We start from the raw sequence: 72,089 nt of genomic DNA on the forward strand, positions 1-72,089 counted from the left end.
AAACCCATTAGTAATTGTATCATCAAATGATCAATCTCTTGTAATTCGTTTAAATCTTTTAAGGGCACCACAAGTGCAAGTTGGAAGAGAGCAATAGAGACCGCTCATCCCTTAAACCATTAAGAATAGTTTGGTAGGCAACAACAAAATTATGATTCTGATCACGAGAGAGAAATATTATGACGAATCCCAAATATTCCAGGTGTTGGTTTTTTTTCTTTTTTTTTTCTAAATAAGTGACCACAAAGATCAAGTTAAATCTCATGTGCAAAAGATATGTAAAAGTAATGCTTGTAGCAATATTTTTGGAAACCACGTCAAGTAACCAAGAGGTGACTATATTGTTACAACGTTTTAATTGGAGTAGATCTTTAGAATTTTCATCGGGTTTATAGACATTGCCATATACGTATGCAAGTTTGTTTGTGGCTTCGAGAGCCATGCAAAGAGCATGCCTCCAGATTGGACACTTGTCACCGGTGAAAGGTTGGAGAGAGTCAAGACTATCTGAATGATGAAGAAAATATGGAGAGGAATAATCGTGTTCTGATTCGGTTGCAACAGTGGTGAAAGAAATGTTTATGGTGGTAAAAATAAAAATGAAAAGAAAAACCGGTTGATTCCATGTTAATAAAATTAATTGGAGCTAAATTGCTTTGTTTTGTATTAAGTAGAAAACAAAGTGTTTGACTAAATATTTTTTTTTAAATATGTTATAATATATGTAAGGATATACTAAGATCTAATAAAAGAAAATAGGCATTATGCTAAAAAAAATCTTAAATTATTCAAAAAAATTCATTAAGTTTTTACCTTTTTATTGCATTTGATCAAGCTGTATTTTTAATTTAATTCAAATAAGTTTTTATGACTAATGGTTGATTAATGGTCATTAATCAAAATATCATTTATTATTTTATACTTACACGACGATGATGTGGAAGGTAAAAAAATGTTACTTGTCATTTCAACATGTAATGTCAGTATCATATAGCATAAAATGATTAGTGATATTTTGACCAAGTTAACCATTAGTCATAAAAAGCTTATTTGGCTCAAAACAAAAATAGAAAGATTTATTTTTTTCAAAATAAAAAGTATAGGAGTTTGGTTGAATACAATTAAAAACGTATAATATTTATAAAAAACCTCCTAAATTATTTAAAGAAATTCAAATAAACCTTTATACTTTTATTATATTAAATCAAACTCTTATATTTTTATTTTAAACAAAAAAAGCTCTTATACTTTTATTTTAAGTTAAATAAATCTTTATAATTAATGATTAATTTTAAAAAAAATATCATTTATCATTTTATATTACATGATGTTAATGTGGTATATTAATATATTATAATTGATGATGTTATGATATGTTAATGTATCATAATTGAAGATGACATGACATATTAATTTAGCATGATAATATAGTTATGCGATAATTTTTACCCATCGCATCAATGTTATGTTAGTGTTATGTGAATATAAAATGATAAATGATATTTTAATTTATGATAATTAATCAATTATTAGTTATAAGAGTTTATTTGACCTAAAATAAAAAATACAAATATTTTGATTGAATATAATAAAAAAATAAATTTATTTAATTTTTTTTAAATTTTATGTCAAAAAATATTACTCTATAATAATATACAACAACCGTGCACCGTCAATAAACATCTACAGTCACACAGCCTGGAATTGTTATTCTGATTGCCTATTCTATAAAGGCCAACTTGTTAAAATCTTTACAAAGGGTGGCTTTCTTTTTAGGTATAAACTTATTTCCTATCCGGTACTATAATTTTTCTTGTTATGAAATATACAATCGAGGAGTCCTTCCACGTCAAAACGCGTAACAGGGTTTATCAATAATAAGCAAGACGCGTATTGTGGGAACTGCTATGGTTTTCCAACCCCACCGTGCAAAATGAGGAAACCGATAATAAATCCATGCTGAAATTGATAACTTTTGTTGATAAGTTGCATAATTGACCAGTTAAAAGCATAATTTGCTATGGTGGGTCCTCATTTTAATGGACTAAAGAGGTTCGATTTAGGGGTATGTGACTTTATCCCTGTCTGCTTGGACTTGTGAGGACCTTTATATATGCTTTTTGATCTTAATAATTTATAGCGCTAATACCGTGGAAGAAAGAGACCTCGGAGATGACAGGATGGGAAGGAGTTAAGTGATGGCTATCTACTCAAAAGCAATGCATCTGGGCCAATGTTAGATGCTGGATGGGGAAAGAGTTGATGTGATGTGCGTCAATTGGCAGAATCAAATGATTCATTATGGGACCCTCTTTGCCTCACGAGTCTTGACTACAAAGAACGAGCACAGAGAAAGCTTGTTCCGGTGTGAATTTGTAAGACAAGTTATTCATAATCTTTAACATTGGGATCAGAAGCCTCCGCACAAAAATTAGCCTACAGTCAGAAGGCACTAAATGTTATACCTACCCAAAGCAAGGGAAAATGAAAATCACAGCAAAAACCATTTTACGATCAATGTTGTCAGGATGCAGTCAATCCCATCAATACACTTCGACATCAATTGTCGGTGGAGAAGTTCTTCATATTCTCATTCTCGTTGAAGAAATGACCACCTCATATAATGATAAAGCATCATTTCAGTTTGAAATTCAGATCAATAGTGGGAAGAGCAAAAATGAAAATGTTAGAAACATCAAAGTGGGAGTGGCAGTCACTAGTTTCCTGTGTCAGGAAGAGCTCTGGAAATCAAGTCTAAAATTAAGTGAGGCGTTAACATCCAGACACGCCATAAATTAATGGGTAGTAGAAATTTGATTTGGTATGGGCTGAAGGGGTTAGAAGAGACAGGCTAAGGTGGGGAACAAAACCAATTACTGAATCAACTAGAAGAGATTTTGACAGTCTTTTACTGTTGAAGAAAGCTTGTCGGAAGAAACTGGTGTCAGATACTACAGCAATATTCCTAACGAATGGTGTTTTGTTGGTGTTGATTATAGTATCGTCACCATTAATCCAAGATAAAGGAGCAACCCTGGACAATTGTAAATAATTGGCATGCATTCGGCGAGTTTCAAAGGTAATTGCATACAGAAACTAACAAGGACCTCACAAATCTAAAAGCAACCAATTATTCTGCTTACATTTATCACATGTAGAGTAGTCTGTACTAATAATTACCTTCTAGCACAGATAATGAACTCATTAGAATTTAGGAGAAACCCCCCTGAAACGCAATTCCTAACATCCCGGTATCAAGGCAGATGGTTTCATCTCTAAGGTTATCATCAAATTAATCTATTATTATCTAGCCGGTTTTATACCAACCAATTTGATTAATAGGTTTATTACTATCAAGCATCCACGTATGTTTCTAAGTATAGGAGTATTGCTGACTAATTCGGGAATGTCAACCAAATAATCCCTTGTTAAAATGGAAATTTTATTGGAACCTCCAGAAGAGTGTACTGAGTTTTTCTAACATCTCCCCCACCGTAATACCTACTTTACCGCATAAATTGTTGCAAATTTTCAACGATAATAGTTTAAGATATAATTTCGTGTTGAAAATTAAAATGAAAGGAAAAAATTCTTTTGAATAGTTATAAACGTTCAAACATTTTTGTCTATTCAAACAATTATATTTATTTAAATAATTATATTTGTTCAAAATATTATGCTTGTACAAATAGACATACATATCCTTATCTATAAATTTTTTTTATTTTCTTAAATAGACCTAAATATTTTGCAATCAATCTCCATTCTAAAAGAATACGGAAACAAATTGCATTCAATCTACTCTTCCAAACACTTTGCACATTACTGTAGTGCTTAGTGAATTAGTTTCGTTAATGTAAAAAAACACAATCAAACATTAGGTTTTATTGTATTCTTAAAATATAAAACCTTTAAGGATGATGGTAATGTTACATGTCTTGGAACTATTTCATGATTTTTTAGATTTTCAATCTTGTGTTCTACAATCCAAAGGTTCTGGTCCTCCAAGATTCAACAATAACTGTTGTAAGTGAGACATTAGGAGAATTGACTTTTGGGTTTGAGAAATTATATCAGTTTGATGTTGGCAGAAGATAGAAAAAAAAGATACACTACTTACTTTCAACTTTAAAAGTTGTCTGTATTTTAACTGCCCCTGGTCTAGAAAAGAATAAAAACAAATCCTTGTTGCAATCAGAGAAGAGTATAAATGGGATAATGCACAATATATATGCAAGGATCATATTTTGAATGGTTTGTTTGATGACTTATTTGATAGATACTAGAACAAGTTTATTGTAAAGAAATTACGGGATAAATTAAAGGTCAAATATATGATAGAAGATGCTACCGATAAGAAATTTGCTAGCAGAGATAAATTAAATTTCGATAGATTGTCCTTTAGAAGTCAAATTACAAAATCATAAGAGTTAAACTGACCTATAAAATAAACTAGGTTATGATGGTGTTAGAGATCAAGAGAGAAGAAGCCCCACACATGTGAAGCTTGTTGAAGTCAAGCACCTGATAAATTGCAGACTTAAATTAATTAGTCTAGTTAATCTCAAATTAGTGTTAGATCCTTGTTAGCTAACCAAAGTTAGCATTCTGTTCTTGTATCAATATCAACACTGTTATAGAATGGGTCATAAGATGAAATACCAGTTTTTTAATTTTCTCTGCTTTCCCCTTTCTCGTTATTTCAGTCTCCCTCTCACTTTCTTTCATTTTCCTTCAATTTCTTGAATCTTTGAATCTTCCTGATCCTGGAGAACTATCACATGAATGATCAGGTAAGCTATCAGCAGCAATTAGGATGTATGCTAACAGGAACTCAATAGCAAAGCAACACCAAACATGAAAGCAAAACAATGTGCTAGATAAGATTTATGAGAAATTAAAATTACAATGCTTGCCAATTTCCTTGTCTAAAAGTTATCTCCCAGGTATCTTTTACGATCTGCTGAATAGTTCCCATTAATCAATCAAAGAAAATAAGGTGGAACAAGATAAAGTTAATTCATGTTCTCTATATATTCCAGAATCCCATCATCGCCTATCTTGATGTGACATAAAATGGCACCTAATCATGTTCTGATTCCCATTTCATGTGGCTCCGCAACCCATTTTCAATTCCAGTATAGTAAAAAAGTTAAATCTTTTCTACATAAAATCCAGTCTCACCACCATACTGAAGAGAGTGTGATATTTACATTTAACTTTTCACTGCTAAGAAAAAGCATGGTTGATGATTGCAACTTCATATATAATTAAGGAAAAAAAACATCAAAAGCATCAAATATATTCCAAATTATGTAAATCAAAAGTAATTATTTGCGCATGAGAGGGGTAACTTGTGGTCCTGGACACGATTTGATAAGCGAAACATTTAACATCAAAACAGGCCTGTAGGTTGAGGTATGTATAGGGCCTTTTTAGCCTGAGGGTAAAATAGTCCATTTGAATTCACTCTAGAGCTTCAGAACCCCAAAGTCAGCCATTTATGGGGCAGATTTGGTTTGGGTTTAGACCCATTAATTGTCTGCTGTTTTGACTTTGGAAATGTCTCAGGACTGATGCCTTCGATCAGATGAAACCGACTGCAAACTAATTAACTGAACATCAGGTGACTAAGTCTCCTTTTATTAGTTACTAACCATGAATGATATTAGAAACAAGCTTAATTAATTGTGTACACATTTCTATTACTGAGCTGATCTAAAATACTATTTATGTATAATAAGTATATTAATATCAATGTTGTTCCTTGAAAAAGAAATAATGCATTGAGGATGGGGTGGCACTCCCGAAGATCACCACCCAACCACATATATGCAATACAAGGTGTTCAACATATGAGCCTCAAAATAATGCAATACTAGCAGTCGACACCATCACCAGCAAGAGACGGTGTTCTCTTTGATAGTGCTCCTATAACTAACCCGCGGCAGCCATTGATTCTATCTTTTCTTTTTCGTTTTGATGTTGATTACAAAATTTTTAGCTGAGGCTCGAGGCTTGAGGGTCCATGTCCGCAGCATCATTATCAGCAATAAATGAATGGAGCCTTATGCTTAGGCATAGACCACCATAAGATTTTCGTGCTTACCCTATTCCATCTCATTTTTGGCACTTTCCTTCCTCTATTTAATATTGACATGATATAAGTTCAAAAGGCATTATTCTTGATCTCAGGAAGTACATGGTTAAATACTAGGTATTTTACTTCAAGTCAAGTCCTCAACTTGATGGTTCATGCTTGATAATTGCTAAGATTTTCTGGACCATTACCATGGCAAGCCCTAGGAGCCCATTGCCTCTCCATGTCTTCGGCGTTCGTTCATTAGGGCAAATCAACCGGTTATTTTTTATACTAGAATGCAGTAATCGAGTTTGAGACATGACTTGTGGGTTAAGTCCAGGGCCAATATATCCTAAACAAATAAAGACAATTTTATATCAAATCAAAATGGTTTTGCAATCGAACATAGCAAAGACGAAGGCTTTGGTCCGCTCTGGATTCTGTTGTCAGGTAAAAGTCTAATTTTCGTGAATCCTAGCATGGAATGACAATGCGCACAGGAATAAAACATGTATATATGCAGCAAGATATGACACACCACAAACCAGTGAAGCATCACCACGAATTGTCGTCAGAAGTTCAGTTTATGTGCCCCAAAGGACTATATATTCTGGTCGATATGCAATTAGCAGCAGCACAAGACAAACAGAGTAGGGGCCAATGGATACAGACCTCAAACCTTCTTCATAGTTGCGTTGGTTGTCGAGATATGTTTGAGGGTCAATGTCTCCAGCACCATTGCCAATCCTTAAGCAGGTGGAGCACTATGCTCGAGTGCCGACCGAACAGACGAATTAAAGCACCTATTCCCCAGTCATCATCTTCTTTCTTTTCTATTTTATTATTACTATTTTTAATTTGACAAGATAAGGAGCAATTTCCCAACCATGACATCTCCATCAAAAACTATTTCATCGATCCTCAACTAGACCATTCGGATTTTTGGGTGCGAGAAAGCTTTCATGGATTTGTCATCTCAATCGTTCTTATCTTAAGGTCTCTGCTGCATTTAAATTAATATAACTTCATCTTGAAGGATCTAACATAATGGCGGCTTTCTTCAAAACTTTGTCACTTGAGACTTGGGTAGAGCTTTGAGTTTTTAAAGTCATCGTCTTCATTTTTCTATATTTCTGAATTCACTTTCATGAGAATTTAGTCCTCATAGATAGTCTTTTGATTTGTCCAAATTCTGAGTTTTTTAAATTTTGATTGATCAAATTTTGATTGATTAAATTTTGATTTTTTTTAAAAAACGATTTATTGGCCTCATCAACCAAGGTGCCATTCCAAGTATCTTCCAATTAGAAAAAGACTTTCCATGACATCAACACTTATATCAAAAGAGTTACCACCCAATCCTACACGCGGTTGGGGTCATAAACCCTTCGTGCCTAAGCAAAATATACAACCATGGCATTGCCTCGAAGACGGAAAGAGGCAAAGAATCATGGCCACAAGGCAGAAAGACACAACACAGCAAACTTGAATAAATAGCAGGAACCTTTTGTCATACAACTCATCAAACTCAAACCCTCCCATTCTCAGAAACGAATCAACACAGGCTTTAAGTAAACCCAGCTACCAAACCCAAAACAGGGTCTCAGCATCCTTTGGAGAAGAGAACACAAATTATGGTAATTGCTAGAGATAAATTAGATGATAAATTTAATTGGTCAAATTTAACTATTATCTCTCTACTATCTTAATTTATTTAAAAATAAATTAAATAATCAATAAGTAATTTTAATTGGTTCAATTTATATATTATCTTTAAATTATTTCAATAGATAAATGTATGACTTTAGATGAATTTTAATTGATCCAACTACGTGTATTTGAGATAATTTGATGGTGTCAGAACTTATCAATGAGGAAGGTGTGAAGTGGGATGAAGAGAAAGTAATGAGCTGTTTTCCTTCATATGAGAGTAATTTATAATATTTTCTATCCCTCTTAGTGTGAGGCTCCTTTTAGATAGGCAGGTGTGGGCTGACAGTAAGCATGGACAGTATACGGGGAAGTCTGGTTATCGCTTGATGTCGTCTTTGCTGGTTGATTCAGAGTCTGGTAGTTCGAGCGGACTGTTAAATGACTTCTGGAAGACATTATGGAGGCTCACTATTCCACGGAAAATTATCTTCTTTATGTGGAAAGCTTTGAAGGGTGCTCTTCCAACCAGGAAAGCTTTAAGACAGCGAAAAATCAATGTGGACAGTAACTGTGTATTCTGCCAGGGAGCTGAAGAAACTGATTTTCATATATTTTGCTGCTGTCAATTTTCGAGAGCAACGTGGGGCATCTTCAAGGTGGGGATTTAGGGACATAGAAGCACATTACAACCCTGTTTTGGATTGGATAATCCAGGTAAGTTGCAGCGTTGGCCTAGAAGATGTTGGAGAAATAGCTTGCATATTGTGGGCTACATGGAAAGCAAGAAATTTAAGAATCTTTAAGAACCACATTATGGATCCTGTACAGGTGCTTGAGCTGGGACTTGACATGAAAAATCAATATTATATGGCTATGGATGTTGGTGCAACAGAGTGTCGGGCTATGGAAAGAGATCATAGAGGTTTTCGAGCGAGAGGAGTAACTCTGCATCCTGATGCGGCAACGGACCAAGTAGATGGATCAACGAGAGTGGGAGCTGGATTTATAATAAGAAGGTCGGACGGTGGTTTTCTTTTTGCCGCTGGAAGGAAAATGCAGTTTAGTGCAAGCGTGGAGGAAGCTGAGTTACGGGCTCTGGTTTGGGCTTCAATTTATTGTGATAAAAACATATTATGCTTACTGATATTTATCTGGATAACCAGGTAATTGCAGGATGGATAAATAAAATGCAAATTGCTGGAGCTTTGGGCCACTTAATTGAAGATTGTGCATTATTGATGGAGAGGATAAACTGTCAATCCATTGATTTCTGCCCAAGAGAGACCAATCGGACAGCACTTTTGATTGCCCAAGTAGCTAAAAGAATGGTGGATGAGGTGATGGAAGGGAAAGATTTATCAGAATTACCAGTGTTAATTTAGAAAGCTGTTGATAATAATAGGAATATGTTTCTAAGACATGAAGGGTAATTGGAATTTGTATAAGAGATTGTAATATTTCATGGTAGATGAGTACTCTTTTTTCCTTATCATGAGTTTGTCTCACAGGGTTTACTATGATAAGTTTTTTAACAAGGCTCAAATCCATGGGAGAAGAAACAAAAGGGGTGGGATGTTTGTCTTTGTCTAATATTGATTATCACACTCTATATAACAATTGTGGAATTAATGAAAAGTATTTTTAGTCCAAAAAAAAATTATATGGTTATCTTTAATCATGTACTCAAGTCCATATAACAACACATGATTCATTTTTTGAAAAAAATTTCTATAATTTATTAATTGTAGACATGTGACAGCTTGTAATTAGACAATAATTTTTCTCCTTCAACACCTAGATGCTAGGACATTGTTAGCAGCCGGATGTTAGGACAAGGGGAGGTTATGAACCAAATTTAGGCTTGGGGTGAGATGTATGAGTCTGATGTAATTGTGCTTAATGCCAACAAGTATTATCAACTTGCTTGTAATGTTTCAAAATATTAATAAACTTATTGGCTTATAAAAAAATTATTTTCTTATTTTCTTTAAAAGGTTGTCGAATACTCAAATTTGTATCCAAATCAATCTCAAGCTTAATCTAAAAAGAAAAGAAATAAAATTTAGTGAACCTAAAAGCTTGGCAAGTAGATTAACTATAGTTAAAGAAATGCGACCCAATTATGTTCACAAAATTAAAAGAGACCAAATTGGGTTATTTCCAAGTACTCTAAAATATGATATTTTAAAAGTTCTAAGTAAGTCTTATTGAATGATTCAAAGAGTAATTATCAAAAATAGAGCATTTGAAATCAGAACTTTAGAAACAGTCATGCTAGCTTGAGTCAGGTTTCGGATATGATTTTTTAAACTGAGACTTGAGAATATTATTATGTTAATAATAGATAATATATTTTAATCAAATTTAAACTTGTAAATATTTAAAAAATATATATATATTTTAATATTTTAATAATAAACTTAACTTGACGAGTTGAATTGGATTAGACTCGAAATTGACCTAAAGTTTTATGGTGTAAACCAAACTGATCTAGCCTGATCCGAGTGAAGGACACCCTCCATGAAATAAGGAAAAGAAGAGATTAGTTAGATAAAGAAAATGTACAACAACTAGGTAGGCTAACCTCACATGAAATAATAGAAAGAAGAAATTTTGTGATTAGAAATTGATGAAATTTGATTGGATAAGTTGATGCATGCATCGCATCGCATCTAAGAAGTTTGAAAAGACGTCAATTTCTGATATATATTCAAGTTTCAAAGCCAAAGTGGTTGAAACCGACAATTACGACATCTTCAAAGTTAACTACCGACATTCAAGACTCTCGTACAAAACAATTTATAACATTACCTATCTCCATACCTAAGCAGAATTTTGCATGAAACTGCCCTGCCTCCCCAACCTCATATGTATAAACAATTAGCTTTGCTGCTAACCTAGTCTGTTAAAAATTGAATTGTGGTTATCATCAAGATGTGTAACATTTATAAAACGGAGTGAGGATTTAGGCACAGTGAAGTGGTTCGCAATATGTAAATTTAATCCTCTTGTTAATTAGAATTTTAAATAGTATTAAAAAAGAGTATCAATTGTCGTGTAACCAAATGGTTGACATCTTCACGTGTGCCCTAAATTTTAGGATAACTTTAATATGATTTAAACTAACATGTATTTGTACATAAAATCCCTTGTTTTTGTTATTACAGCATGTTTGATTGGAGAATCGAATAGTCATTTTTTCCCTTTTTTTAATTTTTTAAATATTTTATTTGATTAGAAGGAATGGTCATTCTTTGAAATGCCATTCAAGGAGATGCGAGAATAGCTAATACCAAGACTCCTTTGGTATTGGCTATTCCAAGAGGCAAGGAATAGAGTAAAAACATTAATGAATTGAAATATCTTTCATTAATTCAAAGAATTACTATATTATATAAAATCCGTTTAATTCATTTTTTATAAATTTTTTCTCTCTTTACGCAACTACCTCTCTCATTGTCTCACTAAATTAAAATGAATTTAAAATTTAAAATAAAAATGTTTAAGTTTTAATTAGACATCATAAAAAGTTAATATTTTAAACTTAAAAATTAAATTATAAATTAATTTATAATTTGTTTATATTTTAATATTTTAAAAATAAAAATAAACTAATGAAATAATAAATTAATCCTTTTAATTATAAATATTTTAATTTAAAAATTAAATATTATAATAAAGGGCATTTTTATCATTTATCACTTATTCTTTAAACTTTCCTAAACCTATTTCTGTCAGCCAAACATCAGAATAATTTATTATAATAATTTATGTCCTATTCCATTCTTATAAACTAAACTACATAATAATTATTCATCTCTTATTCTGTTCTTATGGAATGACTATTCCATTCTTATTTTGTTCTTTTTTATGAACCGAATACACCTTTAGGTAGCATTTGATATAAGGGAAGTGAGAGCACTGTGCTCAATTAAATTACATTACACTATTTATTTTACAACAAATCACTGTAATATAAAATTGTAATGTAATCATATTACAACTAATGGATGTAATTTGATTATAGTTCAAAGTCAATGCAATCAGATTGCATTGCACTTTGTAATGTTATTAATGATATTTTTACCCTTCAACTTTATTACTTTGTTAAGAGGGTTTTATTTTTTTAATAGCATTAAAAACATTTTATAATGTTATAATTTGTTTTTTATATAAATTTTGAGGATATTTTTTTGTTATTCTCAGTAGTCATGGTGACTACTAATAAATTTTATATTTTTTGTAAAACAATTAAAATAAAATATATAATATAAAAAATTATATTAAAAATAAAAATATATATAAGATTATAATAAAAAATAAAAATAAAATATATGATATTAAAAATATATTTAAGAAATGATATTATATAAAAATTAATAATAAAAAATACAAGTATATTAAACTTTTATTTTAAGAGACAAAAGTACTTTTGAAAATTAAGATTACATTTTCAGTAAAATAATTGTAAACCAAACTCTGTAATATTATATTCTGTGTATTTTAATCATTACTTTACTCATATGTCAAATATTGTAATGTTATCTTTTTTTATAATCACATTACTTACAATTACTTGCAATCATATTATATTGTAGAATATCAAATGTCATTTTAGTGTAATTGGGAGAGAGAAGACTTGGATTTCAATTCTCTTCATTAGATTTGATGAAATACGCATGCATTGATATTATTAAACTAAATAAATTGTACCAAAAAATAAATAAACCAACTAAACAATCAAGTGCATGAAATTTTTTCCTCATATAATAAATGCAACTTTTTTTTTTGTTGAATTCGGCAATACGAGGAGTAAAACAAACCAAGCCGCGTCTTCCCAAGTCAAATGGGTGGTAGGCCAATTGAAAAAGTCAGAAAGCAGGAGTAGTTATTTTGGAGTAAATGTAACCAATTTCAGCGTTGGATTTGGTCTTTTAAAATCTTTGAATATTTTGACTTAGTCGATATTGGTTCATTACCGTTAGCATTTACTACGTACCAACATTTTGAACTGTTCCATGGCCATACTCCAACTCTCTCTGTTTTGGTATTTCAATAAAAATTACAAGTTATAGGAACCTACGTAGAACTACTATATGATCACTAAACTCTCCTAACTTTACAATTTATATTTTAGATTTTTGAATTGAAATTGTCAAAATTTTAAAAGTCACTTTGATAATTGGAAAATAATTTATTAGGGAAAAAAAATTTTTATGTAAAATATTTTGCAAAAAAATTTAATGTTTTTTTGTTGTTTGGATAAATTGTCAAACATATTTTCTATTGTTTAGATCATCTTGTGAAAATAATTTTTTACTATTGCTAGTGGAGTTATTTGAGTGTTTAAATGATAAATAGAGATTCATTATAAAACAACAGTGACATTTGATTTTTATATTAAAATTAAAGATGAAAATGAAAAAATTAATAATGATATTTTTTAAAGTATTTAAACTCATATTATTATAATGAAAGTAAGCTCGAATTTTCAAAAATTTTCACTTCATCATTTTTTTTTATCATAACACTATAAAAATATCAATATTCATCAATTGTATGCAACATCTAAAACTTAATGTGTATTCATTAAATAACAATCATTAAAATATTTTTTTTATAATATTTTAGTATAGGAGAAATTTTTTTGTTCTCCAAAAATGTCTTATGATTTTGAGGGACGTAAAACATTTTACATGATCAATGAGTATTTTTTCTATTGACCTGTAAAATATTTTACATCTTAAATAAATTTTTCATCTTCTAGACAAGTATAAGTCTTAAAAACATTTTCTAAAAAATATTTTACGTCAAAATAAATGGACTAGGTAGGTATTTTCTCATTCAAATCTTGATCTCCTTCTAGCTTTTATTTTTTTTAAATATAAATAATGTTAAATGTTAACTCTTCTTTTTCCTTTCCTTCTCTTTCACGAAAGTGCTAATAATTTCCGTTTGCCCTATACCTTCAAACAAATTTTTATTTCTTTGAGGCATAACGTTCAAATAAGCCACTAAATTATTCAAGGATAATCAAATAAATTTTTATTTTTTTATTATGTTTAATCAAACCTCCATACTTTTATTTTTGATCAAATCAACTCTTATGACTAATGATTGACTAATTGCCATTAATAAAAATGTCACTTATTATTTTATATCTACATGACATTAATGTGACGAATGAAAAATGTCACATGATCATATTATCATACCAAATTAGCATGTTATGTTATTATCAATTATAATGCGTCAGTATGTCACATCATAATTAATTATGATATTTTAATATGACATATCAGCGTCACGCGATATATAATAACAAATGACATTTTGACTAAATTAATTATTAATTATAAGGGCTTATTTGACCTAAAATAAAAAAATACAAGAGTTTATTTGGTTTAAAATAAAAGTACAAAACTTAATTGAACGTATTAAAAATATAAAGGCTTATTTGAATTTCTTAAAATAGTTTTGGAGCTTTTTTGTGTATTATGCCTTTCTTTAATTAAATGAGTTTGGAACAAGTTTTAATCAAAATTCGGTAATATGGTATCTTAGTATAGTTAACCATTTTGAGTTTAGCTGTTAATCTTTATATATAAAAAAATAGGTGCTCCAATTGATACTTAATTTTACATAAGTCATGAGTGACTTTATAATTCAAAAAATTTTGAAGATTTGAAATTACACTAGCCATTTCTTTAAGGTTTTAGCTAATTATTTAAAAAAGTATGGTAGTGTCCAATGTGGGTTGTTTTTTTCCCCAAAGCGTTCAATGTTGTTTTACACGTTTCAAAGAAAATTTACTTATGTATAACGAAGTAATTCTTTGTGTTACAATTTGCTAATTTTCCAACTATAATATCAATAGAGTGTGTTTGGTTTTTGGAATGTGAGATACATTCTTAGGATTTAATAAGTGAAAATGATATTCTCATATTTAGTAAGCGACATTTTGGGAATATTGTCTTATCATGTGAATGTCATTTTCAATTGTAATAGGCACGTTGTTTGGTGTTTTATTAAAAATGTGATTGGTAGGAATGTAATTCTCGAAAATATAATTATTGGGATGATAATTTTGCAGCGTTCCATTATATATGAGAAAGTGTCTATTAAAATATTTATAAAATAATATTATAGTTTTTAGTTTGAAAGTATTTTATTGAGAATGTAGTGTTAATTTACAAAATTTATTGTCAATTTCTCAATAAATTATGAAAGGGTGTATTAGAAAAAAAAACAAAAACCTAATAACTTAACATATTTCAAAATTTGCCTTTAAAAAAACATATTTCAAAATTTAAATAATTAGTATTCAAAATTTGTGTTATTCTTGCCATATTATTGTTTAAGGTAAACTCCTATATATTTCTTGTGATATGACATTCTCTCTCATAGCATCTAAGCAGGGGTAGAGGGTAATGCAATTATGGGGGCGCCATGGCCCTTGCAAAATCTTTGAAAATTTTTATTATATATATTTTGATGACCTCTTCAAAATATTTAGAATTTTTATTTATTATATATTTTTTAATGGTTCTCCCCAAAATTTATAGAATTATTTATTATATATTTTAATGGTTTTTTCTAAATAATTTTTATTTAATATTAATATAAATAAAAAATAATGAAACTATAAAACCTCGGTTCTCGATTTTTTTTCTTTAATTAAATGGAAGAACTATAAAAGAAAAGTTCTTATAATCTTAATACAAAAAATTAATCAAAAATTTAATACTTTTTACCCTTTTGGGGATAGAGGCAAAAACCAAGGTTTTATGCAAAAAAAAAAAAAAATTAAGATGCTATGTGAGAAGATGTCATACCACAAAGAGTTCATGTGAAATTTACCTTATTATTATTGATTTAAGGGATAAAGTTTGAAAATTTAAAAATTTAAAAATTTACTTTAAAAAGTATGCAAGTGCAATAAACTTTATATTTTCATACATAAAGGTAGTTTTGAAAATTAACATCATATTCTCAACAATGAATCTCTAAACCAATAAAAAGCATGCAATTGAATTAAACTTTAGATTTTTATACACAAAAGTAATTTTGAAAATTAACACTATATTCTAAGTAAAGTATTTCTAAACCAAATATTACAATATTATCTTCTCAAGATTTTAATCAACACTTTCTTATGTATACTAAACACTTCAATATTATTTTCTAGCAGTCAATTTCCCACTAATCATGTTTCATTGGAATGCTATAGTGGTAAAATACAAATACAACCTAATTGATTCAATTTTTTACAATCAATGGATATTAAACATAACAAAAATAGAAGAAAATTACTTAACTTTTTATGAATAAAAATAATTTGGTTTACAAAAGGATATGTCTATTTGTTTTGACGTAAAATAATTTTCGGAAAATGTTTTCAAGATTTATGCTTATTTGGAAGATGAAAAATTTATTTAAAAAAAAACACCTATTGACTACGTAAAATGTTTTACACCTTTAAGATGCATAAAACATTTTCCAGAAAATAAAAAAACTGCTATATTAAACCTTGCAAATATTAATTTTTTTTGAAAATTGATGAAAGCTAATATTTAACTTAAAATATTAAAAAAATAAAAAATATTAACATTTAAATTTAAAATTTTTTAACTTATAATATTAATATTTAAATTATTTAATACTATTAAAATTTAAATATATTTTTTAATGAAATAATATAATGCAATATAATATTTTTATTAATGAATTGAATAAATCTTACTAATAATTATAACAAAAAAAGTATTTCAATGATTGTCATTTTTTTTGAATAGCAAAGGCAATTCAATGATTGTCATTTGATAAATACATATTTAGAAATATAAGTTTTGGATATTTTACCCAAATTTATGAATATTGATAATTTTTATAGTGTTATGGCAAAAAAAATGAGATGGAAATCTTCTTGAAAATAAAAACTTACTTTGATTACAATATGTGATTAAATGTTTGGAAAATATCATTATTTATTTTTTCCATTTTCATTTCATTCTTAATTTTAATGTGAAGATCAAATGGCACAATTGTTCTGCAATCAATGTTTATTTATAATTTTAATATCCAAATAATTCCACAATTGATGGTGAAAAATATGTTTTATGAGATCATCTGAATAATAAAAAATATTTTTGATAATCTATCCAAATAATAGAAAATATTAAATTTTTTTATAAAATATTTTACACAGAAAAATTTTGTTTCTAAAATATTATTTTTTGATTTCCAAACAAACCCTTATGTAGCGTTTGGTATTCTACAATATAATATAATTATAAGTAATGTGATTGCAGAGCAGATAACATTGCAATGTTTGATATATAATCAAAGTAATGACTAAAATGCAAAGAACATAATATTGTAGTATTTAGTTTATAAGTATTTTGTTGTAAATGTAATGTTAATTTTCAAAATTACTTCTATTTATTAAAATACAAGTTTAGTATACTTGTATTTTTTTATTATTAATTTTTGTATAATATCATCCTTTAAATATATTTTATTTTCATTTCTTACTATAATCTTATATATTTTATTTTTATTTTTAATATAATTTTTTATATTAGATATTTTATTTTAATTTTTTTAAAAAATAATATAAATTTTATTGATAATCGCTATGACTATTGAGGATAATAAAAAAAATCCTTCAAAATCCATATATATAAAAAAATATGTTATAATATTATAAAATATTTTTAATAAAATAATAAAATTTAAAAATAAATATTTTAAATAATATTATAAAATACAATACAATTTGATTGTGTCAATTTTAAATTACAATCACGTTATATTCGTTGATGCTAATATAATTATATTATAATTTTATATTATAATATTTTATAATAAAATAAATATTATAATATAATTTAATTAAATATATTATAAAAATATATTTTTATTTTTTTCATACTAAACTAAATAAAAGTAAAGAAAACGGAAACTCATAGGACTCACAATCCACAATCTAAGAATCGAAACATAAAAGGGTAATAAGAAAGGGTCGGTGAAGGATGGTAACCGTGGGCATGAGAATGATACTTACTGGTCCCTACACGCCCCTCGCTCTCTGATGGAGCCCAGCTGGGCCGCAGAGACAGTAACCTCCAATATAACAAAATACTGCTAAAATAAAGCCCCTTCCAGGAAAGAATACAAAGGGTCAAATACCTCGGTGGGAATCCTGATGTGAATTATTACTGGTTGGTCATGCGATCCTAAGGAAATCCAGTTGTAGTGAGAAAAAGAAAGGGAGAAGGTGAAAAGCAGTAAACAAGTTCTTTTAGAATGAATATCCAGTTGTAGTCTCGTGTCACATTCTAAAAATCTAGACCCATGATGACAAGTGTCCTTCGCTCACGCGTTCACTTGCCTAGGTTGAAGTGAAATGTTAGCAACCCAACGGCCAACCCAAACACTTTATTTTCTCCCCTCCGCAGAACCAAACTCCAGCTCCCGTCCATTAAATCCCAACTTTATAATACACCAACTGGACCCACACCCCAAAATCTAGAAACGAAACTTCCTTTGTTACTAGCGAATTCTTTTATTTATAGCTTCAGCAAACCCACTTAACTTCTCAGAGCAAAATCCCTTGCTTTTGTAGAAAACAGTTCTGGCTCTGATAAAACGAGTCCAGAGACACTGATCAACAGCTCAACGTTACATTTTTTCTTAGTTTCCTAAAATATGGGTGTGGCTAAGCTTGTTTTGGTTTCCTCGGTTTTGGTCGAGATATTTCTGGTCCAAGCAATGGCTGATAAATCAGAGCTGAACCCATCTGAGATTAAGGCTCATAACGAGGATGAGCCAGGTTGGGTGTTTCCTAGAGAAGCAGATGAGCCTGCTGCAACTCCTGCCGAGTCATCTAACGAGACCAGAGAGGCCGATGCACCAGAGATCAGACGGCTAGGAAAGCATCATTTATCAGATAAGTCCGTGGCTGGTGGTGGTGTCATCATTGGTGGACTTGTCACCGCAATTTTCGCAGCTGTTTTTGCCTACATTCGAGTCACAAGAAAAAGGGATGGAGTTAAATATTGAGCTTTGTTTCTTTGTTGACTCTGTGGGTTTCTGCTTTTTATTGTTCACACATTTTTCCTCCTTTATCTCGTAGAGCTACAGGTAGAAGTGAAGGAGTGATCTTCATACATAAGCATTTTACTAGCTAGAAGAGGAATTGTTATTCTTTTCATTGTAATATTGTGTAAATATCAAATTGAAATTTCATCTCCATAGCGTCAAAACTCTGGCTTTTGCCTACTTTTCGAGAACTAAGAAGTCTATTACTTTTTTTTTTTTGTTTCATTTTATTTTTAATTTTCCTGGGAGCATGTTGTGTAGCTTGATTGTAATATTACGCACATTCTAGAAAGGAGTTGATTTTGAGAGTTATATTTTTAGAATTGGTCCCAAACTAAAAATAGAAGGGCAAATCTTTCGTTATTACTTGACAAAAGAAGAATTATTTTTCATTTTATGAAATAAGAAACGGGGAGTCTTTGACATGGTAGACTTTGTTTTCTTCTGTTTTAACACGAGAGCGGATCTGTTAGAAGCTGCTCGCCTGCTCCTTCATTTAAGAATTATCTTTCACATGAAATTGTTGGGTGTTCAGATCTGATACTCCATGGTCTAATTTTTTTATAGCACGAATCTCAGTTTGTTTCCCCTAAGGCTAAGACTGAATATTTCCAGTTTCCTGCTTTCACACCCTTCAAAATTTCCCTTGGTTCAAAAGTTTCCTCGTTCCCACTGTGCTTGAGTTATGTTGTCCGAAAATATGAGGCGGAACGTTTGTGTGCCTGTACCTTAGAAACAAGGAAAGCTGAAACACCAGAGGCAATTTTCAATTTTTGCCCTACCAGACCAGGTCAGCACACGATGCAATAACAGCAGTAAGCTGTCTCTAGCGTTTTCTCTGGCGCTGCTAAATATATATGGAACCTGTCAAGCAGCGCAAATTAAATGATGCTTAGGAAAGCTTCAGGTTTTCGAAACAGCCAAGGCGAAACCATTTGGTTGCGCTTCGCAGCCCTAATTGTGAGAGTAGGACCTAATTAAGACCACCAAGACTGAGTACCCTTCAGAAGAATTACTGGATCATTTGCTTTATAACCAAACTTTTATAGATGTCACTGTCATGCCTTAACTTCCATTAATGGTTCGTCAGCCCCTATTAGCAGACTCTATATTTGGTGGGAAGAAATTCCACGCTAACCGAAGTTCAGATATTCAAGCACAGCTCGGCTACAGTTGTTCAAGTACCATTTCTCAGGAGCAACTTGCTTGCCTCAATCGATGAATAACTACCATTCTCAAAGTCAATTCGCGAAATCTGACACTCTAATCGTATGGTTGTTTAGATGTAGTGAGACTGCGTGTATCCCCAGGATAAAAAACTATGCTGCAATAAATAAAATTTGAAGCTAAAATTTTAATTTTAAGATAAAATGTGGCAACAACTAGAGTCTTTTCCTAACCAATATTAGATGGAAGAGTCGGTCATACAAATCAACGAACCGTCAAGTGTGGGTTCAATCACCAACACGTTTGCGACACCGTATTGTAATGAAACAATGCAAAAATATGGACGTTGAACAGTTGGCCCCTGTGAATTGGTGAAAGGTAACCTGGTGAGCAAAGTACTCTAGCCAAGGATGTTTTGTGGTTTTCGGGAGACAAAGAAAAAACAAAAAAATTCCTCAACTTTATGTGCTTTCTAATTGAGTCTTTATATTTATCAAGCAATGTCTAAGATATTTGAGTATAAATTTAGAAAATAAATAAAAAAGTTAATTAAAAATTTATAAAATTTAATTACCTTATCCAATAATAATCTTTATATTAACACGACACCATTTATCTTTTAAGTAAAAGAAGTGTGTTAAGGCTTAAGGAGTTGTTCCTTCGCGGACCGTTACTTAAGCAAAGCCCTGCTAAAACCATGACTGGTAAAGTTTAAAAAGCGCAAGGGGCTACAGTCGATAGATGCTGATATAAATAAAATTTGGGACTATTTGAGCTGCCACAGGCCCATGCAGCTGAAGTATAGGCTGGGCCTTAGGGTTTAACCAGAGTGCAACTGGAGACAGCCCAAGAAATGATTTTATAAAGTGATTACGTTCGCTCAAAACTCGCCTCTGTTTCCCTCTCAAAACCAATTTTCAAAGCAGAAAAATGGCCTTTTCTCCAAATTGGTGGCGTGCACCAGTCTACTTCACCGTCTCTGTTTTGTTGGCTTTCTTAGCAATCTCCACAGCGCTACGCTCACTTCCCAAAGATGAACCACTACCTACAGAATCGACCACAGCTCCAATCTTTTTGGAAGCCTCTGGCGCATTAAGAAGATCAGGGTTTAACATCATAGCCGCCCTCCTTCAAATCACCCCTGAAATCTTCCTTTCTTCTCCGCACTCAACAATCTTTGCAATGCCGGACTCTTCCATTGCAAACGCCTCTCAAAATTCTTGGCTCTTGAAGCATCTTTTTCAGTATCATACCTCTCCTCTTCAGCTTTCCATGAATGATCTCTTGAACAAGCATCAAGGAAGTTGCTTCCCTACCCTACTTCGTCGAAAGAATGTCGCGATAACTAAGGTTGATACGAAAGAAAGAGTGGTAGAGATCAATCATGTGTTGGTTTCACATCCGGATATCTTTCTTGAAGGGCCCTTAACGATTCATGGTGTTCTTGGTCCATTCACTTCAATGGATCCTCAAAATGTTGATCAGGGTTGGGATCATATTCAATCACCTATATGTGATTCTAATCTTAGATTGGTTTCGGAGGCTATTGACACCAAGAACGTGGTTGAATGGACATATATTATCCGTTTGCTAAGCTCGAAGGGATTCGTTTCTTTTGCAATTGGCCTGAATTCTGTTCTTGATAGGATTCTTGAAGATAAAATGAACTTGAGTTCTGTTACAGTCTTTGCTCCACCAGACTTTTCGTTTGTAGCATCTCCTTCAGCTTTGCTTGATAAATTAGTGAGGTTTCATATACTACCTCGAAAGTTCACCTATAAGGAACTTGCTTCTTTGCCTGCTAATGCATCACTAAGTACTTTAATTCCTGATCGTGATCTTGAGATATCTGGGGGCGTCAATGTCACACAAGAATTGATCATTAATGGAGCTAAGATTGTTGCACCAAATATCTTTCTATCCAAGAAGTTTGTGGTCCATGAAATTTCTCAAGTTTTCCAACTGGCTGAGCTTCCTAAGACCTCTAGCTGAGTGCAGTTCCATAGACAAGAGGATCGACGCTTGTTAGTCCAAACCAAGGAGCAGAGCTGATTTTCCCTCGTGTCTTTAAAGCTCCAGATGTATAACCCATAGATAGCTTCGTATTCCTCGCACTCATGTGGGTAAATTTTGTTATCTGACCGAGTGCTTTACTTTAACTCTTTGGATTTTCTCGAAGAAGTTGTAGATCTTTATATGCAAAACAGGGTTTTTTTTTTCTTTTATATATTTCATCTTTGGACAGCGGATTCAAACAGGTTGAAGTCATTGTTTCTTATCACGAATGGCTAAATTCAGAAAACATAGAAGCAAAAAATAAATAATTATGCAAAGCATTGTGAATTTCCGAAGGAGCCGGTAAATCAAAACGATAAAGTTGCCAGAGTTCCAGAAAAAAACAAAAAGTTTCAAGTCCATCCCCTTCTTAACATCATGATTAACAATTAAATGATTCAAAAAAAATCTATAAGATGAAAGGGTAAAGATCTTGAGTTGGAAACTTGGGAAGTTGAAATAATCATAAGGGTCTCCTTTCTATCAAAGAAGAATTATAACTAGTACATCACACACAAAGCCTGCCTGCCTCCCTATAGGATGATGACAATAGTGATAATAATAGTTGGATCAAGATCTCCGCACTATCTTTTCAAACAATAGTGATAATAAGAGTTGTTGTATTATGAGCTTCCCAAATTTGTCGTTGTCAATTTCCTGCAGCAAAGATAAATAGCGCCATGTTAACCTTGTTCTGCAATCCCTTGAAGTTATCGCTTGGGAATTGCATTGACTCCTTGAGGTCATTTTTTTTTCTTCCCCTTCTCTATTCTCTTGCATATAAACTTGATTTGGGGCCTGCACTGCCTGGTATAATATTGCAATTGCTTCAGTGAATTATGTATATGTCAGTATATGTGTCTATCATAGAGTAAAACTAAAAGGCAAGTATTTATGTATATATAGTTTTCTGTTTTCATAATTTGTTTTGATTCATTACCGCAATGTCCCTTGCAGATTTTATCAACAATAGGTTCTGCTGGGCGCCTTCCATTTTCATTTATGAATCTCAGGATGTTGTAACTCCAAATTGTTGATGTGAGGCTTGCTTTGAAGACCAAGCAAAGTCAAACACTTAGTGAAGGACGGTACTTTTGATGTTACGTATGACAGATTGCTTGTATTAGAGAAAAATGTCAGCAAAGGCATGATTAGGTTTAATGTTAGCTGTTTTGTTCAAACTTAAGTCAATTATTGTACGTTTATATATAAGTTAAAAATGAATGAAGAAAGGTTGGGGATCGCCATTCAATTTCAGTTCATCTTGTTTATTTCCTCCCGTTTTTCACTTCAGTTTCATCTTTAATGCTCCTGCATTGATCTTTAATGCTCTACATCTAAATTTCATACTATTAATGCTTTAAAAACCAACATGGTATCTGACTTTACATAATCTTAAAGGCCTGTTAACAAGTTTTAAATGCCTTCACTTAGAAAGGAAAGATCACCCTCCTTCAACATGGCTTTGAGCAGTTCTTCAACCCTTTCACCACTAGTCTTCAATGGTGAGAACTTTACTGTCTGAACTATCAAAATGAAGACCTTCCTTAGAGCAATTGACCTCTGGGAGGTAGTTGAACAAGGTGGAGACCTTCCTAAGCTAAGAGCTAATCCTACAATAGTTCAAATGAAGCAACATAGTGAAAATGTGGTCAAAAGATATAAGGCACTATCTGATTTGCACAATGCAGTAACAGATACTATCTTCACAAAGATCATGGCTTGTTGAACAACCAAAGAAGTTTGGGTAAAGTTCAAAGAAGAGTTTCAAGGGTTAGATGGAACTAGGAGAATGCAGGTTTTGAACATGATAAGACAGTTTGAAGTGCTCAAGATGAAAGAGAATGAGGTTATGAAGGAATATTTGGATAAACTCATGAAGATAGTAAACCAAGTGAAGCTACTTGGAGTAGAGTTTATTGATAAAAGAATAGTTGAAAAGGTTTTAGTAAGCATACCAAAGAGATTTGAGGCCAAGATCTCAACTCTTGAAGAGTAAAAGGACCTTTCCATGATGTCGTTTGCAAAAGCTAGTCAATGCACTTTAAGCCTCAAAGCAAAAAAGGTAGATTAGGCTTGATAATCATATTGAAACTGCATTGCGAGCCAAGTTCAAGGACAAGATTGTCCTTCACAAGAGCAACAAAAGGCCTACTGGTGATAAAAGGGACAAATAAAGGAAAACTACTACAAACGTGAAGCAACAAGGTAGGAAAAACAAGTATACAGCTTGTTCTCTTTGTAAGAAGACCAAACATATTGAAAACTTTTGTTAGTTTAGGCTTAATGTGAAATGTAGAAACTGCAATTAGTTTAGTCATGTAGAGAAGGTTTGCAAAAACAAGGCCACTCAACAAAATTATCAAGCTCAAGTAACTGTTAAAAGTTGAGACGATAGAAAAGCTATTATTCATGGCACCTAAAGGTAATTTATTTGGGAAAGTTGGGGCAAACTGGATTAATTGACAGTGTTTATTCAAGTCAACTTACACCAAATTCATCATTGTTCACCTTAATTGGCTAAAATCTGTAGGCAAGAATAGAAATTGGGAATGGTGACTATTTGGAGGCTATTGGCAAAGTTATGTGTTAGCCTTGAGTTATATCATGTTTTAATTTGACAAAGATCACATGTTTTTTTAAACTTAATGTCAAGAATTTGAAATTATATGAAATACAATTTTAATCCCTTAAGGTTACATATTTGTTTGGAAAGCCATGCATATTTAAAAAACACCTTATAAGCTTGAAAACAATGCATTTTTAGCTAAAAAAATAAAGAGCAAACATGTCTTGAAATGTTTATTTGAATATAGGTACAAGGTAAAGTGGAAGTAGCTAGAGAGAAGTACCGAAAAACTAAGAAAACCTCAAGACACAAGCTAAGAGTAAATCATAGAGAAGCTCAAGTTGATTTGAAGGCTGAAAGAGTGGAAAACATGAAGATTGTGCAAGCATAGTCAATTACAAAGGAAGCATAGTCTACCCTAACAAGTCAAAAGTAAAAAAAACTCAAGATTACACAACCACAGTTGACTATAGAGGAGGTATAATCAACCCTGACAAGTCAAAGGCCAAAGGAAGTCAGCTTTAAATAGACATAGTCTACTATAAAAAAGGCATAGTTGACTATAAAAAGCTAGATTGGAAAAATACACACTCTTTAGAAGTTGATTGACTATAGAAAGATTATACTCAACTATAGAAAGATTATACTCAACTATAGAAGCCTTAATTGAGAAATTTGAAGAACATAATCGACCCTAAGAATATTGTAGTAGACTCTCAAGCTTTAACAATGGTCAGATTTAGTTCTAACTTATGACTAACGGTTTCAACTCTTGCCCCAGGTATAAATAGATTCATTTAAGCCATTTTGAAGTAAAGAAGACTTGAACAAAAGCTTTAAACCCTAGAGATACTACTCATAATCTCATCTTCACTCTTTAGCATCTTTTTAATCTTCCATTAAGTTTCAAAGTTGAATCCTTGCTTCAATCAAGCTGAAATTTCTTCTTATATTACACCAAACTAAAATCTCTAACGTCTAATCTTTGTGAGACAAATCTTTGCTATTACTCCTTTGTATGCATATCTTGTAAAGGTTATTGCTTCCCTTTTAAAAAGCAAGAATCATTTATGGATTGTGTGGGTTACCGCTTCATGCATCGAAAAAGCAAAAATCCTTTTATGAATTGTGTAAAAGTTATCGTTTAATCTCGTAATAAGTTGTTGTAAGGATTACTACTTGATCTCGTGAAAAAGTAAGAATTTCTTTGTAGATTATGTAGGGGTTATTGTTTCCCAATAAAAAGTAAGAATCCTTGATAATGGATTAAAATTCCTTGGTTACCAAAAAAATAAATGTAAGCATCAAAAAAGCCAAACCACTATAAATTGTTTATTTCTCTCTTTTGTTTTTGCATTATTATTTATTGTTTATACTTACCTTAGGAAAATAGATTTATATTGATTTATTGTTTTTCTCTTAGGAAAATATTTTTCCTTTACCTTTCAGAACTAGCATTTATTTCAAGAAAAATATTTATCTTGATTCATTATTTTTATATTTAGGGGTTTATTGTTGAAAATTTGTTTTTGATATTAGAAAAAATTTTTGGGTAAAAAAGGTTGATTTAATATACTTAGATTTTTTAAAGAAATTTTTGGGATTACTTGAAATCCCTTTAGAATTTTCTTCATGTTAATAATCTGTTGGAGGGTAAACTTTTAGAAAATAATTGAGTTATCTATGAATTAGAGATGGGAAATCAATAATTAGTTACTACCTATGGAGAAGCCTAAAACGGTTTAATGGTATTGGCTTTGTGACATAGGATGCTTAGATATTCTACAATGATATTGAATAGGAAGGAGGCATTAGACAACCTTACCTAAGTCACTTTTCATTGTGAATTGTGAAGTTAGGGCTTCATTAATAAGAATCGTGATAGTAGCAATCGCAATTCAGTAATAGATCCAACCTTGCCATATAGATACTAAATCCCATGAGTTGCATGATGAAACCTAGATAATGATAATTAATGTTATCAAAAACATTTTCAAAGTCAAATTTAAGAATCAAACCACTTGAGGAATTCTTCCTTAAATAGGCAATATTAACTTGTTAGCAATCAAAGAATTGTTAAGGATTTGCTTACCTTTGATGAAGGCAAATTGGTTGTGGCCTATGACCGAGCCAATGACTATTAGCAAGGATTTTGTATGTGGTTCCCATGAGATTGATATGCTTTGAATGGGTGAGTGAGATGACCTATAGCATTTTGGAATTGAAGTTAGGAAGGAAGGATTGATGTTCTTGTTGAAAGTGCTTGTGGAGAAAAAATTACTCATGAAGTTAAGAATGTCGTTTTTGAAGAGATGTGAACGTTTATTAAAGAAGTCCATGTTAAAATCACCTGACCTCGAGGCTTTGTTTCCGTTGTAGTGATTGATGACAGCTCGAATTTCCTCCATTGTGAATGAAGAATCAAGAAATTTGCTTTGATCATAATTGATCATATCTTAAATGGGAAGTTGAATTTTTGAAAGTTCATCATGAGGCATCTATCTAAAATAGTGTATAGTTATAATTTGGGGCCATAATTTATTTTTATAACAAGATTTTATCTCCATGAATTGGTTAGATTACTTTACTTGCTCTGAATCATATTTTCTTATGTTAGCAAAACATTTTGTTTGAAAAAAGTTAGGTTGGATTCAGCTATAATAAGAGGTGGAGCTAACCAATTTTTATTGAGAGGGTCAAAAATGAAAAAGGTATAAGGATAAAAAATTTTTAAAACTAAATGTTGAACTTAAGAAATAATCAAAAGATTCATAATATACAATACTTTTATATAACATGTAAATCAAAAGATATAAGAAAAACAAGACTTATAATAGTTTTATAAGTATCGAATTTTATTTGAAAAGCATGCATTTCTTCAAGATTGAGTCTATGACGTTTTGATTAATATTACTCTTTTTCATTATTTGAACTATTGAGGTTTGATTATTCAAGTATAGGAGAATTACTTAGAACTTACTAATAGTTTAATTAAATTTGATTTTTTTTCTTGAAAAGTGTTTTTATTGAACCTCTAATTGACCAAAGACTCCTAAATAGGCTTGTCAAAATGGGTCTGGCCTATTGGATTAGCCCATTTTTATTAAATATGGGATAGCTTAGGCTTGAAAATTTAGGCTCATATTAGAATCAGGCCTAAATGGGTCAACCCTTCAAATCAGTGGACTAAGGTGGACTAAAAATAATAATTTTAATTAATTTAATAATTTTTTATATTTAACTATGTAAAATTAATAATTTAATTACCAACGGTATTGCTTATTTTATATATTTCAATGTCTTTAATCTTTACTTATCAAATTAAAAATTTTAATTTAGATTAAAACTTATTATCTCTTTTTCTTTTATGGTAATGAATATTAGATAACAAATTGATAATGATTCAGACCTTGAGATATCATTACTGTCTAAATAAGATTTAAATGTTTTGCTTGAGGATGAAGATTTAGGAGGATATAAATGAGTTTTGAACTTTTTATTATTTGGTTATATGCTTATGTTTATGGGATAGTAGTTTGTATTAAAGATTTAAATTTTATTTATGTAATTTATTAGTTTTTTTATATTTGATATAATTTGTTTGTTTGTAACATGTTTTAATTATTCAATTTATGAATTAAATCATAGAACACTTTTATTAATAGAAAATTTATTAGGTAGAATTATAAAAATGAGTTTTCTTTTGAAAAAAATAAAAATGAGTTAGCCCAACCCAGCCCATGGGCTAACAATGGGTGACCTAGGTTGAGGTTTTGATGGCCTATATAAAAAAATGAACTAGTTCAACCTAACCCATATTTTCTCAACCCATAAGGCTTAGGTCGAGTTGGGCCAGGTCAACCCATATTAACTGCTCTACTCCTAAACTACTCAAAAACTTATAATGGTTGCTCAAAGGGAACAAAAACACCCAACAGCAAAAAGAAGGGCAAGCACATCAAACCACTAACATAAAAAAATCTAGGACCAATTTCTAGCTAATGTGTATCCAACATCCAATATTTTTATTTTATTTATATTTAAATTTAACATATTAAATATAAAATTATAATGTATAAAATATAAATAGATACAAATGATATACAGGATTTTATATAATGGTTAAATATATAAATAGTTAAATAATATAAATAGAAAGAAGAGGATAAAGGAAAACTTTACTTCTTCTTAATTTTACACAATGATGGTGAGTAGTCTCCGTCATTCCTTATCCAAACTCATAAACTCATAAATGTTTTTTGAGAAATGAAATGTATTTTAATAGTGAGTTATAGAGAAAAGACTAAAGTAAAAATAAAAAGAGAAAAGAGAAAAAGAAAGAGGGAGAAAGAGGTGTTAAGAAACTTAAATTAGGGTAAAGTTAAGTAAGGTTTATGAGGTCATTTTATTATTTTTTATTTATATTAATATTAAAATAAAATATTATTTTGAGAGAACCATTAAAAATATATAGTAAATAAATAATTCCATAAATTTTGAAAGGGACCATTAATATATATATATAAAATAAAAAATTTAAAAATTTTGGAAGGCCGTAGCCACCACATAGTTACATTCTGGCTATAATGTTACCAATGTTATATTTATATATCCTAAGTTATCAATATGATCATCAATTACATTCAAATGTTGACTTTGACTTCAATTTTTCTCCTTATTTAAAGCATTTAAATTAAATTCAGAGTAATCCTTTAAGCAATTTCGATGAGAATGGACAAAGATTAACCCGCACCGTAACACTAAGATGTGGCGAAATAAATTTCTTCTTCTTTTTTATTTTGATATTAAAGATTCGAAAACAAACTCAAACGCTCTTCTCGTTCTAACTTCACTTCACTCTTTTGAAAAATTCAAACCCTAACCTCACCGTTTCTAAACACACAGGTTTCAGTAAGAGAAAAAGATTTAGGCAAAAGGAGAAGAATAAGAAAAAAAAAATCAAAAAATCAAAAAACCAATGTTTCAATGGAAACAAGATCTGCAAAGCGAAAGAAGTTTTGGTTTGAAGGCGAAAATGGGATTGACAGGATCAGTGATCTCCCTGATGTTGTTCTCCATCAGATTCTTTTCTTTCTTCCTATCAAAACCATAGCACAAACCAGTGTCTTATCAAAAAGATGGAGATCATTATGGTCTTCTTTCCCTGACCTTGATTTCACGTCCATTGACCCAATTGGAGTTTCTTCAACAAATATGAAGCCAAGTAATGAGAAAAGATCATCGTCGCATTCTTTGTCTGCTAAACGAATGGACTTCATTGGCCAGGTATTAGCTCTCCGCGACAAGCATTCCGATCTAAGGATCCTTCGTTTCCGTGCTCCTTTGAGTTTTTCACGTTTAAATGGCTTGATCCGTCGTGCCATAAGGCAAAATGTGCAGGAATTAGACGTTGAGGTGGCTACGGATGATTATTTTAATTTTCCCCGAAGTGTTATTACAAGTGAATCATTGCGGGTCTTCAAGTTGAGATCTCGTTATCCTGGTTTCAGGTTGCCTCCTCCACCGATTATGAAAGGTGGTTTCCGCTCCCTCCAAACCTTATCTCTCTCCCTTGTCATTTTATACAGCCAACCCTCGCTTTTGGATTTGTTTACGGATTCGTCATTCCCTCGCCTCAAGAAATTGACTCTCGATGCTTGTTTTGGGTTGAAACATCTTAAGGTTAGTTGCTTGGTCCTCGAAGATTTGACCCTGGAAAATTGTTTCCAGTTACATGCCTTGGATGTTTCCGGAGCCAAATTAAAGAGATTGCGAGTTGCAAGCTGTTTTGATGCTTATTGTGATAAGAGTTGGGTGAAGATTAATGCTCCAAGCCTCAGAAATATGGTTTGGGAATATAATGCCATCACGGAAACTAGGTCTTTAGAGAATTTGACTTCCGTGCATGAAGTCTCTATTGGCTTCTTTCTACTTCAAGAAGATGTAAGCGTGGCAAAGCTTCAGAGTGTATCTAATCTTTTATCAGGACTGTCGCAGGTCCATTGCCTAACACTTGAAAGCCAATGCGTTGAGGTACTTTTCCTTTTTTTTTTTCTTTTTGCATGGTGACGCCACGAGTAGTTAATGGAATTTATTACTCTGTTCATCCAATAAATAACGTTTAGTTATATCTTGTTATTGAAATGTTTGGGAATATAATTCCCCAATTGACCTCCCATGAGCAATATTGGAAGTGAATTTTGGGTTTAGTTTCACTAGATGATTGGATAATAGCAAACATTTTCTCCTAAGATTGTAATGGTGATGACAAACCTTCCTCTAAAATGTTAACTATTGCGCTGATCATGCATCCGTCTAACATGAAATGTGTTTTGGAACAACGATTACTTGCAATATTATATTTACCTAAAAGCAGTCCACGAACCCTTCTACAATCACTAGTGAAAATTTGTACTTTTGTTTTGTTTTTGGTTGAGCATAAGTTTCCTTTGTTTAACTTTCAACACTCTGCCTTCATATTTTTTCTCTCGGTGTGTAAACCATGACCTTGAGCTTGTCAATTTGGCAGATCTTATCAAGCAAGAATATTATATCAAATGTAATGCATCCATTCAACAATCTCAAATCTCTTGAGTTGCACACTGGCTTCAACAAACATAACGTCCCCGGATTGGCTTATCTATTCAAGAGCTCTCCCACATTACACACTCTAATTCTCAGGATCGTAAATGATTACAAGATTGAAAGAAGAGTAGGTGCCATTAAATTACTTTCACCTTGTTTTTCATTTATGTTATGTATAAGCTGAATAATTCATGTTAATTAATTAATTTGCAAGGTCATTTCACCTTTGTTTTTTCTTTTGACTTATTTTCAGAAATGGAATAAGGACTTATGGGACATGCCTACCTCAGAGGAAGAACAATTTTGGGAATCTCAAACCCAGACATTAAAATCCTTCCTAAACCACCTTAGTGTAGTAAAGATACATGGATTCTTAGAATGTGAGAATGAAGTTAGTCTAGCAAAGTTCTTATTGAAGCATGGGAAGGCCTTGCAAGAAATGACTCTTTCCTCAGGACACTGCAACTACAGAGATTCTCTACGGAGACAAAAGATAAGGTCACAGATGATGGGATTTTCCAGGGCCTCTTCTAATGCTAAGATTGCATTTCTCTAATCTTATCGCAAAGCCAAAAGTCCTGAAGTGATGATCATTGTTTTAATCAATCCGGATGCTTGATGTAGATTTGCAGCATCAATAGGCATTAGGAAACTTTTTGTAGTGACTTCTGCTATCTAGCAACCAGTTTTTCCCAGAAATGGCCAGGTTACATCAGCGATGTAGTATGAGACGTGGTACCATATTAGTAATTCGCAAAGCTTCCATGTTTTGCAACTCATCGATAAAGCACATTCAAAGGTTCTGTTTCTATCGCATTGTTTATACTCCTTAGCACATTTATCAGATTCGTGGATTGGATTGCCAAAATTTCGTGTCTTTTACGGACAGATGAAAGAAGGGCTGAAAAACAGATTCCTGACTGATTGTTATGGGACTGAACAACTGCTGTTGAATATTACTCAGTGGAGCTAGCAAGCCTACTTCTATAAAATGTTGTGTAATGCTAGTGCTCAAGAAGACAGCTTTTTCTATTGGACCACAACGGGTGTCAAGAATTTAATTTACAAGTTCACCTGCACAACCATGGTTGACAGTTCTAATTCACCAGGGGCCATGTGGGCCTTGTTATTTGCTTGGAATCAAGCAAAGTGGTTGTAATGTTAAGCTCTTGTGTGCATATCTGGAACCTGTTTTCATATCCACACACTGCTGGTAACTCGAGAAGCTGACCTGTCCCGTATTCAACATCAATTTTTTTTTCTTGGTCTCATATTCAACATGCAAATTAGACACTTTGTAAACCCCCGCCCCCAAAAAAAAAAAAAGGCAAATTAATTAGGCTTAATTATGTTCAGAATGCCAGTCTAAGTTATGATATGGTGGTTTTGTAAGGGTCTAACTGGTATAATTTTGATACTCGATTTCTGAAAAATACATTATTTAAGACACTATTTTGTCCATATGTAAGTCTAAATTGGTTTGGACATAATATATACGTAACTACTTGGCTAATATAAACTAGTTTTTATAAAAATAAATGAGTTTTTGTACATGCATGCTATGCTCAATTAAGATCTTATGTACTATAATAAGTTTCAGTTTCAATCTTAAGATTTGATTAATCATTTCTAAACTAAAACTCTAAAAATGTACTTAAAAATTTAGGCTTAATTAAATTCATATGCCATTTTATCATTTAACTTCACTGTTTCTCCTAATTTCTTAAAAACAATTTCACCTTTCACTGCAAGGTAATTAGTTGTAAAAACTCATGAAAAGATTCCACCTGGATGCTCATGGACTATATATGGTCTACTGTTACTTTAGAGGGCTTCTTCTACAGGATTGGGCGAAGAAATACTATATATACTGTATGATCCTATATCGTAATAGGGTATACAGTATTGTAAAATTCTTTGTATTTTAGGAGGATTTTGTAAAAAGAATTTAGCATTTTAAGAAGCTTCTCTTAAGGTTAGAAAAGCAAGCGAAGGCATAAAATTTGAAGTTTCTCTTGCTTTTCTAACCTCAAAATAGAAAGACTTGCTGCGTTAAACTGTGCGACAACCGTCTTAATTTTCTTTTGCCAACTCATCTGCAGAACAGCCCATGTTTGAAGACATCGATGGAGGAAAAAAACAAAAGAAAAACGAGTACTACAAAAATTAGACAAAGAACCAGATTTCCATGAAAGAAGACGTGAAACTGTAAAAGTTCAACCCAGTCACATTAAATTTGAAGTGAAAACGGTCTCTCCCATTTTCAACACAGGAAAGTTGTTCCATCTCCTCCGGGCTGAAGTGCCCCTGAAACTTGCAACATAAAAGCTCCTGTCACTTTCTCACTGCTTGAACTTTGTTCAATTTTGACTGCACCATTGCTTGTGGCCGGGAGTCCATCTAGGACATTTTGGACTGAAGTAACTTGAAATGACCCTTGAATTCAGAAGCTCGATAATAGGAACATATTTGACGCACCTTGGTGTCTTGTACTGGTTTATGGATGCACCCTGGCTAAGAGCAAAGTCCATCAGCTTGTCAAATGTCCCATTCTCCACTATCTTTATCTCCAGAGGGCCAATGGACTTGTCCCAAACTCGCCCTTGGCGGTACACGCTGTTGAGTGATTCTTCAACTGTGAAGCAGCAATCCTCAAAAACTGATGCGGGAATTAAAGTGGCATCATTAACACTGATTTCCCAGTACAGCACATAGTGGCCAGGGATTGCTGATGTGTCTGCATAACTGGTGTATTCTATTAGAGATGCATCAAATGGCAAAAGTTGGTTTGCTGCGTTTTTCACTGCATTGTGCAGCTCCACTTCATCGGTTTTATCAGAATCAATGCTAAGAACAACATTTTTCCTGCATATAAAGTTGAATTGTGGGGCGTTGTTCTTGAATCCAGCTACACGAAGAATGTCCCCAACTCGATATCGATAAAGACCTGCAACAGAAAGGATTTCCGTCTCAGGAAGGAAAAAATAAATAAAAAAATAATGCATTTTAATCAAAATGTTTTCGATGCTAGAATGGTGGCGGATCATCATTTGAGAGATGCATCAAATAACCAGATTGGTGAGAATAGAGTACTAGCTACTAGAATTTCTGTTTGATTTTCTTTACCTGCATATGTAGTGACAACAAGCTCATAGTCTTGTCCCAGTTTGACACTGACAAGATCGACCAATTCTTGTTTTTCTTTGTCATTCAGAGATGCGGGTTCAGAGTTGGATCCAGTTAACCCTTTTTGCCCGTTCACTGGCAAGAACTCAAAATAAGCCATGGTGGGAATAAGGGTGTAGGATACCTCACTAGGCTTGCATAAAGGGTTGAGATTGATTCCGAAATAACACTCGGAAGAAGCATACATGGTGCACACAAGCGGGAGGCCATTGCTATAATAATCTAGTGTAGGAATGTACTGAGACATGGTTCCAGTAACGATAACATCTATATATTTAGTGTTTGGCCAGAGCCTAGTTATGATCCCTTTCCATGACCCTTTGCTACATTCTGCCTCAATAAAATCAGCAAGCTTGGAGTTTGGTTTGAGGATTTTCAAGACAGCTTCTCTTACAGATGCATCAGTGATTTTAGAGTGTATATTTCCTGACCGAATATCTCTACAAAGAAGACTCCAATGTTTTTCAAGGAACTGGATTGCTCGAATGAAACCTGAAGCAAAAACTGCACCAACGCGAAGAACTTCTTTGTTTTGACAAAGGCCACAGAGCAACTGAGCGTACATGCTCTGGTAAGAATTTAGGCAGAGAATGGTTTCATTTGGGCTTGTATAGTTGGTATAGGGATCATATGGCCTGTCCTTAAAATGTGAGCTTTTGTAGTAGCTGGTTAAGACAGGACGAGCCACGAGTCCTCCCGGGGTCTTAGCTTCTGATTTTATAAACAAAAAGTACATCCCCTTCCCTTTGTCCAAACCTGGAACAAATTGGTTCATCACAGGCATCAGCAGGCTATAAAGCAGCGATCTCCTGTCCAGCTCCTCTTCTATCGTCGGCATCAACTTCCTCTCTCCAGCAGATGTACCAGAGCTACACAATAAACAATCCCATGCAACATGATCATCTCCAAAAAACATATATAATTTGAAGAAAAACAATCTCCTTACACACACACACACACACATACATCATGGACTCACCTTGTCAAGAACTCTGATATGGGTTGGGAGCAGAGAATTGGTGAGGTATCACCGTTGGCAATTCGCTCAATATCTGGCTTTAAATCTTCGTAAGAGATAACAGGTATCACCTTCTTGAATGTTTCTCTATCTGTACAGCCATTGAGGCCATTTCTTTGCAAGTACTCGGCATTGGCGCTACGAGAGAGAATTTCAGATAGAACTCGGTTTTGCACTTCATCAGCATCTCTAGTAACATCTTCAATGAATTTCAATGCCTTGTTATTATTTTCCACGATGATGCCACCGACCCCATCAATGCAATCCGCATGTTCGGTTAAGATTTTGGGAGCTTCTGGCATGGCTTTGACAGAGAAGAAAGTAATAGTAATATTGGTAAGACTTCCGAAGGGGAATGATGAAGAACAATAATACCAATATTGAAATTCTAATTTTGTGTAGCAAATGAAGTGAAACGGAGGAGATATATATAGGGCAAAAAGAAGATGGGTGTAACCCACTTATGCAAGCAAAAAGTTCGAATCGAACGGGAATGCACTTAATCAAAAAAAGGGAGGGGCAAAATCGTAAATGAATAGTAGTTATTTTTTTATAATTAAAAAAATCAAATTTGACTTTTCCACGATTCCAAGGAATATTATAGGGGTGGGAAAGCTAATCTTGTATTATTACTCAATTATGTGCCCAGGGATACCGGGAAACGGAATGGAAGGGTTCTCCTTTCAATTATGGGAAACCGTAAAAGGAGGTGATAGGACGGGCAATCTTCGGTAAACTCGTTGTTTCAAGTACGAAATTTGGGTAGTGGGCAAAGTAAACCGGGTACATGCGTGCATGTACTACGGGTGTTGTTGAAAAAACCGGCAGCGCCTTCCAGCTTCCGCTTCAAGTAATCTTACGTGAATCCCTCCACGAAGACACTTGAATATTAAGTATGTGAAAGGATTTATTATACCCCTTGAAAGATAATCAAAACTTGAACAACACAATAAACTATTAATTAAATAATTATACCGTTTACTCTTTTTTACTTCACAAATGTGAATCTTGTTACTATCAAAATTTGAATTCAAAATTTTCAAGATGGATGTTCATATTCTAATTATGAATCTACTCTCTTGGGATAAATCGGTTTCATTTAATAAATACATTATTAATCTAATAACTATGGAACCTATTTGAAATTGAATTTTGAAACAAAGTGTAATTGAATTTGCGTTTGCTATATAATCCTCGATAATGCGTATCTTAACTTGATGCTGATGGCAAGTTTAGGTCAATGTAGAGTTGCATTTTAGCAAACAATTGAGAATTGACAAAAGAAAGTAAAAAACAAACAAAGCAAAAAAGAAAGGGCTGTGGCGTAAAGCTCAAGATGCACAGCCTGGTGTTGAAGCATGTGTGATGGAGTTGCTTGCTGCCTAACTGGCTGGCTGATTATGAGGCTATAAGGCGTATGAAAGCAGGATTTTTTTTTTCATTTTTCTTTTATTTTGAAGGAAAGATTTCTTTAGGGTGATGATTGATGATGATGATCTTAATTAAACAGCCGCCGTCCAATTTGCATTCTCACTCAATCATGTACAGGTAATGGTCATATTCCTTTTCAGAGAAAAAAGCTAATGCTCATATTCTTTCATATGAACTGTTCCTATCCATTTTTACTTTAATTGGGGGATTGCGTACTTAGAGAAATCAAAGATATGGAGATCATGATTTCATCAACTGATGTGGGAAGTAAGGTCACATTACTAGATGCCTATACATACAAACATACATACATATATATATATATATATATAGGTGATAGGGTTTGTGAGGCAGGAATCAAATTTTCAATTTTGTACTGTTCAGTACAGTTCAAAGACTATGGAATTGCTTGCACGCTTCTTTCTTAACCATTTTTTTATGTTTTGTTACTAATATATATGAGCTTATATAATGATTGAAGGAAAACTTCAATCATCCATGGAAACGAATTATGTACTAAATACTTTTCAGCTCAAGGTTGTTAATACTCCACCCTAATGTTTGTTTTGATGACATATTTGAAGAAAATACAATTGAAATGGATGATATATATATATGTATGTATGTATGTATGTATGTATATCTTGATAGTAAGGAACAAAAGAAGAAAATCATCCCCATTCACCAATTATTATTATTTTTCTTTTTTCATAAAAGAGTGGACAAATTAACCTACTAAAACACGGTGAAAACAAGTTTAGTGGAGAGATTGATTAATGCTGGTGGGAACACAATACTGCCATATTCCACAACAATAACACCATATTTGTTAGATTTCTAGTAAAATTAATTAAAGTGTGCATTTACTTTATTTATTTTTGTATTTTATCAAAATAAAGTCAAGTTATACTTGATAAATAGACAATTATATTACATAATATGATCTATTAAAGTAAGCTAGATTCTAATGTTGTATGCGGGTTTAAAAATGTAAGTTTACATAAAAAACTTAGATTTTATAACAAGTGAGATTAAGTGTTCATTATGTAAAATGTAAGACTAGATCACCTATCTTGTCTATAACAATATTACAATCTCACAGATTAAGGATTTGGATAAAAAATAAAATTTTAATACACTGAATACGGACATATTGGTGTTATTTTTGTTGTAAAATAATATATCATCTTTGTTTTTATAACTAAATTCTTATGATGGTTAATTGGAGATTAGTATAAATTTATTATATATAAGGTTTAATAATATTTTTTAAATTCTATTAAAGTTTTTTTTATTCATTTAGATCTAAAAGCTTAAGAAAGCAAGCAGTAGCAATGGAGCGATGGGAATAATGCTCATGATTTAGAGTCATTATCAGAGGAAAACATGTATGGATCGATCAGATCAGAGAGTAGCACTGAAAAGCAAGAGTTGTGGTCCCATAGCGCCCTCGTCTCCGGCTGTCTGCCCCCGCCTCTGTCACAGTCGCTTTCACATCCACGTGTTCCGAATCCGTTGGTTGTCCCAGTAGCCTATCTGCCTATGTTTGTCAATAGTCAACCCAAGAGAAAAGAGAGTTGCTTGAACAGGAGAAATACGTTGGTGAAAGTGCCCCCCACCGAGGCGGCGTTTGCCTTGTGCTTGCTGAGGTACTGAGATTGTATCTACATTTTTACGGGGAATGTTCATATCAGGTCATTGGCCCCCTCTGTCCCTTCTTTGGGTTTATTACTCTTACAGTTTTCTAATCTTTCTAGCAAAGAATTACTAGTAACTAAGCAGACCATTATCCATATTAATTAGCTCCAGCAGTTGCTGCTTTTCGTTACCAATAATACTTATAATTCTTTTTGGAACAAAAAATCTTGCGCACTTGAAGTTAAGGCAACAATGCAAATATATGGATAATTTTCTGGGTATGATTCTACAAGTACTTTTTAAGACAGAAAACAGAATTTTCTAAAGCACTTAATAGGTTACATGTGTAAACTGATGCATGGTCACGGGCTGGCATTCTTAAACCTTGACATTAATAAAGTGGCATTTTTCAGCTAGCCTCAGATTATTGATTACAAGCCCGAAGAAAGTGTTACAGCTTAGAAATCATTTTTACCGAGAAAAACAATTAAACAAAAGGCCATGCACTTTGCTTGGATGCTTCAAAATATATGGCCAAAGAAATTATATACGCCTTGTTTTGGCTAAACAGCTTTTTAAGCCATTGGGAATCCGGTCAAAACACTTTTTCTGCCCACATCAGCTGATAGCTTGGAAAGTGATGTGACTATAATGGCCGAATTAAAATTTGATTCGTTTGTGAAAATCAGGGGCTTTCCACGAAGCTTCATTTAAATTATTCATGACCAACCTCCTCTGCCTTGTGTCAACTGGTAAGCTGAAGAACTTGAGTCTGGTTCAATATTTTTGTTTTGACCAGTCACTTGGAAATTTCCTTGATGTACGTAGGAATGAGGATGACTTTTCGTTTAGGTTTCTTATTGTTCATGGAGTTGTGCTGCCAACCCCTTTGTGGGCAGCTTTTACAGGCTGCAAATGTACAGTCTTCACTCAGTTAAGACAACTGTTATGCCATCAAGAGTCTTCAGTCAATGAAAGACTTAACACTTGAAGTGGCAGGTTGAATGGCTGGATCAAAAAAATTCCATCTTTCAAAAAAAAAAAAAGAATCATGCATGACCAAAGAAACGACATCAATCATATCCAGATCACTGCACTCGATCCATGCCCATAAACGTATCAGCAAATATTTTATACTGTGATAATTCCTCCAAGGATTGCAGCTTTTGTAGTATCTATTCCTTCTTTAGCCTATTAATGTACAATAGAGATGATATATATTTATCGAAACATCTTCTTGGACCCTTCGTCGATTAGCAGTGATACGATTTTAATTATAATAAGATTATCAATGTCTGTTTAACCTGATTCACTGTAACGCCAGTGGGGAGGACTTATAGTATTAGTTTTAGTTAAAAATTAAACCGCTGGGATACGGGTGCATGCATTTTCACCTCAATCTACTTGCGCAGTGCGAACGCACGGGGCTTGTGAAAGAGGACATGTATGATTACACGCATCAAGATTTTAAATTTGAAAAGGTGAAAATACAAAATTTAATATTTGAGAGGATGAACTTATAAAATTTTTAAAAAATAAAGGAAAAATTTTAAAATAAAACAAAAAAATAAATTTTTGAAATTTTGGGAGAGGCAGGGTGTCACCGATTTGAAACTTTAACCAAGTTTAATCTTGTATTTGTAAGATTAAGCAAGCTTAAATGGGATTTTTTTATGAAAGACATGAAAACATAAAATAAACAAATATGAACAAAGAGATTAAGAAAAATAAATAAGTATTATTACTCCACTGAAAAAAAAATAAAGTACCTAAGATTTAAACACAAAGTAGATTGCTTGATTCAGCAAATTGGTCTTACAATGACTCTTAAGGGTACTATTTATAATAGCTTACTTAACCTAAACTTGGCACACAAGTAAAAGTAAATATGAAAGTATCTAACCTAGACTTCCTTGAAGTACAAGAAAAACAAAATCCTAAAACTATGCCTCATTGATGAGCAAATAATCAATAAAGAAGATTTTATTTTTGAAAATTATTCTAATTGCTCTATAATACTTTGCTTGGCTGTCGAGACGACAGCTAATGGAACCCTACATGTGGACTGGCTTGACAATCCATGCGGGTTGAACTAGTCACAGATCTACGAACCATCACACGAGGGCCCCTATTAGCCCCCCATCCCTCCTCTTCTAATTACACACACGTATGCTAAAAGTTGATCATTGAAACACGTTAAAATTGTCTCACCCAAACTACTATGTGTTGACGTATTTCAAAATAAAAAATTATCTCTTCAAAAGAAAATTATTTTAATTCAAAGTTTATATCACATAGTGTGACATTGAGTACTTATTGAATTATAAGTGATTTTTTATTTAAATAATTATATCTCTTGGTAAAGTGACATGTTAAAAAAATATCTCTAAATTCAAAAGTTATGAGACAATTGAAAAACACCACAACTTAAAAGTTTAGATATGAAAAATAATCTTTTCATATTGTAACTCAAAAATTATATCTTATAAAATAAATTGTTGTTCTTTCATAAAGTGATTATAGACACAATACTTTTATTTAAAGATTGTGCCTTATAAAATGTAAAGGTATTTATAAGATAAAGATGTGTCTTGATGAAAGGTTGTGTCACATTTGTAAGAGATTTGCTACCAACCATTTAGAAACACCAAAAGCAGATAAAATAAGAGCAAAAAATCAAGAGTAAGAAAAGTGTTATCTTCTGAAAATAAATATAAACACGAGAGTTATTATCTATTATTAAAAAAACTCAAATTCTTTATAATTTACTTGCTACAGAAAGTAGGTTATAAATCCAAATAACTTTACAAACTTTCAAATATATTTAATAATTTACTTTTGTTAAGTATAATATCAATTTAAACATTAGTTTCATTATATTTTTAAGGCTATTTGTATAATTTCTTTTTATATATGAAATAATGAGAATGAAATAAATCTTAAAAATAATGTCTATTTAAATACACGACTTGAAGTCAACTTTACACTTCATTTACACCAACACTAAATACAAATTTTGTACCAACTTTCCAGACAAAGGCAATCCATGAATGAACCGGAATTGAATCTGCAATTTTTTGTTGGATTATTATTGATACTGATACGAAGTGAAGTCTAAGTCACTGTTACGCTTTAACAACACAATCTGGTAACTCCACCATCTAAAGAGATGGTGGCGGATCAATCTCTTCGAGAAAGCAATGCTCCGGTTTGCTTTAACATTTGGGGCATGTGTTATCCATATGGCAAAGCTTGCCATGTGGATTGATGATATCCTTGACTTCCTCGTCCTGAACTTTCTTTTCTTATCGGGATATAATAAATGACTCTGTCAGTTGCCTCAATTTTTCCTTCCTTTTACTTTAGTTGGACAGTGATCTTTTAACCTATGCTGAAAATTGAGAGCCTCTCTAGGGTCCAATGTATCTTTACTCCTCGATATGTTCTATTGTAGGTGTTGGGTACCTGTCTATATCTTCCAACTGTTACTAAACTCTTGTCTGTCAACTGCAACAGCATTATTAGGCCACCATTCGTGTATTTTTTCCATTGTAATCGATAATTTCACTTTAAAGACGAATCCAGGTAACTTATATGCACATGCATGCCGGTCATTGAGGACTACCAAGGAGATTACCCGTCATGGTGATAGTTCGGAATGTGTGGTTGAATTTGGCTACTGTCTCTCAAAAGCTAATCGATAAGCTACGAAGGCTTTGCAATAAAGCACACACAAGAGCCATGGGAAAAAGTGGGTTGCAATTGCATTTTATCAGAAACCAAGCTTTTGAATTTACAAAATTCGTTATTGGCTAGCTCATGAAACCGGTAACAGGTGGAAATTAATATTACACTATCGTTCCAAACCACACAATGTGTTTAGCCTAGGTAAATAATATCAGTTTATATTCGTAAGTTACAGCTAGCAGCTTGCTAATATCAGAGCGTTTGGATGGAATATCTACAAGTACGAAATAAACAAATATATATATTGTTGTTCAAGCTAACCAAACTCTTTCTAATATGGAGAACTGTTTTACAATGTCACTTTACTTTATCGCTTAGGCATTTATTAGAAATTTATAATGTTTCTACAAATTAATGGTACCATTTATGTTGTAGCAATAATTATTAGAACCGGATGAACCAATATTGGTTGGATGGGTGATCCATTCATGCTGCCCGACTTATATAGAAAGTAAATGATCCTATCAAATTTGGTTAAATTATATTCTTCGATTTTTTTTTTTAAATTTACATTTACCCTATACTGATAAAAATGGTTAAAACGATTTTGATCCCATTTCATTCATATTTAAAAAGTTATATTAAATCAAATTAAAGCTAAGTTAAGTATTATGTGAGCATTTCATTAAACATTTGTTATTATTCAAACATATAACTATGTAATATACATAAAAATATATTTAAATAAAAAAAATTAAATATGCGTTTGGGTAGGTCATAAAAAATAAAAAAATGTAAGATACATAAAAAATAAAAATTGATGCAAAGTTGAACTTTTGATTGCGAGGGTCTCCCGATCATTCCTGCAAGAGGAGACTGGGGGAAATTATCAAAAGGTATATTGTGGGAGGTCATAAAATGTTACATATATATTTAGAGAAACAAGATTCCAGTAAGCTGCTAGGATGTTGGGTAGGGATAACACTTATCCAAATTTCATATGGTATGACAAGATACATCAAGAAAAGTATCTAGAGGTCGATCATTGACTTACTTTATCGTTTTTAATAAGAAAACCAGAAATTAACCCTATCCGAGGATAAGTGCTAAAGCTAATTATGCTCAGCTGAAATTCTTCTGATAACAGTGTCATTCTGGCAACTTTTATATTCCAACTCGAAAATTCCTTAAGAACTGTTAGTGATTTGGACAAAGAACTTCATGGACGATCCAAAAGCATAATAGCTCGAGACGTACCTTTCTCACTGTCTTTTCATGCAAGCAATTTGGCCAGCATATAGGACCTTGTAGCTATCCAGCAACAGCTTGACCTATGTCACTAACTTTTAGAAGATAATCGTAGACATGAGGAAGAGACAGGTACAATACCTACCCGATTTTTGTGCCTTTTTGCATGTTATTTTCCACAACCATAGATAGATATGGGAGAGGCAAAGAGTCCAGCAAAGGTGGGGAGCACATTAATAGAGGAGTTGAGAATGTAAACGTAACCTCACAGCTTATAACAACGGTCTTTGCGTTAATGGAGATTTATGGATGACCCAAGCTTCCAATAGAAATAGTAGGAAGATAATTATGAGGAGCATACTTGTATGTATGTTTCATTTCATTGTCTAGATGGCGATCTAAAATGTGTAAATATGGGTGAGCACACTCACAAATTAGAATTTAAAAAATGATAGTGATCAATTTGGATGGAGATTTTAAAATTCAAAACATTGTACATATATTTTCCTTGTTATCAAGGGGACAAAAAAGAAAAAAGAAAAAAAGAAGCAAATGGAAATGCGCAACGCCCCAGAGCCAGAGGGCCAAAGAGGAGAAGTTCTGTGGAAAATTGAAGGTCTGGGTTTTTGAGGAAATGGGTCCATATACATGGATGTAAAACAAATCTAGAAAGAGAGGTGATCAAGCATCATGACTGCTTGATTTTGATCCGCATCAGGAGAAATAAAGGGGAAGGCATCATTATGTTTAGTGCCCTTTTGTCCCCTGCTCAGAGACCAGGAATTTTAATTTGATGCATTGTCTTTACAAAAGTCATGTGTCTCACAACCATCTCTTTTCCCTTACTGTTCAGACAATATTATCCACAGAAGATACGTATATTGCATATTTGGAGAAATTAGAGGCAAGGTAATAGTTATATGCATTGTCGATCGCCTCAATCGTGTGAATTTTATAGAAGCCGAGTAATTAAGCAAATGTTAGTGAAGACGAATGGCAGGCAAACTTCATGATTAAGGAGGCATAGCCTGACAAAAAAGTGCTGTTGCGACGCATTCTGTTTGAGAACAGATGATAGCTATTGGCAATAATTAAGTTGAAAGGAGCATACGAATAATATCTGTCCATCCTTGATTGGATTTCCATGCGAACATCATTTGATCTGACATTCCAAATCTCGCAGAAAACCAATCAAGAGTCCCGTTTGTGAATGAGCACATTCTATTTTTTTCTTTTCCTAATGAGCACATTTATGAGGCTCAGATTGTTTTCTTCATGACTCCCTCCAGCCGCGCCTCCAGAAGCTTTACAACGGCTTAACGATTAGCGCTTGGTTTGGGCAAATGCAATATATATTAGAAGCCCAACGCGGATGCACTGGGCTTCTCACTAGGTCTTGAACTATTTTTCTTTTTCTTTTATTAACCGAGAGGCCTCAAACTGATAAACGATAGGTGAAGGTTACAATTGCATATATTGAGTCGGGTCATTTCGAATAGAAAAAAATTCAGATTATTTTTTACTTTGAGTGATTTTGGGTTCCAATCATTTCAATTTGATATTCAGGTTATTTATATTTTTTTCATTTCTGATTTAAGTGTATGTTTGACTTAATTTTTTTTCAATTTATCTATCTTTTAAAAGTAAAAATCAAGATAAATAAAAATTTTGAAAAGTTCTTACAAAAAACTAATTTTTTTTTAAAAAAAGTTTCAGTAATGCATTCTGTCAAAAAATGAAAAATTTAATAGATAATGGTCAAATCATTACCAATGAAAAATTTTGTTATCTTTATCCACGAAAGTTTTTGTTGGCATTGAAAAAGATTTTGTCAAAAATGAATTGAATATTTTGGGTATTATTAAATATCAAAAATACATCAAAAGTTCATCGAAAATGTTGTATTTTACTATCAAGATTTTCTTTATAATATGCTATAATTATAACTTTATAGACTAGTTTTATAACAATCCATCAACAATAATGTTAAATTTTAACAATACATCGAATAAATCACAACTAAACAGATAATTAGTCTTAAGCAAAATAAATGATCAAAATTGAAATTGGTCCATTTATTACAATCCTACTAGCACACAAAGTATCCAATATTTAAAACCTAAAGTTAGAAAAATCCAAATCTTAATAAAATATTCAAATAGCACACGAAAATCTTCAAATGTAAGTGTATCAAAATAAAGAAAAGGAGTTGAAGATCCAATGCAAATATGGATACCCATGTCACAAGGCTAGCCCTTGAGTGAAGTCACCCAAGCAAGGACTTAGACCGAAGAAACCTCAAATTTGGAGAGGCGGTATAATTTTATAATAATTATAATATAATTAATTATATTAAAAATATATTAAAATATAAAAATAAAAAATAATTAATAAAATTACTTATTCTCTCACTTCCTTAATTATGAGTATAATAAATTTCAATTTTCTATCACTTTATAATTTCTAGAATGCTATTTATTCTCAATTATATTCTCTTATTTCCAATCAACTAAGGATCATATGTATTTAATCATCTCCAACAGTTTTTTTTTCACACTTATTTCTCCTATTTCCAATCAACATATTTAATGATTTTCAATAGCTATTTTTTATATATAAAACTAATTATTTTTTAATGTATTTTTTAAAGCTATTTTTTAAATTTATAATATATACTTTTGAATTCTTCTTTTCTCATTTGCTCTTTCTTTCTTTAACTTCAATTTTTCTCCAAAGAATACACAAGAAGTCTATTTGTTTATTATCTTTATAAAACCATAAGTCTAATTTGCAGTTTGCAATAATCATTCAACAATTAGGTACTATTGTTCTAATCTTTACAAACTTTTTTACTTTAATTTAGAGTTTATATTATATTATTATATTATCTTTATTTTATGTGATAGTTGATTTATTTGAATTAGAAATTTGATTGTTGATTTTATATTAGCTATTTAAAAAATATAAGATAATTATAATAGTTAAATATTTTTGAATCTCATAATAAATATTTGAATATGTCAAATCAAAAAGCTAGAACAATCTCAAAAAGGAGCAGCTGATAAATTTTTTTCAAGAAATAAAATAATAACCTAGAAATTATTAATGAATGACCCTTAAACGAACAAGTTAATAATCTTAGAGAGTTAGATGATAATGAAATACTAGAACAAGAAGTTAATGAAGAGATTCAAACTGATCATAGTAATCATGAAGAGATTCAAAATGACCATAAAAATCATGATGAATAGGATCAACTTATTAATTTAAATGATTGCTTTCCTAAAAATATTTGTAATCCAAGCAGGGTCGGCCCTTGGGTGAAGCAACCCAAAAAAGGACATTAGGCCCCCAATTTGGAGAGGCACTAAATTGGGAGAGATCTCATAATTTTATAATAATTATAATATAATTAATTATATTAGAATATAAAAATTTTAAAAAATGTAAAATAAAAAATAATTAATAAAATTACTTATTCTCTCGCTTCCTTAATTATGTGTTTAATAAATCTCAATTTTCTATTGCTTTCTAATTTCTAGAATACTATTAATTCTAAACTATATTATCTTATTTCCAATCAACTAACGGTCATATATATTTAATCATTTCTAATAGCTATTTTTTCTCACTTATTTCTCCTATTTCTCAATCAACGTATTTAATGATTTCTAATAGCTATAATTTTTCTTATATATAAACTTATTATTTTTTTATGTATAATATTTACTTTTGAATTCTTCTTTTTTCATTTGCTCTTTCTTCCTTTAGCTTCAATTTTCTTTCAAAAAATACATAAAAAGTTTATTATGTTATTATCTTCATAAAGTTGTGAACCTAATTTACAGTTTACAATAAGCATTCAACAATTAGATACTGTTGTTCTAATCTTTACAAACTTTTTTTCTTTAATTTAGAGTTTATATTATATCGTTATATTATCTTTATTTTATGTGATAGTTGATTTATTTAAATTAGAAATTTTGATTGTTGATTTTATATTAGCCATTTAAAAAGTATTTAAAAATTATAATATCTAAATATTTTTGTACCTCATAATAAATATTTGACTATGTGAAATTGAAAATATGAATTTAGTTATTCAAAGCTTAAAAAAAAGAGAAGAATTTAAAGTTTAATACAATCTCAAAAAAGAGCACTTGATAAATTTTTTACAAGTAATAAAAATAACAAATCAAAAATTATTAATGAATGTCCTTTAAACAAACAAGCTAATAATCTTAAAAGGTTAAATGATGATAAAATATTAGAATAAGAAGTTAATGAAGAGATTCAAAATGATCATAAAAATCATGAAAAGATTCAAAATGATCATAAAAAGTATGACGAAGAAGATCAACTTATTAATTTAATTGATTGCATTCCTAAAAATATTCATGATCCAAGTCCATGGACAAATATTGATACAAATTTAAGAGATTTATTAGTAGAAAAAGTTCTAATTAAAATTAATGATTTATATTTTCCTAAAGATGAATTTTCAATACATTTTTCTACTACATACTATATTCAAAAGTTGGCAAATGAGAAGACGCGTGAAAAAACATGATCAGTTTATTCAAAAGACTTAGATAAAGTATTTTGTTTTTTATTGTAAATTGTTTAATTTGGATTCTAGTACAAGTAAACTACCTAATGTTGGCATCAAAGATTGGAGAAACCTTAGTGCTAAGCTTAAAAGTCATGCAATGAGTAATGAGCATATTACTAATATGAGTTTTTGAATTGATTTAGAAATGAGATTATTGAAATATAAAACAATTGATAAAAGTGTTCAAGAACCAATAAAAAGAGATGAAGAACATTGGAAAAAAGTATTAAGAAGAATTCTTGCTGTAGTAAAAACTAAGATGGAGGAACTATTATTTTTTAATAATTTTTTTAATTTCAATAAAAAAGACCTCATTTGAATATTTCATTTTTGACCTTTAAACTTATTGAGCCGTCCCTACCATGTCATCAAGTTTGCCATGTGTCATTGTCATCCTCTTCCTCATCGGCTCCTATTGTAGAATTTCTAACTTATTGCATTACATCTCATCATTTACATGATTCTTTCCATGAAATTCTTCATATTCTCTTTATTCTATTTAATTTGCTCTCCAATAACATGTTATGTTCTAGATTCTCATCTTTCTTAGGTAAGGGATCTGGAAAGGAAAGATTGCGGTAAGAGGGTCACACATTGACTTAAACCTAAATTAGCCCTCATAAGTTTAGGAACTTACAACTTTACCCATATTAATATTTGTAAATAAAATATTAATATTAGTATAATATTAATAATTAAATTATAAATAAAATATTAATATTTAAATGACCCTTTATTAATATTTTAAATAAATTATAAATTATTAATATTTAAAAATAAAATAAAAATAAATAATAACATTTAAATTATAAGGAAATATTATTATTTAAATAATCAATTATTAATATTTTAAATAAATTATAAATTATTAATATTTAAAAAATAAAATAAAATAAAAATAAATAACCATAATAACATTGAAATTATAAATAAAATAATAATATTTTATAATATTAGTGATTAAATTAAAAAGAAAATATTGATATTTAAATTAGCAATTAGTAATATTTGAGATAAATTATAAATTATTAATATTCAAAAAATAAAATAAAATAAAAATAAATAATCACATATATAATAAAAGTTATTTTTAACTTTTTATCTTCTATTCTTTCTTTTTTGAAAATTACTTTTACCAACCAAATATTGTAATAAGTCATAATAATTATTTTTACCTTATTCCATTCATCGTAAGAACTATTTTATTTTATTCTCACTTTATTTTATTATCACATAATAACTATTTTATTTCATTTCTGTTTATTCTGTGAATTAAACATACCGTAAGAGAATTATACAACCTCTTATAATTTCAACTTATATTTAATTATTTACCCTATTTTCCATAAAAAGAATTATTTACCTCATTTTCTATTATAGGTGAAAAGACAATGTTTTATTGAAATGCATGCTTTGTTTTCTGTTCTCTATACTCCATATAAACGTTCCCGTATGTTTAAATAACTGTGCAATTTAGAGATGTTTCAGTTTAGCGGCAGACCTATAATGAACTTTGGTTATAAAATTTCTCCATTCATCCCTTGGTTAAGGTGGTATCTTACTTCAAGCATATAATACAGCCATCCAAGATGAGTTTTAAGAGAGAATGAAGACTTAAACTATGGCTTTCATAATCCTATAAAATATTGTATAGATGAGGCGGAAGAATTGCTTAATTAGCAACCGCACTACACTTCTCCTAATGCCACTGGGCTTCACAGTTCACACTAGGCATCCCCTGACCTTGTGCTTGGACAACTACCTACCCTTTTTGACCAAAGCTAATACTTACAGTTCAAAGTTGGCATTGACAATCAAAAGAAAAAGAAAACCCAGCAACAGCAGCGACCTGCGGCTGCCTCTGTTGCTATTTCCACCATTTTCCAAAGTTTTACCAATCTAGATCTCCTTGCCAATAGTCTACAATAGAGAGTTGAGACCAAATCCAAATAAGAAGGAAGCTGTTTATATACACATGTAAAATAATGACATCGTGGTTGTACAGAACTTGGCATGTGCTAACAGCTAATTATAACTATTATTACCAGTGTTTTTTTGGCAGGGGGAGGGCTGGCATGTAATTAGAAAACCAGAAATTAAATATTGGTAGATCAATCTGTTCTTAGTTTTATATACACCACTAATTATTTCTGTCTTATGATTGGTTCAGTAGACACGGACCGAACATAGTCTGGATGATTCCTGGTTGAATTAATGCATTAGAAATGGAGCAAACTGTATTTATAACAAAACAATTTTTTTTTTTTAAAAAAAGACCTTTCTGCTGATTATATAACAAAATATTGTATAGCAATTAGGAATACTATATCCAACCGCAACTATTAATATTTTTGAAACAATGTTAGGCAAAAGGCAGTGCAAGGGGGAATATTGACTCACCTATGCTGGCGATTGGCACTAGAAGCATGTTGAATGCTGTACGTATTGAAACTCGACAATCTGAGAAATTGGAAAGAAACCTCTGGTACTTTAAAAGAATGAATCTTTCCAAGAAACAAGATCCAATGCTTCAAATTCAACACTTAAAGTTCATCACCCCTGGAAAAGAATGATAACAGGACCATCAAATAAATATGGCTTATTAACAGTTGGTTCGAAATGATATTGGTTTCTTTTATTCGGATTTGAGTTGTTCCATTAAATACCTACATATCAGATCAAAGAATAAAGAAAGGAGAAAATTAAATGGGAGCCGGCCGTTGAAAAGAATATTAAGCTACTATATGCCAAAACAATGTATTATTTGACAACAGATGAGGAGATAAATGTACTCCTTTACAAATACTAATCCATTTAGTGTTTGCCCATTGCCCTTTTTGTCACCTATGAGAAAAATGAAAAAAAAAAAAGAACAATAAGAAAAAAGGGCGGGGTCTAAATAAACTCCTACTAGAAGCCAGCAGTTCTGAGCTCGTCTTCGAGAATCCCCTCAAGCAACAACTGGGACTCTTCCATCAATCCAGGGCTTAATCTGAACATCAATACGCAGAACTCCATCTCATTGAGAGCCCCGTCACCATCCAGATCACCTTCTCTGACCATGCTCACAAGCTCATCGTCTCTCAAATCTTGCAACCCCAGCATTGCCGCATTCCTCTTCAAGCTATCCACAGTGATGACCTCCTTCTCCTTGTCCATCAACAGCCTGAACCCATTACACAGCTCCCTTATTAACCCTTCTCCACCCAGCTTCTCCGCCATCGCTGGCAATAAATCCTCGAAATCAGAAGCTGTTTTACCAAACCCTGCCATTGATCCTTGGATTGATATTTTTGATTTCTTCAAAAAAATATATATTTCTGTATTTGAGATGCGTTGGGGTATTTTAAGCGTGCAATATATATATACAAGGGAGAAGAGATGAGGAGGTTTTCTTGGAAAGAGGAGGGTTATGTTCTCTCAACGTATGACAGCAAAGGAACACAAAACTTTCTTGCTGGTCGGCTTTGATTCTTGCAGAGCTGGAACTGCCTCTGTTTCGGAGAAGTTGTTGTCAGGGGTACTTTCGTTTTGTTCTGTTTGTTTTTTTTTTTTTTTTTGGATTTTTTAATGTTTCCTCTGTCTGCTTTTGACTTGAAAAAAGATTTGACAGGATAAAGAAGTTTTATGAAGGGTAATTGTTGTCATTTAGGTCAAAGCTCTGAGGGTAACATCGTCAATTACGAAGCTTTCTGCTTGGCTTTTCAGATTGACTTTCTGTCACTTGGGCCGGACGGTTGGTTTGCAGTTTGTAATAAACTTTGTTCAAATAAAGGTGAATGCAGACGCAATTAATTGAAATGGGAAAACTAGTATACTAAGGAAAACATGGAGTCAGTGCCTTCCCTGACAAAATTGGAGTCTTTTTGGGGGTTTCATGAGCAATTTCCGGATAAGAACTTAATAACGAAGCTTAATGGCTTCCTTCTTGAGAGTGTTTTGAGAAGATTTTGGGAAAATATGGGTGACAATTCATAAAGGAGGATGATAAGAAGTCTTTTGGTTTTTCTGGGAAAGTTGGTTGCAATTGAGAAATACACAACTCCTTGTCACATGAAGAATGCATGTGATAATTTTACTGCTCTTCATCTTCCTCGGCAGAAAATCAATAATTGAGGTTGAAATTTTATAAAAATATATGCCATGGATTATATATTTGAAATATAAAATATGTAGCTTGTGGTGGTGGGTGCTGCGCTGAGAAACTTCATGCATTCATGCCTTGTTATCCAAACCAAACTTTCCTTCCGAGGAACCTTCATTTTCTTTTCCAGATTCATATTTTCTTTCCCGAGAAGAAATGTCTGTATTGCATTAATTTGTTCTTTAAAGAACTATTTGATGAATTGATTTTTATGGGTTTTTCGAAACAAACTGCAACAAACAACCAAACTATCATTAAGTTACAGTTTGCGTAAAGCTGGTGGTCTTAAAATTTTAGCTAGGTACAAATTGAATTATTGGGATACAGTGTTGAAGAAGTAGTCATGAAGGTCTAAAAGTAGATTTCAATATTTAATTAAAAGTAAAAAGAATTGGAAAACGGTCAGTCATGAAACCGAACTTGTTTATGAGCAGAATAAAGCTATCCGATGCAAAAGCTATCCGAAATAAGGAAGTATGGTGGTGTGAATAGGAATACGTATACACCCAAAGTCAACTTTTGTGAACAAATTGAGCAAAAGCACGATACCTGATGAATTTCCTTTCAGAGAAGGCAGTGAGAGCGGCGGGGAAAAACTAGGAAAGTAGCATGAATCATCCCTCCAACCCGCGCGAACTAATTACAACGCGTACAAGCTAAACCGCTAACACCTGTCCGTCAACACCAAATAAACAAAGTTAGTGCACGAATGACAAACACATGGTGTTCACCTGATGAATTTCCTTTTTGATTGCTTCTCAGTCGGCATTTTGACAATTCTGATGAACACGAGGATGCACGATATTAATATAGCTATTAGCTTGCATTCAACCTCATTAATTAATTTTGTCAAACGGGCATTGATTTCTTCCCCTTTCACCCTGAGCCCCCAGCAGTTTCTCGTTTGCCTGATCAGACCATTTTTATTTCCCCCACAGTTATATATTAAATTAACTAAATATTTAACAGATAATTCTCACTAATTCTTTTCTTAAAGTTTAAATTCAAATTCTTTAGAATTGAAAATCCAAAAATTTTCCATTAGCAAGAACTGATCAAAAGAGAAAAAACAAAAAAAACTTAAAAACAAGATTCTATTCTAAAATGTTAATTTAGAATTATTCAAAATATCTCCTATCTGATTATTTTTTTTTATTTATAACTTTCGAGGGTCCTACTATGTCTATAATACCATAGTCCAGCAAGAAATTTCACATTTATACGGATCTAAAGAGGGTATATCAAGGAATAAATTATTCATTTCATTATATAAATTTTTTGAATTGTTATCTAAATCCGTGTCATCCATACTTGTTAAATATCTAATTAAAATAAGTTTATATATATTATTAATAGAAATTAAATTAATAAATTGACATTTAACTTCGAAGCTTTGAAGTCATTCTATAATGTAATGGGAGGTGGCCCACCGAGGGATGGATTGGAAACCCACCAGCAAGATCAGTGGGCTGGAGTGCCACAGCAAAGAGAAGTACTATTAGGCCAAAGTCCGTTTGGCATTAACATTCAAAAGCAAGCTGACAATTACAAAATTTTTGTTGAAGCCCAAGATATGGCGCTAGAGATGTCCAAACTCCAGAGGGCAATAATTCAGCTAGAAGTTCTTGTGCGCCTACATATCACCATAATCGTAAGCTCCTAAAAGAAAGAAAGAAAAATAGCCCGATGGTTTGCTTATAACAATGAATTTGGAGCATGGGGAATTGAAATTGGTTCTTTTGTTTTCGAAGTGAGATAGCCATCAAATTAAATAGAGCTGCAAATTCAGTTTGCCTCAGCTAGCTTTTGAAAGTTTCTTAGTGAGCATGGTCTAGTTACGAAGAAGATCTCTTCGAAAATTTTAAGTACCAAGCCTAGAGTCTAGAAGGGCTCAAATCTGGGATTAAGAACCACTCCATCCAACACTTTAGCCAGGGGCATGGTGCCCCTAACTCGATAATCTTAATTTTCCTCTCAATTGCTAAGGTAGCATTCGATAGGTTTGCACGTCGCTTGAGAGACAATCAGGGATAGAATGTTCGGCTGGCAGCAAAAATTTTGCTTGGAGCTTAAAAATAAGATAATCTTGAATAAATAGGAAATTCTTGAGCAGAAACTGCCCAATGCAGGTTATACTCAAACAAAATTAAACACAACAAGTATTGATAAACATAAAATTTGCTTCCTATACTTGTAGAAATGACGTTTTTGGAGCCTTGTACTTTTACTATCTACCATGCTCCAGAGTAACGGTTAGCTCATTATGGGAAAATGTCTCTGGTTTGCTAGATGAAGAAGCTCTGCTAGAAGGGCATCGCCTGACTACGAATGCTGGTTGTTTTGGAGCTGGAAGAGATGCAATTTCGCTGCCAAGCATGAAAACTACCTGTGACATGGTGGGGCGATCGCTTGGGTCTTCTTGTACGCACAAGAGTGCAACAGTTAGACACTTTAGAAGTTCGTTTGCATTGCAACTTCCACGCAGTGTCTGGTCCAACAAATCGAATGCCTTGTCTGCTTTCCACAAGTGCCATGCCTAGGAACAGTCGTAATATGCAAATTGGCATTAGGTAGTGAGTAAGATTAGTACGTTAAACGGTTAGAAAAATGGAACATAACTTACATAGCCCAGAAGGCTCAAAGACTGTTCAGGCTGGTAAAATCCTGTGTTCCTCTTTCCAGTGATGATCTCAATTACAACAACACCAAAGCTAAAGACATCTGATTTGAATGAGAAAAGTCCGTCTAGTGCGTACTCAGGGGACATGTAGCCACTGCCTCATCAGAACTGACAGATTAGAAACTGTTTTACCAATATAATCAATCAGGCTTTATGATTCTATCATTCAAGTATAACTTACTAAGTTCCAACTACTCTATTTGTGTTTGCAGCAGTTTCTTTGCCACCAAAAATCCTTGCCAAGCCAAAGTCAGAAATTTTGGGATTCATCTCCTCGTCTAGAAGAATGTTGCTCGTTTTCAGATCTCTGTGAATTATCCTCAACCTTGAATCTTGGTGGAGATATAGAAGGCCTCGAGCAATTCCCGAAATGATGCGGTACCGCATATCCCAGTCCAACAGAATGCTTAGCTTCCGATCTTGTAAGGTTCTCATTTCCATTCAAGAACATATCTTTAGTAACTATTCAGTTTCTATGGAATCATATGTTAAGATAATTTATAATGCTAATAAACATTAGAAATCGTTGTGAATACTCACCAAATATGAAGGAATCTAAGCTTTTATTAGGCATATATTCATAAAGTAACATCTTTTCATCTCCTGCAACACAATAGCCTAAAAGTCTAACAAGATTTCGATGTTGAAGTCTTGCAATCAGCACAACTTCATTTTTGAATTCCTCTAAACCTTGTCCTGAACCGCTTGAGAGCCTCTTTACAGCAATTTCTCTCCCTTCGGGAAACTTTCCCTGGTAGTTGAGTCCCATTCAATATTTAACTAAACAAAATTAAGGAATTTAAAAGAGCACTAAATTAAGGGCTATTACCTTGTAAACAGCCCCAAATCCACCTTGCCCCAGCTTGTTTGCGTTAGAGAAGTAATTTGTAGCAGCTAGTATACTTTCTAACTGAAAAAATGGCACCTCTATACCGTCAGTATCATCTTCTTTAAACCGTCCTGAATCAATCAAGTCTTTGACATGTCTCTCACTGTCGTACAAGTGCAGTGCAGAATTTCTGTGAATGTTTCCCCAGATCCCTATATTCAAAGATAAACCTTATACCTTGCAACCAAACTGAATAGCCCTAGATTTTGTGATTCATTTTCTGGAAAAAGAAAAAAAACAAGAGGCTGCTAATTACCTTCTCCCTCGGCCAGTTTTCTCCTCTGCAAGTAAACATAAACAATGGTGCTTGACAGAATGATTAGAACAACTCCGCTAAGAAAAGCTAATACGAGGATCAGAGATAAAGCTATCTTTCTGGCGGAAGACTTGTATCTCTTTTTTCTGTAAGCACGGTCTGCAAGAGTAAAGAATTAAGGACCATTTTTCATATATAAATCTAGGTCACATGTATATAATTCTATCTCTGCTTTTCTGGCAAGCATGTTTAGAAAATGATATTAGATGATACTAATGCCAAAGCTAAATGAAAGTTATTTGCATCAATCTTCAGAGTTTTGGTCTGAGCGTTATTACTAAACATATTAATGAAAGACTGCCGTGCTAAGTTGACTCTGGACATTAGAATATGCAGATTGGCAATTAATCGAATTGAACCTTTGCAGTACCATTTCCCTAAGCATAAATGATTTAATTCATTCATTATCAAGAAAACAAACTAAACTTCTGTATGGCAAAGCATGGCGTCCATTGAATTAGTTAGTTAATTAAATCATTCTTACCTTCAGTGCAATTCAGGCTTAAGTTATCCCATCGAAAGCTTTCATTGCAGAGGCACCTTTTCTTTCCATCACTTGTTACATTACAAGATGAATTTGGCCAATCTTTGCAATCTGCAAGTGAAGAGCAAGTTGGTTCCAGAGGAGGATCCCAGCCTACCTCTACTTCATCCGCATTGCACCTACTCGTAACATGGAAGGGCGATGGCTGCTTGAACTGAAAGGAACTGTCTCCTGAATTTCCAGCCTTACAATCATTTGCGTCATTGGTTTGAATGATAAATTTTCGTGTTTCTGAATTTATGCTTGTTACTCTAAAGGTGCCACTGAGCGCATAAAAGGTAACTTCCCCTGAAGAGACGCTGCAGTGAAAACTGAGGTACATGGCATCGCCACATTTAGGCCCAGTGCTAAGTGGATAGGGAATCAGGTTTGTACCACAAGTTTCACAACTTCTTCTTGTTGATTCTGCAGATATAGAATGACTTGAAATTCAGATCATGAGCTCTTTGCCATTTCTTATTGAAAAACGATTTAAAAATCAAAATAGGACACAAGACTACCTCATACAACTAGCCTGTAAGTCCACGTGGTAGCATATAATAGACGCATTAAAAATTCTCTGATACAAACAGAGCGATTTCTACAGTTACCAACATATTTTCACAGGGATTACATTTTTTTTACGCTACAGTACCACAATAGACAGACACCATGCTGTTCATCAAATAGTCAACTACCATTTAACCAGTAGTCATGGAAGTTTTGAGGCCATATTAGTCTGAGAAATCAAGCAGCGTACTCGAATCAGAAAGACAAGAAGTTTCCCTAAAGCAGGAACTCACATTATCAAATGGAAAACGTTGTTTCAAAAGGTTGAGAACTTCAGTTTGGTATGGCCTGAGAGGCCTATCTAAGTTTCTCATTCTATAGGGTGTATATTGCCATATCTAATCTATAGATGGCATCTGAGTCAGAAAGGGGACTGTCATAAAGCAAAATTCATTCAAGAATCCTGAAATCAAGCAATTTTCAGAAGGGAAAGAGTTATACCTACATCAGAAACTGCTAACCGGACATTAAGGTTACGGCCACCTTCATACTCCTCCTGAATATTGTTGAGATCTTCCAACCATATCCAGCATGCAGCAATGCTGCTCTCACTTTGTCGCTCTAAATCAAGTTCTTCATACGAATAAGCCTGGCACTGACAGTTGTTAAGACACTCTAATTTGCATTCCACCTCGCTCTTAGCATTATATTGAGAGTCTGGATTCCCCACTTCCATCATCTTCAAACTCAAGAATGTGTCACTCGCAGCATTCTTGTCACATATCCTTGACTTTCGAGTGCATCCGTCAAAATAATCCTGGCTATTCCAATTTTCCGGGGAGCTAGGTGCAAAGCCAGGCAAACACTTGCACGTCAAGTCATTATTACTATTGCAGCTACCAAAATTTCCGCATGCATTGTAGACACTGCATTTATCTCTGGGCTCTGCCCAAATCAATGCCCAGATCTTCTCAGAATCCCACTTAAAATACTGAATTTGACCGGAGAAACTGATAATCAACCTTGTATCACTGTATAATGATGACGTAAGATGAGGCATGGACTCATTATGGAGTACAACTGAGGTAAAATTTGACAAAAAGAAAGAAATTGCCGATGGCATGGCTGAGGGCATCCCATCCGGACCAATGAATCTACCCGAAACACCACTTTTCCAATACCTGGTTGTTCTTTTCCATATGATGAATTGGTTAACTCTTTCCTGGTCTATTTGAAATGTGAAATTCCCTGGAGCTGGATCATCATAACTTTTCCAAGAAGTTAGTATCATGTCTCCATCCATTTTCATGCCTGGAAGAAATGTATCAGTTGGATTTTCAAAACTCTGCCAGATAATGCTTACTGAGCTGCTTTCTTTTTCTTTATTGCTCAGCACCAGGTTCCCAGCATCTGTTAACTTGGCTTTTATATATCCAGAAGACACTGCTTGAAGATTCGTTGACCATAAAGATTTCCCACTTCCATCCAGCACCTTGAGGTTGCCATCCTCCGAAACAACAAGGACTCCGCTATCATCTAAAAGTGGTTTGTCTCTATTGGCAACCCATACAACTGTTTGCTGATTTGAACCAAAATACCATATCCCCACGTATCTCCTGGTGTTAGAGCTTCCATTAGGAGTAAAAAATCCTAGTTCAAATTTTTTTCCTGGTGAAATTAGACTTTCTCCTTCTCCATCAATGATCGAACTGTTTAGTGTTATGATCTCTTTAGCTGAAGAACATAGAAGAGAAGCGCAAAACAGAAATGTGTGTAAAAAGAATGTGGGCAGCATCTGCGCCTTACAAACAATGTAGTAATGATTTTTTGATTTTTTTTGGCTGTTGATCTTACTTCTTTCGCGTATAATTATAATGGAAGATAAAAAGTAGGCGGCATTCATTGGCTTACCAAATCACCCGTTTCCACAGGTTCTGCAGAAATTTACATATTCTCTTCTCTATGCAGAAGTGCTCTGCTGTTGTTTTCCATTATCTAAAACGCCCCCACAATCACAAGGTAGCTTGGTCAGCAGCTAATACTGTGCATGGAATCGACTGTCAAGAGGCTGGTGAAATATTGTCGCATTCGCATAGTTGAAGAACTAAACTAAAGCAAATAGCGACAGTATCATATAATAATAAGTTTTCCTTCGTGATTTGGAAATTTGACAGAAAGGTTTAACGTACCGATTACTCTCATGCTTTTCCAGGTATATTATCCTAGGGAAAGAAAGCACCGCCAATTCTATTTAAGATTGAATGTGGTTAGTCTAACAATATTCAACTGTTGGTCTATACACCTGGGAAACACTCGCAATGTCTTTTGATGTGGCCAAGTTAAATTGATCTTGGGGCCAAATCTTGATCTCAGTTAAAAATATTCACTCTTCAGCTTACCTTAAATCACTCAAGATCGCACACCGTGCGGTCAAATTCAGGAAAAGAAGGCAAAAAGAGAGGGTGAGAAAGGATGAGTTGAATTCCAATGTCTCTCTCAAAAACAAACTTGTAACTTACTTCATGTAGTATAATAACAAGGCAAAGCTTACGAACATTCGAACAAATGGGAGAGGGAGAAAAGGCTTCAAATTAAATGAATGCTTCAGTAGACTAGAAGAGATTGAAGAGGGATATAATTAATACTACTAGAATAAGCAATTTTAGATCGTGATGTACACTGCTTGAGTTGAATGATCGCATGGTAGGAGTGGCAGGGGAGTAAGTGTGGTGAAAGGTCTTTGTTTTGGCCAAAGAGGTCATGGTCATTGGATTTTGTTTCTTTTCATCTTTTCATAAGAGGGGCCCTTCACTTTATTTTCTTCGTCCTCTTGCGTGATTAAGATATAATTACGCGGGACTCCATATACTTCCTCTGTTCATTTCTGCTTATTTATATTTGATGACAAGGACCCATTTAGACTATTATCAATGTTTCTGGCTTTCTAGGAAGTGCAATGCCAGCCCGGGCCTAAGTTCATCAGTGCCAATTGTGTGGCAGTCGCTTTCATCTGCTGCCAGGATCTAAACAGCAGCTCGTCCAGTGTAATCTGGCAGGTATATTGGAGGAACCAAGGGGGACTCAAAAGAACTTCACCCTTTTTTGATGGATGATGCTATGGGCAGGATTCACGAGATGGAGAGAGGGCAACCCAGACCCGCAGCTGTTTGTCCTTGAAAGAGTAAAGATATGAATGCCCATGACTGGAAATATATAGAGAACTTTGCCTTTGATTCACTTGTAGCGAAAAATTATGGGTTGTTAAAATGCAGATCAGATGCTTTGAGGAACTAAATTAAGACATCCAGAAAGTGGGCCTTTCGAAAGAAAAAAACAAGACATCCGGAAATTGAGGACCATAACATACTCAAAAGCAACCAAATTTAACAAATTGGAAACAGCTTAGACTAAACCAACTTTAGACAAAGCTAGCAACAGAGATATGGTTTGTATGACAATGCTTGGTTAAGAGAAAGTTGGATTATTTCAAATGTGGAAGTTGAAAAGAAACGTTGACCATACGTTCCCGGGGCCTTATTTGTTTACTTATTGAACCGCTTCCAAAATCCTTAGCAGCTAGTTGTAAGATTTTCACGTGGGCTTCCCAACTTCTTTATTTTGCCCGATGGCTTGGCAATGCCATGACTGACGCATGACGCAATGCTTACTTCGAAGTGACGGGTCGGGTCATCTTGCCCGCCGTTGCCCTGTGAGTCCCACTCACTTTTATGGACCGTCTCATCCACATCTTGACTTGGACCTCTTCAGCCCTCCATTTCACCCACAAGCTCGGCCAACGATTTTCTTTTGTTGTCCTTTTGCCGAATACATAATAATTTCGCTCAAGATATTAGTACTGTAAAAGATGTGCTTAATCCAAATTTAATAATAGTTGAACGTGCACACAAGAAAATGACCACGTCAGATTCGACCAACTAATATTTTAATTGTTAGTAACATTTATAGAAAGTAAACTTCAAACCAGCAAATCATTTAACATGAAACGAAAAGATCAATTGCAAATCAACAATCTATAGACCAAGTTAGCTGAACAAAGAAATTTCAGTTTAAGTTTAAGTCTATAAAAGATCAATCTCTATTGACCTGATATGATTTTGATCAAATCATTCAAACTCAAACCATATAACATTACACTTGTATAAATACTTGTAGATCAGTTATGAATGAATCACAGCCCTATTCAATACAATTCCTTCAGTTTTTTATGCTATCGGAGCAATTCTCGTTTAGTTAGCATTTTGATCCCCTAGTTGTTATCATGACAGCAGCAAACAGTTTTTCCTTAAGCCATTTTCGGCACCGGTGATGCTGTCGTTTCCATAAACACAATAGCTCAATTTCCTCTCAAACTGACCTTTATGATGGAAAATTTAGTTTTAATCCCTTCTTGCGAGGCATGATCTTATAGGCTATATTATTGGCCAGACCCCTTGTCCATGATTACCTCTAGTAATACACCTACTTTAAATCTAGATTATAACGTATGGTATAGGCAAGACCCCTTGTCCACAAGACCATTATTGCATCACTTTCGAAGTCAATTGTCCCTCTATCGCCACGGCAAAGTCTTCTCAAGAAACATGGTAGAAGTTATCTCACATGTTTGCAAGCAAGACCCGTACCAAAATCACGTCCCTGAAAAAAACGTTTAACCTTGTCACCCCAAGAAGGAAGTCATAGAAGGTTTGATTATCTTCATTTTCAAAGGTCTTGGGCCAAACTTCAAAGAACTTTCGGAACCATTAAAGCTTGTGAATTTGCCACATGCTTTCAAGAGCTTCATGAGAAGTTGAGAGACTATGAAACAACACTTAAACAGGAGGACTCATATTCTGTCACGACCAATTATGCTTCTTCAACCAATAAAACCAAAGGTAACTACTCTTATAGAAGTGGTAATTCCAAAAGCAATTTTATTCCTAATGTCAACCGTGATAACTGTAATTTACTCAAGGAAATGTTGTAGAATGAAATATACTATTAATTATAGCAAGCAATTCGTGACGAAAAGGAATATAACATACGAGTATTTGGTAAGCAAAACTGAAGGAAACACAAGTCACCATAAAGCTGAGGTTGCAAGCAATGCATAATGAAATGATAGAAGTAAGAGGGATTACATAAAAGTCAATTGACACCATTTCTAATTGTCTACCACGAACATATCTAGACAGAAAACACAAAGCATATCAAGTAAGCATCCACAAAAAGACTTCAAAAAGAGTTTAGCACCAAAAATGTTTTCAAAGTGATCTCAATTTCAACATAATACACTTACCTTAAATCCAAATTATAACTTATGGTAGAGGCAAGACTAGTTCTTACTACATGCCATTATTGCATCACTTTCAACGGCAGTTGTCCCCCTAATTGCCACAACAAAGACTTCTCAAGAAACATGAGAGAAGTTATCTCAAATGTTTTCAAGAAAGATCCGTATCAAAATCATGAAACTTGCAAAAAAAGGTAAACTTATTGATGAAGCTAGAACTCACTCTGAAACAAAAGTCTGATGCAATCCAAAAGCTGAAAGTGAAGAAGACAATGTCACAGAGAAAGTCACGTGACTTGGATTTATGCTTCATGTTATGTTTTAGTTTATTGCCAGTTACATGCAACACGTTTGGAGGTGCCCAGGTGTTTTACTCTATAGGCCCGTGGGTAATTGGTGATCGGACACTTGTAAATCGTGCCCCTTGTTTTTATGTTCATTGATAGTTTTCGTTTATGTAGTGTTTTAGTGGGCAGTTTTAGCTTTTCTCTCTCCTGACGTTCATTGGTCTTGAATCAAAAGTCAGAACTATATTGAATCAATCCTTGTTCTGAAAGTATTGGCACTTGTTTTTCTCTTTCGTTTCACTCAATTCTCAAAGCTTTTCACTTGTTCTCAAGGGACCTGTGAAATAAATTTTTCTTAGAATACTTAACCTTACCATCTTATATCTTCCATTAGAAAAACATCTGCATGAAAATTTATGGCGTCAACTAGTTTCAATGTCGCTACTCTACTTGTATTTATAGGAAAAAATTATGCCATCTAGGCCTTGAAGATGAAGATGTATAGCCTTTGATCTATGGGAGGTTGTGGAGGTAGGAGTTGAGTCACTAGAATGAAGGCCCAATCCCATAGCAGTCGCATATGAAGCAATACAACAAGGAAGTGGCAAAAAAATTTAAGGTTCTCTCTTGTATCCATTCAATTGTGTCAAATACTATTTTTTCAAGAATAATGACTTGTGAATCACCTAAGAATACTTGGGATTGCTTGAAAGAGGAATTTCATGATAGCAAAAGGACTCGTCAGATGCAAGCCTTGAATCTACACAAAGAGATTGAGATTTTGCGAATGGAAGATGATGAGAGTATGAAAGAATACTCAGATAAGATTATGAAGTTGGTGAAGTAACTTAAACTCCTTAGTAAAGAGCTGTCAAACCACAAGATCATCAACAAAATTCTAGTGAGTTTACCGAAAAAGTTTGAAGCAAAGATCTCTTCACTTGAGGACTCCAAAGACCTTTTTCAACTCTAGGTGATAGAGCTTAAATGCTTTACAAGTTCAAGAACAAACGAGGACCCATCTCAATGATGATGTAACTAAAATGCTCTAAAAATGAAGACCAAGGATCTTCAAATTGGTGGCTACAACCCAAGAAAGAAAGAATGATATGAGAGAAACAATGAGTGGAGAAAAGGTGATGGGAAATCAAACAAACAAGGTAACAAGTTTTCCCATGTCAATATCGCAAAAAGAGGAATCATACTCCAAAATTTATTAGTGCAGATTTAAGGTGAAGTGTACGTCCTGTAACAAGCTTGGCCATATAGAGAAATTCAAGGGCAATCATGCTGATGAAAAGGCAACAGTAGTTGAAGAAACTAATATGGCAAAGGAGTAGTTGCTCATAGCTAAGATTTCTAATAATGAGAAGAAAAACACATGGCTCCTTGATAATGGGCGTTCCAATCACATGATAGGAAATGATATGCTCTTAAATGTATTGGACTGAAGGTACAGAGCACAGGTTAAGATTGGAAATGGCTTTTACATGAAGATTCTTGGAACAGGAACCGTGGCACTAGAGACTTTCCGGTATCAAACATATTTCAAAAGTTTACCTTGTTCTTGAGGTAATAGAAAACTTGCGTAGTGTAGGCCAACTTGTTAAGAATCATTTAGCTTTACTATTTAAGAATAATTACTACACTATTTTTGATCCAAATAGTGAAGAGTTATTAACAATAAAGATGAGGAATGGATGCTATTCCCTAGAATGGATGAAGACAGAGCACATAACAGCATTCAAGCTGAGGTTAATGTTTAATCAATGAACTCCAAAAAAAAAAAACATTACAGTAAAACATTAAATATCAAAGTTGAAAAAACAAGAAAAATTGAGAAAAGGTTATAACTTCATTAACTGATATTTGCATGAATAGAAAAGCTTAAAACCATCTTACAACCTTGCTTTTGTTGCTGCATTAAATTGACTCAATGCATTAATTAAACATCACACTTTAAGAATAAGCACTCCCGTTTACTAAAAACGATATTTTTATTAATTCTCAATTTCAATGTGTTTAGAAATTAATCCAATAAGATTTTATATAATTATTTCTAAAAAAGAGAGCCTTCTTACTTTTCCTATGTGGTACTATTACAATTCTTAGATAAAAATAAATAAAAAAAATAACCTTGGAGTGCAAGTAAAGTAAAAGGTAATTTAACCTAACTTATATTAATGCACAAGTAATCTAAATAATCTTCTTTAACTTAATGTGCAAGTAACTTAACAACATACTCTGTATCACTTATTATGTGTAATTGATATTTAAGTTTTAATTGTTTAATTTATTACTTTGGAGATTTTAGTTGGATTATAATAGTTATATATTTGAATATGTCTGAACAGAATTGTCAATATAATTCAATTGTAAAATTTTATATGAATGATAGATAGAAAGACTTCATATTACTTTAGAGCTTAGTTTCGAGGTAATATATCCATATCATGTCTCGGGTTCAAGATATATATCTTACTACTAGACCCTTAAAACTATAAAAGGCTCTCATTCCATGAGGAAATGCAATGAGAATAGCTGCATTCAAGCTGAGCTTAATGTTTAGTCAATGAACTCAAAAAATAAAAAAATAAAAAGAATTACAGTAAAACATTGAATATCAAAGTTGAAAAACAAGAAAAACTGAGAAAAGGGACTGAGAATTGCTTAACTTCATTACCTGATATTTGCATGAATAGAAAAGCTTAAAGCCATCTTACAACATCGTTTTTGTTGCTGCATCAAACTAACTCAATTGAAGAGGTAAATATCAACTCTAAACGTGCATTGGAGTATGTATGACATTAACAAAAATAGCAAAAAACTGTCAAAATACTAAGCAACAAAAACATAACCACTCAGCCATATGATTGAAGCTTGCCAGGGTCTTCAATGCAAGTCTCAAATCAGAAATCTCGAAAAACACAGATAATATACACAACTCATGAGATACTTCACAATTATCGACCTTCTTCGAGAGTAGAGGTGATTTCAGAACTGGGTTCAGCTTTACTAGAGGTAGAAGCTGTGGTAGAAAGGGTTCTCCTTGTCACAAACGCTGGCTGCTTAGGAATTGGAAGACTCACAGTTTCGCTACCAAGCAAGACGACAACATTCGACATGGTGGGGCGATCGCTGGGATCTTCTTGCACGCATAACAGCCCAACATGTACGCATCTTAAAAACTCACTTGCATTGCAACTTGCCCGCATTGTCTCGTCCATTAAATCCAATGCCTTGCCTTCTTCCCACAATCTCCATGCCTGGAACAAAATTAAAAAAATTGCAGTTGGCATGGAAACGGAAAGTTGAAATGGACTAAAGAGAAGAAAATTTTAACTCTACTTACATAACCAATTAGGCTTGGGGCATATTCCACCTGGTAAAATCTCATGTTTTTTTTTCCGCTAACAATTTCAAGCATGACTACACCGAAGCTGAAAACATCGGATTTTATTGAGAAAAGTCCATCTAACGCATATTCTGGTGCCATATATCCACTGCATTTTACAACAATCTCTATGATTAGAAGTGCATTACTTTCATTTTTCTTTTCATAAATTTCTTGGTTGAAAGCAGCTGGAAAATAGAAACTAATTTTGGGTTGCTCTAAAAAAGACTATTTGCAACTCACTATGTTCCAACTACTCTATGTGTGTTTGCTTCAGTTTGTTTGCCTTGGATCATCCTTGCAAGGCCAAAGTCAGATATTTTCGGATTCATCTCTGCATCCAGTAGTATGTTGCTAGTTTTCAGATCTCTGTGAATGATTCTCAGTCTGGAATCTTGGTGAAGATAAAGCAATCCTCTAGCAATTCCCAAAATGATATTGAAGCGTGTCTCCCAATCCAATTGCTGGCTAAATGATTCATCTTTAAAATTCGTCATCAAAGACCATAACGAATATCAGTGACCCTATAACATGCCTTTCTATGTTTTCTTTTTTCTTTTTGGTTTCTCTATATTAGTAAAATAAAAAAAATTCAATCAGGTTCAAACAAGATTACAGTTAAGGTTTCGAGCGGCTAACCAAATATCAAGGTGTCTAAGCTTTTGTTGGGCATATATTCATAGAGTAGAATCTTCTCCTCTCCTCTTATGCAGTAGCCCAATAGTCTCACAAGATTCCGATGTTGAAGTTTTGCAATCAACACAACCTCATTTTTAAATTCCTCCAGGCCCTGTCCTGATACACTTAAGAGCCTCTTTACAGCAATTTCTTGACCTCCTGGAAACTTGCCCTGGGATCGTAGCCTTTGTAAAAATAATCGCACCATTAAGAATAAATGACTTAAAACTTCTGAAAGTCTCGAAAACAATACCTTGTAAACCGGCCCAAAGCCTCCTTTTCCAAGTTTGTTTCTTCTGAGAAATTGTCTGTTGCAGCTAGTATGCTTTCAAAATCAAAGAAAGGTACGTCTATGCCCGTCCCATCTGGTTCTTTGAATTGGTTCGAGTCTATTAGCTCTTTAACACCTCTTTCGGTGTCATACCGATGAAGAGCAGCTTTTCTTTGTTTTACTGAATTTACAAGAAACAAAAATTGTTGTGGATGCAACAACAGTACTCCTTCGTTATAACAAACAATATATAAATCTGATAAGGAAAAGTTTGACATTAATCCAGTAGTTGGTGGAAGAAATTGGATATGGACAGAGTATAATATGCACCATACTTACCTCGACTTTTAACCACCTTTCTTCTCCACATGCAAATAGAAACAACGGCGCACAAAAAGACCATTGCATTTGCCAGAGAAACTCCAAGGATCAGAGAGAGTAACTTGTTTCCATGAAAAGACTCTGCTACTGATTTCAAGTAAAGATGCATAAAATAGGTCAGAGAATATCATGTCAATTGTGCTTCTGGCGCAACAACCCAAAACTGACTGGCCATTTGTGAGAGGTAAGTGCTATCCTTCAATTTTATACATCAAATTTAATCCTAACCTGGAGCACAGGTTAAAGCCGAGCCATTCCAAAGGAAGTTAGCATTGCAAAGGCACTGTTTTGGTCCATTTTCTCTTGTATTGCAAGTTGAATTAGGCCAATCCTTGCATTCAGCAGATGATGAACAGATTGGCTCTAACGGCGGCACCCAACTAATCTCTACTTCAACTGTATCAATTAGTGAAGAATCAGTAGTAAAGTTCCCTAGATCACTACTGCACCAGCTGGTCACATTGAACTGCGATGATTCATTGAGCTGCAGAATTCTGCTTCCTGATGATTTCATAAAAGTACAATTATCTGCGTTTCTGGATTGCATTTGAATAACAAATATTCGTGCCTCTGGATCGACACTGATGACATTATAGTTGCCACTAGGTGCAATGAAGCTTAGCTGGTATGTATCGTTATTGCAGTAGAATCTGGAGTACATGGGATCACCGCATTTTGGTCCAGTGCTTAGGGGATAAGGGACCAAGTTCGTGCCACAAGTCTCACAATTTCTACCTGTTGGTTCTGCAAAGTAGTATAGATCTAGTTAAATCAAGCTTTTACTTGAGAGTTGCTTTACTAATTGTTCTTGCAAGAGGTAAAAACCAAAAACTCTGAAGATTTGCCTTACGATACACTCCCTCTGGTGTGCCTTACTCTTTTTCCTTTTTTAGGTGTGTAAACCTTAGGATACTCTTCAAATGCTGCTATTTCGCTGCATTTGCTAAAACAGAAGATTTATTGAAGTGATTCTTTTTGTCTTTTTCCTGTTGGAATTAGATTGACATTTTAATAAATGATGCTAGCCATATTGTTAACAGGCAGATTTGTTCTGGTTGGGGTGACAATACATTAAGGTAGTATCTTGAGTAGTTTTTTATGTTTATTTTTTCTGTTTTATTAGCTGCTCGCACTTGCAGCCTTGATAATTTGTTTCTTGAATAATAAGTTGCTTAATCATCCAAAGAAGTTTAGAGTAGCAGCATGCTGTTTCGAAAAAAAAAAAAGAAGAGAGAACAGTATGCATTCTAAAGTTAGTTTTATCTGAGCATTTTTTAGGCTCATTTTAACCTCAAAGGAACATTGGTATCACTTTCTTACTAATTTTATAGAGTATCCTTGCTAACTTAGCAAAACAAAACTATTTGTCTGTGCTATTTGAAGAGTGAAGTACCTATATCTGACCTCGCCACACGGACGTAAAGATCATTGCCACCATCTTGGTCTTCCTGAAGATCTTTGATATCCTGTTCCCAAGTCAAGCATGAATTAGGGTTTCTTTGGACGGAATATGAATATGAATATGCCTGGCACAGGCGCCTCGTACGGCACTCCTCTCTGCACTCTGTTTCATTCTTAGCCTCATACGATGAGCCTAGATATCCCACTTTCATCTTTTTCAAGTGCAAGAAGTCATGGCCACGTGTATAGTTTCTGGAGCAACCATCGTAAAAATCTCCGGCCTTCCATTTCTCTGGGAAATTAGGTTTGAAACCTGGCAAACATTTGCATGGTAACTTATTCTTGCTATTACAGATGCCAAAGTTCCCACAAAAATTGAACACACCGCATATATCTTTCGGAACCCACCACGTTAAGGACCACTTTTTCGTGTCTATATCCAACTGCCAGTACTGTAAATCTCCGGTTAAGTTCATCACCATTCTTGTATGATTGTAAATTTCTCGGTTTTTCCTGTCAAATTGAGATTCATCACCATTCTTGTATGATTGTAAATTTCTCGGTTTTTCCCTGTCAAATTGAGAAAGTCGAGTATTGTATAATACATTTCATTCGATTTAAAGATTTTAGCTGACTCTGGCCTCATTGATCTCCAGTGAGTGATAATTTTTTCCGTGACAACAAACTGATTCTCTTCTGCCGGATCTTGCTTGAAAGTGAAGTTTCCCGGTGCTGGATCTTCTCTACTGGTCCATGAAGTTAATTTAAAATTTTCATCCATCTTCATACCATAAAGAAATGTATCCGTTGGTTCGCAAAAGCTTTGCCATAAATATTTCCCCTTTGACAGATCCTCAAGCAGAACTAAGTTACCAGTATCCTCGAGCTTTGCCACAAGGTTCAAACGTTTGAGCCCAAGATCTGTCTGCCAATAAACGATCCCTTTGTCATCGGATAATTTGAGGTCTCCATCTGCAATAGATAAAACTCCACTATTGTCTAAAAGGGGTTTTCCTCTATTAGCAACCCAAACAACTGTTTGAGGATTGGTGGTGTACCATATCCCTACATATCTCTTCACATTGGAGCTTCTGGATGGGTCAAAGAACCCCAATTCAAATCTATTTCCAGCTGAAACAAGAGTTTGTGCATAGCCTAGCCTACTTTTCACTCTTATATTATCTCTAGCAGAGCAGCAATGAGGAGAAGATAATATCAAAATTGTAGAGCAAAATAAGACGACATAGAGCATGTGAACTACTGACCATATAGAAGTTCTTCTCATCTTCTTGGAACATGAATTTTCTTCATACTATCACTCTAAAGAGTACGAAGAGACCGAATTTTCTTCTGTTTTTTACTCGAGGCTTGCAGTATAGGGAATCATCCGTGGACTTAAACCTTAAGAGAGTCAACAGCTAAAATCCAAGTCTTGACGGCAAAGTCACGGGCCCTGCTTTTTAGTGCTCACTCACAGCTACTACTAAAAAAGGACGTGTTGAATAAAGTTTGCATTGATTAGATCCATTTTTTCTAACGTCCAAACACTTTACACCCGCATTTACTAAGCCATGCCCGCTCTCTTATTTTTCAGATTAAATAAATGTCATAATCTCATCTGTCATGTCTTTGTTGAAGATAAAAATCTTCCTTTCAATCTGTAAATTGATTCCACCTTGGTAGAGAGATACGTGTAGAACTTTGAAATCTTGGGTTGTGTCAATTAGTAGAGTTGTATAAAAAAGGAGAAATAAGATAAAAATGTGTTGTTTAACGCCTTGAAAGTTTCTTAAAGAGTAAGCTAAATTGTTAAAAAAGAACGAGTAGTAGTTATACTAAAACGATAATCCTGGTATACAGATTCTAACGCTTGCCACAACTAGTCCTGATATCTTGGCTAACTTAAAAAAATCATGCGGTCAAGATTGTCTCTTTCTGCTTCCCATTCAAATGGTCCCATCATTTGATCATTTCCTTTGCTCTGTGATGGAATTCCACGACTGATCAATACTATTCAGCTAAGAAAAAAACCAGAGAAGATCAAGGGAAATCATGAGAAAAGAAAAGAAGAGAAAGAGAAAATATGACATGTAACTAAAAATTTTATTACTTTAGTCAAAAACAGATCTTACTACAAGATTTTTCTATATATATGGATCTTTAACTACAACGGTTTACTAACCAATCATTATCAACTAAACTCTTTTAACTATAGTTAATACTACTAACTACAGTTCAATTAAATTACACATATGGCTTCTCATGTACAAGCTATCTGTTTGTCCTTTTTATTTCTACAATCAGATAGGATCTCTTTACACTCTGTTCCGGATAAGAAAAAGACCGAGAGTGCTTAGACATCTGTCACGGGCCACAACGGGTTGCGCACAACTTTGGCCCCCCAATGACTCTTGATTTAACGTCTTACGTCTCCTCCGCTCTTAATTTTCTTCTTCACTTTTTGTGTATATATGAAAGAACTCGGTCAAGTTTTAAAAACGGCCCTGCTTTACATATTGTTTTATAGCTCAACTTGATTGAGAAGAAACCGCTACTCCCTTGACAAACTCTGCATAAAGTTATCCTATTCAACAAATAGAGTAATCAATGATAATAGAAAATTATGTATCTCTACCACTTGAAAACTAATACAACTCATTAGTCAAGAATGATTGAATAAAAGCATTTATATGTCTTACGCAGATGAATCACTTTTTTATATTCAACCCCTTTTCTTCTCGAAAAATGTGACTCAATGGAGAGCTAGATAAAAAAAAAAACTATTCTGAAGCAATAATGTTAGAATTTTGAGGGACTTAAGAGATTGTTGAGTGCTAAAATCAAAGGAGGAAGATAATTACATAGTTTTCATTAATAAGGATAAAGGTTTTTATAGCCTTATAAAAGATAATATTAAAAACAAACAGGTAAAATAAAAAAAATAAATAAATAAATAGCATTACTTGGGATTACCACACCATTAAGTTTGTAGATTGTCCCTTACATTTGCTTTAACTACCAAAACATGACCAACATCAAAAACCAAATAACCACCAAATAAAAGAAACTAAATAATCACCAAGTAAAAGAAATCTAATTAGCACACAGCACTACTTATCCAAACTGAAAACTAATTTTTCACACGATAACTCTATTATATAGAGTTATTTTGATATATTTTAAAGGTTTAAGTAGCTAAACTTTTGAGATTGTAGGTTTGAGTCGTAGCATTTTAAGTACTTTTTTAGTTTAAGTTTGATTATATGTTGAATAGTTAATTTAAGTTAT

General features: G+C 33.1%; 5 protein-coding genes and 2 pseudogenes across 6 annotated transcripts; 3 read left to right on the top strand and 4 right to left on the bottom strand.

Moving 5' to 3' along the window:
* The first annotated feature begins 7,933 nt into the window (after positions 1 to 7,933).
* LOC110427635 (ribonuclease H superfamily polynucleotidyl transferase) lies at positions 7,934 to 9,023 on the top strand. The gene is made up of 4 exons (XM_089785545.1): positions 7,934 to 7,961; positions 8,060 to 8,168; positions 8,320 to 8,449; positions 8,564 to 9,023. Exons 1-4 carry the CDS (start codon positions 7,934 to 7,936, stop codon positions 8,900 to 8,902), a joined length of 606 nt encoding a protein of 201 aa, XP_089641671.1. The 3' UTR covers positions 8,903 to 9,023.
* Positions 9,024 to 20,935: 11,912 nt separating this feature from the next.
* Positions 20,936 to 21,997, top strand: FLA21 (FASCICLIN-like arabinogalactan protein 21 precursor). Its single transcript, XM_021442280.1, has one exon. The coding sequence runs from the start codon at positions 20,936 to 20,938 to the stop codon at positions 21,995 to 21,997; it is 1,062 nt and encodes a 353-aa protein (XP_021297955.1).
* Positions 21,998 to 29,518: 7,521 nt separating this feature from the next.
* LOC110424019 (Protein with RNI-like/FBD-like domain) lies at positions 29,519 to 31,770 on the top strand. The gene is made up of 3 exons (XM_021438486.1): positions 29,519 to 30,662; positions 31,159 to 31,341; positions 31,468 to 31,770. The coding sequence occupies exons 1-3, from the start codon at positions 29,616 to 29,618 to the stop codon at positions 31,768 to 31,770; spliced, it is 1,533 nt and encodes a 510-aa protein (XP_021294161.1). The 5' UTR covers positions 29,519 to 29,615.
* A 1,610-nt stretch (positions 31,771 to 33,380) lies between these two features.
* LOC110426390 (indole-3-acetic acid-amido synthetase GH3.6-like) lies at positions 33,381 to 35,824 on the bottom strand. Its single transcript, XM_021441607.2, has 3 exons — positions 35,380 to 35,824; positions 34,341 to 35,269; positions 33,381 to 34,161 (listed from the first exon to the last, which is right to left on the bottom strand). Exons 1-3 carry the CDS (start codon positions 35,718 to 35,720, stop codon positions 33,575 to 33,577), a joined length of 1,857 nt encoding a protein of 618 aa, XP_021297282.1. The 5' UTR covers positions 35,721 to 35,824; the 3' UTR covers positions 33,381 to 33,574.
* Positions 35,825 to 50,671: 14,847 nt separating this feature from the next.
* Positions 50,672 to 52,275, bottom strand: LOC110417808 (calcium-binding protein KRP1 pseudogene; annotated as a pseudogene).
* A 1,947-nt stretch (positions 52,276 to 54,222) lies between these two features.
* On the bottom strand, positions 54,223 to 59,044 carry LOC110413648 (G-type lectin S-receptor-like serine/threonine-protein kinase At4g03230). Its single transcript, XM_021424553.2, has 8 exons — positions 57,598 to 59,044; positions 56,548 to 57,012; positions 56,004 to 56,162; positions 55,688 to 55,899; positions 55,399 to 55,609; positions 55,040 to 55,277; positions 54,802 to 54,952; positions 54,223 to 54,714 (listed from the first exon to the last, which is right to left on the bottom strand). Exons 1-8 carry the CDS (start codon positions 58,997 to 58,999, stop codon positions 54,406 to 54,408), a joined length of 3,147 nt encoding a protein of 1,048 aa, XP_021280228.1. The 5' UTR covers positions 59,000 to 59,044; the 3' UTR covers positions 54,223 to 54,405.
* A 6,405-nt stretch (positions 59,045 to 65,449) lies between these two features.
* Positions 65,450 to 70,218, bottom strand: LOC110426168 (G-type lectin S-receptor-like serine/threonine-protein kinase At4g03230; annotated as a pseudogene). The gene is made up of 8 exons (XR_016351557.1): positions 68,794 to 70,218; positions 67,629 to 68,144; positions 67,359 to 67,487; positions 67,002 to 67,200; positions 66,710 to 66,920; positions 66,314 to 66,551; positions 66,029 to 66,179; positions 65,450 to 65,942 (listed from the first exon to the last, which is right to left on the bottom strand). The product of XR_016351557.1 is annotated as a G-type lectin S-receptor-like serine/threonine-protein kinase At4g03230 (transcript).
* Between the last annotated feature and the right edge of the window lie 1,871 nt (positions 70,219 to 72,089).

The sequence above is a fragment of the Theobroma umbraticum genome, unplaced genomic scaffold (genome assembly GCF_002168275.2).
Source record: "Theobroma umbraticum cultivar Fairchild unplaced genomic scaffold, ASM216827v3 scaffold_30.0, whole genome shotgun sequence".
In the NCBI taxonomy this organism is placed as follows: domain Eukaryota; kingdom Viridiplantae; phylum Streptophyta; class Magnoliopsida; order Malvales; family Malvaceae; genus Theobroma; species Theobroma umbraticum.

What these genes read in the sequence shown, in the direction of transcription:
- LOC110427635 (XM_089785545.1), top strand. Translation starts at nt 7,934, where the DNA reads ATGGTGTCAGAACTTATCAATGAGGAAG. An exon ending in AGAACTTATCAATGAGGAAG is followed by an intron (nt 7,962 to 8,059) that starts GTGTGAAGTGGG and finishes GGCTCCTTTTAG; the next exon opens with ATAGGCAGGTGTGGGCTGAC. An exon ending in TTTTGGATTGGATAATCCAG is followed by an intron (nt 8,450 to 8,563) that starts GTAAGTTGCAGC and finishes GATCCTGTACAG; the next exon opens with GTGCTTGAGCTGGGACTTGA.
- FLA21 (XM_021442280.1), top strand. Translation starts at nt 20,936, where the DNA reads ATGGCCTTTTCTCCAAATTGGTGGCGTGCACCAGTCTACTTCACCGTC.
- LOC110424019 (XM_021438486.1), top strand. Translation starts at nt 29,616, where the DNA reads ATGGAAACAAGATCTGCAAAGCGAAAGAAGTTTTGGTTTGAAGGCGAA. An exon ending in TTGAAAGCCAATGCGTTGAG is followed by an intron (nt 30,663 to 31,158) that starts GTACTTTTCCTT and finishes TCAATTTGGCAG; the next exon opens with ATCTTATCAAGCAAGAATAT. An exon ending in ATTACAAGATTGAAAGAAGA is followed by an intron (nt 31,342 to 31,467) that starts GTAGGTGCCATT and finishes ACTTATTTTCAG; the next exon opens with AAATGGAATAAGGACTTATG.
- LOC110426390 (XM_021441607.2), bottom strand. Translation starts at nt 35,720, where the DNA reads ATGCCAGAAGCTCCCAAAATCTTAACCGAACATGCGGATTGCATTGAT. An exon ending in ATATCAGAGTTCTTGACAAG is followed by an intron (nt 35,270 to 35,379) that starts GTGAGTCCATGA and finishes TTTATTGTGTAG; the next exon opens with CTCTGGTACATCTGCTGGAG. An exon ending in TGTTGTCACTACATATGCAG is followed by an intron (nt 34,162 to 34,340) that starts GTAAAGAAAATC and finishes TTTCTGTTGCAG; the next exon opens with GTCTTTATCGATATCGAGTT.
- LOC110413648 (XM_021424553.2), bottom strand. Translation starts at nt 58,999, where the DNA reads ATGAATGCCGCCTACTTTTTATCTTCCATTATAATTATACGCGAAAGA. An exon ending in AAGCCTGAATTGCACTGAAG is followed by an intron (nt 56,163 to 56,547) that starts GTAAGAATGATT and finishes TTACTCTTGCAG; the next exon opens with ACCGTGCTTACAGAAAAAAG. An exon ending in GATTTGGGGCTGTTTACAAG is followed by an intron (nt 55,610 to 55,687) that starts GTAATAGCCCTT and finishes CTCAACTACCAG; the next exon opens with GGAAAGTTTCCCGAAGGGAG.